The sequence below is a fragment of the Solanum lycopersicum genome, chromosome 5 (assembly GCF_036512215.1).
Source record: "Solanum lycopersicum chromosome 5, SLM_r2.1".
In the NCBI taxonomy this organism is placed as follows: domain Eukaryota; kingdom Viridiplantae; phylum Streptophyta; class Magnoliopsida; order Solanales; family Solanaceae; genus Solanum; species Solanum lycopersicum.
In genome coordinates, this window is record NC_090804.1 from 6,213,458 (window position 1) to 6,283,303 (window position 69,846).

At 32.6% G+C, this 69,846-nt stretch overlaps 9 protein-coding genes across 15 annotated transcripts; 6 read left to right on the forward strand and 3 right to left on the reverse strand.

Moving 5' to 3' along the window:
- Nucleotides 1-6,405: 6,405 nt before the first annotated feature.
- On the forward strand, nucleotides 6,406-8,923 carry LOC101251980 (xylan glycosyltransferase MUCI21). Of its 2 annotated transcripts, none has more exons than XM_010322590.4 (2): nucleotides 6,406-6,767; nucleotides 7,642-8,923. In XM_010322590.4, exons 1-2 carry the CDS (start codon nucleotides 6,584-6,586, stop codon nucleotides 8,832-8,834), a joined length of 1,377 nt encoding a protein of 458 aa, XP_010320892.2. In that variant the 5' UTR covers nucleotides 6,406-6,583; the 3' UTR covers nucleotides 8,835-8,923. The 2 variants fall into 2 exon arrangements, with proteins under 2 accessions (XP_010320892.2, XP_010320891.2); XM_010322589.4 differs by having other exon boundaries at nucleotides 6,410-6,767; nucleotides 7,639-8,923.
- Nucleotides 8,924-11,079: 2,156 nt separating this feature from the next.
- On the forward strand, nucleotides 11,080-12,972 carry LOC101265026 (zeatin O-glucosyltransferase-like). The gene has a single exon (XM_004239419.4). It carries the CDS (start codon nucleotides 11,355-11,357, stop codon nucleotides 12,693-12,695), a length of 1,341 nt encoding a protein of 446 aa, XP_004239467.2. The 5' UTR covers nucleotides 11,080-11,354; the 3' UTR covers nucleotides 12,696-12,972.
- Nucleotides 12,973-14,437: 1,465 nt separating this feature from the next.
- LOC101252283 (uncharacterized protein At5g01610) lies at nucleotides 14,438-17,067 on the forward strand. Its single transcript, XM_004239035.5, has 3 exons — nucleotides 14,438-14,788; nucleotides 16,190-16,244; nucleotides 16,384-17,067. Exons 1-3 carry the CDS (start codon nucleotides 14,687-14,689, stop codon nucleotides 16,761-16,763), a joined length of 537 nt encoding a protein of 178 aa, XP_004239083.1. The 5' UTR covers nucleotides 14,438-14,686; the 3' UTR covers nucleotides 16,764-17,067.
- Nucleotides 17,068-17,433: 366 nt separating this feature from the next.
- On the reverse strand, nucleotides 17,434-24,035 carry LOC101252584 (protein RETARDED ROOT GROWTH, mitochondrial). The gene is made up of 7 exons (XM_004239036.5): nucleotides 23,554-24,035; nucleotides 21,792-21,903; nucleotides 20,188-20,347; nucleotides 19,531-19,679; nucleotides 19,180-19,331; nucleotides 18,297-18,411; nucleotides 17,434-17,842 (listed from the first exon to the last, which is right to left on the reverse strand). The coding sequence occupies exons 1-7, from the start codon at nucleotides 23,847-23,849 to the stop codon at nucleotides 17,702-17,704; spliced, it is 1,125 nt and encodes a 374-aa protein (XP_004239084.2). The 5' UTR covers nucleotides 23,850-24,035; the 3' UTR covers nucleotides 17,434-17,701.
- A 3,140-nt stretch (nucleotides 24,036-27,175) lies between these two features.
- On the reverse strand, nucleotides 27,176-30,684 carry LOC101252876 (uncharacterized). Of its 3 annotated transcripts, none has more exons than XM_004239037.5 (6): nucleotides 30,540-30,684; nucleotides 29,591-29,902; nucleotides 28,808-29,171; nucleotides 28,399-28,469; nucleotides 27,944-28,042; nucleotides 27,176-27,815 (listed from the first exon to the last, which is right to left on the reverse strand). In XM_004239037.5, exons 2-6 carry the CDS (start codon nucleotides 29,837-29,839, stop codon nucleotides 27,723-27,725), a joined length of 876 nt encoding a protein of 291 aa, XP_004239085.2. In that variant the 5' UTR covers nucleotides 29,840-29,902; nucleotides 30,540-30,684; the 3' UTR covers nucleotides 27,176-27,722. The 3 variants fall into 3 exon arrangements, with proteins under 3 accessions (XP_004239085.2, XP_025886864.2, XP_010320893.2); XM_026031079.2 differs by having other exon boundaries at nucleotides 27,176-27,864; nucleotides 30,540-30,667; XM_010322591.4 differs by having other exon boundaries at nucleotides 30,478-30,612.
- A 1,887-nt stretch (nucleotides 30,685-32,571) lies between these two features.
- LOC101253186 (cell division topological specificity factor homolog, chloroplastic) lies at nucleotides 32,572-36,601 on the forward strand. The gene is made up of 2 exons (XM_004239038.5): nucleotides 32,572-32,957; nucleotides 35,750-36,601. Exons 1-2 carry the CDS (start codon nucleotides 32,871-32,873, stop codon nucleotides 36,365-36,367), a joined length of 705 nt encoding a protein of 234 aa, XP_004239086.1. The 5' UTR covers nucleotides 32,572-32,870; the 3' UTR covers nucleotides 36,368-36,601.
- A 24-nt stretch (nucleotides 36,602-36,625) lies between these two features.
- On the forward strand, nucleotides 36,626-42,964 carry LOC101265335 (mitotic checkpoint protein BUB3.3). Of its 3 annotated transcripts, none has more exons than XM_004239420.5 (10): nucleotides 36,626-38,369; nucleotides 38,486-38,616; nucleotides 38,861-38,943; nucleotides 39,313-39,552; nucleotides 40,865-40,934; nucleotides 41,572-41,652; nucleotides 41,730-41,811; nucleotides 42,151-42,251; nucleotides 42,363-42,484; nucleotides 42,585-42,964. In XM_004239420.5, exons 1-9 carry the CDS (start codon nucleotides 38,265-38,267, stop codon nucleotides 42,445-42,447), a joined length of 978 nt encoding a protein of 325 aa, XP_004239468.2. In that variant the 5' UTR covers nucleotides 36,626-38,264; the 3' UTR covers nucleotides 42,448-42,484; nucleotides 42,585-42,964. The 3 variants fall into 3 exon arrangements, with proteins under 3 accessions (XP_004239468.2, XP_069153672.1, XP_010320894.2); XM_069297571.1 differs by having other exon boundaries at nucleotides 42,589-42,964; XM_010322592.4 differs by having other exon boundaries at nucleotides 42,600-42,964.
- A 550-nt stretch (nucleotides 42,965-43,514) lies between these two features.
- Nucleotides 43,515-45,807, forward strand: LOC101253484 (probable beta-1,4-xylosyltransferase IRX10L). The gene has a single exon (XM_004239039.5). It carries the CDS (start codon nucleotides 43,825-43,827, stop codon nucleotides 45,070-45,072), a length of 1,248 nt encoding a protein of 415 aa, XP_004239087.2. The 5' UTR covers nucleotides 43,515-43,824; the 3' UTR covers nucleotides 45,073-45,807.
- A 6,149-nt stretch (nucleotides 45,808-51,956) lies between these two features.
- LOC101265641 (putative late blight resistance protein homolog R1B-16) lies at nucleotides 51,957-56,668 on the reverse strand. 2 transcript variants are annotated; one of them, XR_011220963.1, is made up of 4 exons: nucleotides 53,880-56,509; nucleotides 53,202-53,773; nucleotides 52,649-52,845; nucleotides 51,957-52,146 (listed from the first exon to the last, which is right to left on the reverse strand). XR_011220963.1 is itself a non-coding variant. In XM_004239421.5 (3 exons), the coding sequence occupies exons 1-2, from the start codon at nucleotides 56,402-56,404 to the stop codon at nucleotides 52,696-52,698; spliced, it is 3,603 nt and encodes a 1,200-aa protein (XP_004239469.2). In that variant the 5' UTR covers nucleotides 56,405-56,668; the 3' UTR covers nucleotides 51,957-52,146; nucleotides 52,649-52,695. The 2 variants fall into 2 exon arrangements, 1 of the variants encoding a protein (XP_004239469.2); XM_004239421.5 differs by having other exon boundaries at nucleotides 52,649-53,773; nucleotides 53,880-56,668.
- Between the last annotated feature and the right edge of the window lie 13,178 nt (nucleotides 56,669-69,846).

The following is a 69,846-nucleotide window of genomic DNA, read 5'->3' on the forward strand; positions in this document are numbered from 1 at the left end:
TCTTGTGATCTTAAGAAAATGTCATTTAAATATATCATTTGGAAAAAAAAATTGCAAAAAAATAAAAATTAAAATTGAAAGAGAACAAACAAAAAGTAAGAAAAATTTAATTTACTTTACTCTAGGAAAAAAAAAGCCTAAAGTAGCTTTATGCTTGAATGGATAGAAAAAATGTAGACTTTAATAGTTGTAGCATTTATATTCACTTTTAATTCACTCTTTTTTTTTCTTCACTGAAAATATAGGTGTGTATTACAAGATGTGATGGGAGAATATCATAATATTTTAAAGAAATTATTAATAAGACAAAATTTAGAAATTATAAGCAAAAGAAAAACATGTTCCAATAGTTTTAATTTTTTAACTAAAAATATACTCCACAATTAAGTTTGTTATTCAACGCTTAAATTTATTAAATAGAAAATGACTTAAAATATCCTTAAAGTATTAAAATGGTATAAAATTATCCTCATCCACCTATTGACTCCAAAATATCCTTCCCATCCACCTATTGGGTCCACAATACCCTTGTCATCCACCTTTTGGTTCAAAATTGACCACTTATTCAACGGTTTTATATTTAAACTATTTAAATATTTTCTAAAATACGTGGCGCTCAACTATTTGTTAAATTTAAACTTATAAGTATAATTTATAAATCAATCCACTACCCACCCATTATTAATTAAATTCCTCTAAATTAATAAACCCGTCACATTATTAATGCAAGTTACTGCCAATTGAGTGATTTTAAAAATTATAGAAGTAAATTACCATACATTCAAGTGGCTAAATAAAAATCACCGATAAACTTAAAAGTCTGACTATGTTCATCTTAATTATTCTTACGTCTCAATTATGTGATGTTACTTCATAGGTAAAATTTTTTCAAAATAATATATTAAAGGTTTTAAAACAAATCATAAATATTTATAAAATTATATTTTAAAAAAAGTGCATGAATTAATTCGGGATGTATTACTTCTATACCTTTAATCATAAATTTCTAATTCAATTTAGAGAGAAAGTGTCCTCCGAAATAAGCGGCTCAACCTAAATTTAATTGGGGCTTCGATTCGGACTCGAATAATTTTGAATGTCATTTTCAGGAATCTATAATTTCATCGTGTTTTAGTAGTGTTTATGACGATTTTGATATTATAATTGGATTATTAATTGGTTGAGGTTTAGTTAGTAATGAGTGGGTAGTGGGTTGTTTAATAAATTATATTAATAAATTAAAATTATAACCAATAGTTTAACGCCAAGTATTTTTAAAAATATTTAAAGAGTTTAATTTTAAAACAATTAAAAAAGTGGTCAATTTTGAACCCAAAGGTGGATGACAAGGGTATTTTGGAGCCAATAAGTGGATGAAAAGGGACATTTTGGAGCCAATAGGTGGATGAAGGGTAATTTTGTACAACTTTTAATACTTCAAAGGTATTTTAGACCCTTTTCTATTTATTAAAATCTAAAAATTTTGATTTAAATCTCTCCAACATGTATATATAATAAATTCCAAAACTTAAAAAAATACAAATTTTAAATTCCTATTTGCTACAAATTAAAATACTTCACCCAATAGATTTACATTCACTTGATTTTTTTTAATTTTATTTTTAATATTTTAACTCTTGCTATTAAAATTTTTAACTTCGTTATCGATTAAATCTCTTATTTTCTAGAGAGGGCATAACATGCACATGGAGAATTGTATAATTAATAGACGTGGAAGCTTTTGTAACGCATGATATTTGTTTTTGATTAATTTAAACTATACTATATAATATAGTAAAAAGAATAATCCAAATACCTAAATATTAATTGGTAAGTCGTAATCATCAATTAGGTATGCCTAGTTGTAGCTGTCATTAATTATTTAAAGCTGATTTTCTCAATATTCACGAATCACTTGATATTTTATTTCATGGTCATAAAATTCAAATTTATAATTTATGATTTCTTTTTGGTTATGATTCAAAAGTTCAAATATTATAATAATTAAACTTTGCACTTAAATATTTTTAATAATATATAATTTAAACTATTGAAATCGATTCTTAACGTTAAAATGAAAAAACCTTTTGATATGAATGATATTTAATTTATATTATTTTATTTTTTTAAACATTTTTTTTATATTGAACTAAAATTGGAAAAGGATTAATTTATTTAAAAAACAACCAATAAATCGATTGCCACGTCCATCAAAAATTAAGTGCACACCAATTATCGTTTTATAAAATTTGAATAATAATAATTACTTGTTCTATTTCAAAAATAATAATCTTCTTTTTCTTTTAAGTCTGTTTAAAAAATAATGATTTTTTTTTTTTTGTAACATTTCAATTTCAGTTTTTCATGTGACATGTTTAAGGCTTACAAGATTTAAAAACAATTTTGTACATTTAACATAACTTTAATTAAATCAAACTAGACCATTCTTTGTGAAACGAAGTATATGATAATTAAATCCGTGTATATGTTCAAAAACTTCAAGACAAAAGCAAATTTCTCAAATATTTGGCTATACGTAAACTAAGAAGACCAATTTCTATACTTGTTTTAATCGTTTGGTGTTTGATCATGACTAATTTCTAAAGGTAACGTCTTTAACATATTCGAATCTCTCATTAAAGTTTATTAACAAATTTAAGAGACATTCGATATATATATCGTCTTTTTTTAAAAGGAGGGCAAACATGTAAAAAATCCATATTAAGTTTTTTTTTTCTCGTACCATAAAAAAAACAGCGGATGAAGTGAAAGTTTTATTAATTGCGGCGAAAATTCTCGCAAATCTCGAAATCTTTCGTTTTCAAATCCCGAGGTAGATTCCTGTCCACTAATCTTGGGCTTTCATGTTTTTCTTCAATTACTTAATTACCCTTTCAAATAAATTTTCTGACAAAAATGCCATTTGTGGTCCCACCTTATTATGATTTATGCCACGTGTCAGATAGTTTCTATCAGATCTCATCCTTTAAAGTTGCAACAACCAATGTGTTCTCTTTATACGTATAAAAAGTCGTTTGACGTGAGGTATAAAGTATAACGTATACGAATCACATAATGAACTGAAGGACTGTTTTATCCTACGTTTAGTTGAAGGTAATAGACGGTTGTGCGATAATTTATCCTAATATTTATGTCTTAGCGATTAGAGTGTTCATCGTTCTAACATTCAAAGTTTAGGATTTAGGGTTTATGATTTAGACTTTAGGCTTTAGGATTGAGAACAATCTCTTAAGGTTAGTTATTCACTTTTTTTCGTACTATGTTATTTCAGAAATTATAAATAAGATGAGTAGTTTTATAAATTTACTCTTACTAAAATTTTAAATTTTTTGAAACTTTATAGTATAGTCTTTTTTTTTTATTTACTTAGTGTGTTGGAAGATATATTGAAGAATATCAATTTAAAAGCAAAAATTAAAGACCGTCGCAAAATAGGGGGCATACGTGCAATTGGTTATTCGGGTCTGAAGCCCAGATTCATACTAATGGGCCTTATGCCACATGTGGTTCTAATTGGGCTCAAGTTGGACCCTAAGTTGACTTATATTTCCAAGCCCAAATTTGTTATTTTCTTGAATTAAGTCGCAAAGTGGACTTAGGGTGAATTCTATAGGTTCAACTCGTGAGCTCTTAACTTTTGACTTGAACAACGCATACACAAGGTCGGAGCTAGGGGGATCCATCTGAATCCCCTTCGCTAGGAAATTTCACTATTCTAGATCAATTTATATCAAAGATGTTACGTTGAATCTCTTTAATTTATTCACATGCAACAAAATCTAAGATGTATACGTATAATAAGAATAGATTATTTTTTAATTCATTAACTTGGATTTTGTACTTATTTCAAGGAAGTAGTGTTGTCTAAGAGTGGAAGACTATAGAAATGAAATTGGGAAGAAAAAAAGATGTGAAAGTAAAGTTAAAATTTTGGTCAACATTAATATGCTATATATAGTCTATGGTTTAATTAGAGCTCAAATATGTTAGGTACATATTATTCCATATTCTACAAAAGTTGTCTAGTTTAAGTCAAAATAAATTGGCCTTGCAGAATTTTTTAGGTAACAAGAATGTGATTAAATTGACTTTGGACTAGGTTGGTTTCTAATACTTGGATCATTAATTTATGTTTTGCAGCCATTTGACTATGGGTAAAGATAAACAAATCAACAAGTAGACGAGTAAAGGCATTACGCCGTACCTTACATTATCATCCTGCTAAAATAACTTAAAAATACTCTTAACATGATGTGATATTATTCGCTTTGGATCAAACTTGTACCATTTTTTCCAAAGAAAAAAAATCTCACACTATTAAGATATAAGTATTAATTATTTTTCAAAAATAAAATCAAAAGTGAGCCAATGATCTATTGTAACTCGATAAAGATTGGGAAAATCACATAAATATGCTACATCAAAAAAAATATTTACTATTTATGTTAATATAATTTTTCTAACTAAATATAACAATTTTTTGGAATGAAACAAACTGTACAACCGCTTGGCTCTTTCTCTGCATTTTTCCGCTTACTTCTCTTTTTCTGTTTATTCTTTTTTTTTTCCGTCTCTTTCTCCGTCTCTTTATCTTTCTCCTTTTTGCTTCTTCTTCTTCTTTAAAAGTTTATCCAAATATCAGTTTTTGTACATATTTTTTCATTTTTATTCAGAAATACGATAAAAATAGTAATAGAATGATAAAAAATTTGCACAAAATTATGTTTTCAAGCAGAAATTTCAAATCTAGAAAATTAAAGCAGCAAGAACTCATCAATGATGGTTATTATAAAACTTCTAATTTTAAATTTATTATTTGAATTTTACGAATTTATAATTACTTTTGATTGATTGTCTCACCAAATAATTGAAAATGTTGTTTGGAGATTATATATCAATTTTAAACGGGTTTGATTAAGTTTATAAGTGATTTTAGGAAAAATATTAGATTGAAGGTCAAAAAATTTTATGGAACTGTATCACAATTGTATTAAAGTTGTATTATATATGAATTAAAATTGAATTAAAATCATACACAGTGAATTATATTCAAGAGTAACAAAAGTTTAAATCAGTTTATAGATTGTTTTCATGTGTTTCATTAATTAAGTTTTCATTTATTCTTAATTTTATCTTCTAATTTCAATTTTAACATTGTGGTAACACATTTTTAATGCAAATTTCATTCATTTTGTAGTTTGTTATTTGTCACTGTTAGATTACTTATTTAATTTATTATTAATATCAGTTTAATTCACTCTATAGATCATTGTCTTGTCTTCTTTAGTTACATTTTTCATTCATGCTTAATTCCCTCTTCTAATTCAATTTTAGTATTTATATAATACACTTTAATGCAAATCTTATTCATTCTGCAGTTTATTGGTAGATTTGTTACTATTGAATTACTTGCTTAATTCATTATTGATACAAGTTTAATTCACTCTATGGATCAATGTTTGGTCTTTCATTAGTTATGCTTTTTATTCATGATTAATTTTCTCTCATAATTCAACTTTAATATTTGTTTATACACTTTTTATACAAGTTTAATTCATTTTACAGTTTTTGGTTAGTTTCTTACTATTAAATTATTTATTTAATTAATTATTAATACAAATTATATTCAATTTAGATTTAATAAGATGCTCTTTTGTTTGTCATATTTTGCATTCAATTTAGTTGCTTCTCTTTTTTTGGGAGATTGAAAAAGAGCTTATAAAAGAAATGAATATAGAGAAGAGAGAAAGATACAGTGCGAGAGAGACAGAAAAAAAAAGAGAGCGAAAAGGAGAAAAAAAAAGAGCAACAGAAAAGAAAAAGAGCGAGAGAGAAACAATTTAATAAAATACATAATATTGTTATATATTACTATAAATGATAATAATTTAAAAATATATTTAAAATAAGTTATTATTTTTTTAAAAGAAATTCACTTACGTAATTAATCCATAAAATTCCAATCTTATTCATTCTATAACCGACTATTGTCTCACCTACGATTTTCTCACACACAATTACACCAATAACTGCACATACACATTCATACACGTTATTTTCTTATTTAGAATATTTAATTTAATATGAAGTTGAATGTTACTATATAAGATATAAAGTTTTTTTAAAGATGCCAAAATTATATATGACCATGCTGAGAAATTGGACAAAACGTATTTAATTTGAATTTTATTCAACAACCTGAAAGTGATATATCCAATTATTTCTCCATAAATTTTTCTTCCACTTAATCAGCAAAAAAAAAAAAAAAAAAAAAGGTTCCAATTTACTACCTCGTTGTGCCAAGTGGACAAGTCAACCTATTAATTCAAACTTTGACTATATTATATGTTTTTATTTATTTATAAAACATGACAAGTAATTATTATTCAATAAATTATTCTTATAAATCAAAAGATGTAAAACTTAACATTAGAAGAAAATTCTCATCTACTTGCCATCTCTCTCTTTTTTTCTTCTTAAAAAGAAATCTCTATTTTTCGTCACTAAATTTCCACTTTTTTTTTTTAAAAAAAAAAAAGTTGAAAGAGTGTGATCAATAACAATGAAGATTACTGTGATGAAGAAAAGAGCTTCAAATTCAACAACAATGTTGATGGGACTTATACTCTTCGTCTTGATGATTATAGTGTTGAGGCAAAATCAATATTTTTTTAACTCGAGATCTCGTGATTCTTTTATTATCTCAACTCCTCATGCAATCAGTCGTCATAATTATAACCATGAAGGTATGTTGCTTCTATCTCATTAAAGAGTTTTAAGTTCTATGTATTCAAGCATTCATTGATGATACCAAGTTATAAATATTTACATAATCATGTTAAGTAGTTATACAATGATAAATATTTACATAATAATCATGTTGAAAGTCCTCTTATTTGTTGGAAAAGCTAAGAGAAATGTTCTATAATATACAAAAAAAAAAAAAAAAAACCTTACACATACCATTGTGTCTTAAACAGATTATTTCAGATAGATTCTCGATTTTTCAAATCTCAATATTCATGAGTTAATTCCTCAGATTTACTGTTTATTTTCAGAGTTCGAATAAGTGTCTTTTTTGTTTTTACTAAAAAGAAAAAAATTAAATTATTTGGACTTGCATGTTCGAACGGTATAAGTAATATATTTGAATTTAGTTTTAAGAATAAATAAATTACACCAGTCATTTTCCTAACGTCCCAACCAATTTTTTATTTTCCGTGATTTCTTCAATCATCATGCACCCGTTACGGAAAATTAGAGTACTTTTTTTTTTTTATGAATTTTTGTCGGAACGCGATTTATTTCTTTTAAATCAATATATATTGACTTAGTTATTTTAAATTTACATCACAAAAATTTAATAAAGAAGGAAATGTTAGAGGAAGTGCACGTATAGTCAATTTTGGGACTTCATAGATACTTATAAATTTACTCGTCCAAAAATTGACTTTCAAAATATACGATTAAAATTATAAAAGTGTATCTGAAGTTTGGCATACTATTGTTTGTGTAAGTAAACTTTCGACTATTTCTTTCGTTTAATAAGGTTTTAAATATATAATATTATTGAACTTCAGACAACTTTATTTCTAACGATCTTTTTTTTTTGTTCAGTAGAAAAATCAAAGTCAATAATCAATTGCAATAGGTCTCATTATTCCTATGATATTTGCTCAATCAATGGGCCAACAATTTTTGACCCATTTAAGTCAACATTTTATGACATGGGCTCAACCAATAAGAATGAGACAAATATTATAGTTGAAAAGATTAAGCCCTATCCAAGAAAATGGGAGAATTTCACAATGGGCCAAATCAATGAATTCACTCTTACTAAAGGCCCAATAGGCCCAAATTGCTTGATCCATCATAAAGCCCAAGCACTTGTATTCAGTTTGGGAGGGTACACTGGTAATTTCTTCCATGATATTAATGATGGATTTATTCCCCTTTTTATTACCATTAATTCTTTGTTTCCTAATCAAGATTTAGTCTTGGTAATCTCCAAATTAGAAGATTGGTGGGTCCACAAATACAAGGATTTGTTACAAAGCTTTAGTAAACATCCAATTATTGATATTGACAAGGAGATTAATATCACTCATTGTTTCCCTAGTGTCACAATTGGACTCATGTCACATGGTTTCATGAATATTGACCCAAAATTAACACCAACCTCAAAAACCCTAATAGATTTTCATAAATTTCTAGCTACCACGTATGGTCAGGGTCAGCTTCAGCTTCAGCTACCTCAGTCTCAACATAGGCCTCGACTTGTCCTAGCAAGTCGTGGTGGTAGCATAGGGCGTCTAGTACTGAACCAGGATGAAGTAAGATTGGTGGCAGAACAGATTGGTTTTGAGGTGATACTATTTGAGCCGAGCAAAACAACATCATTGCATGAGTCATTTGGATTGATACATTCAAGCCATGCAATGATAGGAGTGCATGGAGCAGCGCTAACACATGCATTATTTTTACGACCTAGTTCAATATTCATACAAATTGTTCCTATTGGAGCAGAAGGTGTATCTGATATTTGTTTTGGAAAATTAGCAAGGGAAATGAAGTTGGTTTATGAGGAATACAAAATTAAAGTTGAAGAAAGTAGCTTAATGGAAAAATTTGGAAAAGGAGATAATTTAGTGTTGAAAAATCCAAAGGCTCTTCAAGAAAAAGGTTGGTCTCAAGAGATTATGGATATTTATCTTAGAGAACAAAATATAAATTTGGATTTAAATAGATTTAAAAAAATGTACTTAGAGAAAGCATATCAAAATGCAAAATTATTTATGTCTATTAATGGTTAGTAAATAGAGTGTTGGTGAAATTTTCTTTTTCTTTGTATTGTATAAAATATACTTTTATTTGGTTATCACCACTTCTTTTTTCTATCTCATATTACCTATTCATATATTTTTTATTTATTTATGCACTCTTAAAAATTTCATAAATAAAAAGAATATTTTTGCTATTTTACCATTTAATTATTTTCAACACATTTTATTAATGTGTTTTATCCATTAATATCAAAATTAAGATTAGTTTTCACAACTCATTTGAGGGCATGAGATAAGAAAATTAATTTTACTTGAATTTCATAAATTAATAATAATTTATAATACATATTTTTAACACTATGAACAAATCCAAAAAATAATATTTTATATATAATGCTAAATGACTCGAAATTTAATCAGAATTTGACTAATTTTTTTTAAAAATGTACAACATTTTTTTAATTTTAAAATAAAATTTAATTAAAAAATATAAAAATAAAAAAATTTAAAACTGTTCAAAAAGGTAAAATATCATTTCGATCAAAATATTTTTTCATACTTTATTATCCTGAACTAAAAATATCACTAAATTTAAAATCTAGAAAGTACCATTTGTCAGATTTATTATTAGTGATGAGTAGGTCCCTCAAATCTTGTATTCATGTATATATTGATTGCTCCTTTATTTATTGTTGGTGGGTTGTTGATTTTACTTAGATCTATTTTAACTGTCGTTTTCATTATTTTTTTTATTTTTTATTTAATTTTTAATATTTACTTAATTAAATTCATATTTACGTTAAAAAATTTCATATTAAAAAGTAAAATATTTTGAACAAAATAACTTTATTTTATAGAAATTTAAATTTAAAATCTTTAATCAAAGATGAAAAAATATTATTTTGATACACTCTCAACGAAATTGATGAATTTATATTAAAATTTTGGGGGTCTAATTGATAATTTGTTTTTTTGAAAATGTAACACGTTTTTAATTAATTCAACCCCCTCATAAAATAAAATCTCACAAAACGTTAGAAATAAATAATCCTTATGAAAAATAGTTCTCTTGTGAGAATCTTTACAGACGATCACGTGAAGTTGAAATTACTGCCATAGAATTGTAAAGCCTTTATTAATATCAAGTCTCGAAATTTAATTTAAATGATATAAAGTAAATTAAATGAGGAACTTTGGAAATTAATATAAAAATTTATAAAAAAATATTTTTCTATAAATTTTCATATTAATTCTCAAAAAAATCATCATATAATATATAATATTTTTTACGATTCAACTTAATTCAAATATCTAATTGGAATGTCTCACTTAAAAGAGTTGACTGTGTATTAACTAATAATATTTGTACACACATTTTTAATGGTAATGTCAGATGAAGTTCGACGCAGTTTGCATGTCTATTTTTATTTAAATAATAATATATTTTTAGAAATTCTATGTGTTTGAAGATTAATACTCCTAGTCTAATATATAAAGAAAATAATATTGACACTCTTTTCAATAGTCCAGTATAATAAGTTGTTAAAAATCAAGAATGTTTTTTTTTTAAAAAAAAAAATCTTTTATATCGAATTACCTTTCATTTTAATGATTTTTTGGGTAATGCTAAGTGACAGAAAATTTTACGAGGAATTTACAAAAATTCTAATTTTTTTTGTTAAAAAAAATAAATAAACTTTTCTTTTTTATTGTTAATTAAAAAAATATTAAAATTAAAAGGATAAAAATATTTAAAAAATATAAATAAATAAATAAAATATTATTTTGACCAATTTTTTTTCTTTTTTAAAATTATTCTTCGATCATAAATAAGGATTATCTCTATGTTTAAAAAAGTTGTTAAAGAATCAAAAAGGTTATAAGAAGTTACAAACAAATTGTTTCTGAATTAAGTCTCCTCGTTTAAATTTAACGATCTACTTATACATACTTAAAGTTAGAGAATATAAATATTAACTAAGGCTGAGTTGAAAATCACATTTATGTAATATGCTTATTTTGAATAATAAAAATGTCTCAACAATTCACTACTTACACTTACACTTACACTTTTTTTTCCGACCCAATATTCAGTATCCACATTAGAGCCCGACTTAATCAGGAAGTTCCACGTTGAGAGTAAATCGCTCCCTAACAAAAACGACTCTATACCTAAAGAAACTCAAACTAATAACCTCTAATTAAAAATGAAGGATGAATAAGTATTAATCACTCCACCACAACCTTTTATGTTGATACTTGGACTTCACTTTTTTTTTTTCATATTTCACTCGGTGTTGGATACCTACAATAGAGTGGATTCCCGTTAAAAAATATCACACTTGGAGTAAAATGCTTCCTAACAAAGACGACTTCATACTTAGAAAAACTTAAACCTGAGACGACCTTTAATTAAGAATGAACAAGTACTACCAGAACCATTTCGTCAGTAGTTAGGAGTAGAGGTAGTATATAGTAAGTAAGCTACTACTATTATCATCCTTCATTATTTTAGAAATTGTAAAGCAACACAACACACACATTATTCCAATGGCATCCAACTCCAACTCTAATGTGGTTGTTATTATGGTGCCCTTCCCTGAATATGGACACCAAATCCCTCTTCTTCGTCTTTCGCAACTCATTTCTTCGTACAATATACCCGTTCATTACATGAGTGTCGGTGCACGAAATCATGAACTGAAACAACGACAACAACAACAACAACATCCCAACATACAATTCCATGATCTTTCAATAACATCGAAAGAAAACGACGAAGAAAACTACATGCCTTACTTGGAATCGCTGTTGCAAATTAGAGAGCCTCTATCCGCAATTTGCCATAGCAACAATGACAAAAGAGTGATCGTTATCCATGACGCTATAATGCAATTTGTTGTCGAAACTGTGTATACAATGTCACACGTTAAAGTCTACTTTTTCCACGCTGTATCCGCTTTCACTACTTACTCGATGCTCCAACAAATCAAAGAGAATAACGAAGATGATTCATTGTTTACGAGTTTGCAAGGTTATATCCCGTCTATTGAGAGCTGTTTCAAGCCTGGAATGGAGGAGCTAACGAAAATGCTACGCGATTGTAAGTTCAAACGTGGAGAAATTCTGAATAGTTGTAGAGAAACTGAAGGGCGTTATATTGATGAACTCTGTAAACAGAGTGCTACTCCATTTTGGGGGCTCGGTCCGTTTAATCCTGTTAACATCGTTCGAAACTCTGATAAAACTCATAGATGCATCGATTGGCTCGATAAACAGCCTGTTAATTCTGTTATATTTGTTTCGTTTGGAACTGCAAACAGTTTCTCGATCGAACAGATTCATGAGATTGCAATTGGTTTAGAGAGATCAGAACAACGATTCATTTGGGTTTTACGAGGAAAAGATAAGAAAGGGGAAAAAGTTGGTGATAGTATTGAAAAGATGGATCTACCAAATGGATTCGAACAAAGTGTAGAAAACAGAGGAATCATCGCGAGAGAATGGGTACCTCAGTTGGAAATTCTGGCTCATCGTTCTACGGGTGGCTACCTTTTTCATTCGGGATGGAACTCGTTTCTTGAGAGCGCGAGTATGGGTGTGCCAATGGCAACTTGGCCATTGAATTCGGATAATCCGTACAATGACGTGCTGATAACGAAGGTGTTGAAAGTTGGTTTAGTCGTGAGGGATTGGGTGAATAAGAATGAATTAATCAAACATGAAATAATTGAATCTGGTGTGAGAACTTTGATGGATTCCGCGGAAGGAAAAGAGATGAGGAACAGAGCAATTGAGCTGAGCAGAGCTATTAAGAAGTCCGTTGGAGATGGTGGATCGCAGAAGAAGCAGATGGATACATTCATTGCTCATATTACACAAGATGATTAGTGATCGGTTGATTTCTCGAATGGTTATTCGAATAAATTTCTTTAGCAAGGTTATTTTATCGTGAAATCTATTTATTTTAGTAATACTTTGTGAAATTGTCGTCTTTAATTAATTAAGTGGTGTTTATCATGTGCATCGACAAGTTAGGCATGACTAGAAATCTTCAAGTAAAACAAGCATGTGATACCCAACTCTGTTCGGATAGTTTTTACATGTTATATATCATATTATTTTGATGGATATGATATTTAAATAATATATTATTTCTTTTGTATTTTCTCCACCTATTCAACAGTTATCTCTTGACCATCTCATCCCCAATTACGAGTTACTCCTGAACTCTCAGTTTTCGGTTTTATTAATCTTCATAACATCATTTTGTTAGATAACATAAAAGTTTTTGAAATGACTTACTTATCAATACTAAAAAATAAGGTAAGAAACATACTTATTTTCGAAGAGAACTTTTTTAGGAAATTATTTTCCTTCATATCAAAACATTCTTAAATTTATGTAGAATTAAATAAATAAATACACATGTCTTACTTGATATCATATATGATAATTTACATGTTTTATATATATTATGCAAGTAAGATACGTATATTTTAATTTATTCAGCTTCATATAAATTAAATATTTATTTATATATAACCAAAATATAATACGTAACAATCATCCAAACAAACGAGCTTGGGCTAATGTCCAGACTGCTTTTCTTTTTTGCTTACTTTTGAGTGGTACATTTTTTATCCGTTTGGTGAAAGTATAGATGCTCTTGTTAGTGCATTGTGCTTTTTAAAATAAAGTATAATAATATTCTAACAGCATTTACTCTTTTCAAAAAAAAAAAAAAAATTGATTTAGAAAAAAACATGTCCCCTTTTCTCTTATTTTAATTTCATCTTAAAATGATTTTTTTAGAGTTTCTTTTCCCTTTTTCAGATTTTGTTGACTTCAAACCATAAAAAGGTAAAAGGAGAATAAAAATAAAAAAAAAAAATGAAAAAGGAAAAGATCTTATAATTTGATCAATATTTTTTATGACTTTTAGTCATTCTAAATCTTTAATTAATTAAGTGTGTGCATATATACTTTCATAAATATTGAATAACCAATTCAAAATTAAAATTTCCTATACTTTTGTTTAGTATACTAGTATTTCGTATATCTATTTTTTCATAACTTCTATTATGGTATAATATTGATTACTTATAAAAAGAATATTATACTAAATACTTAGTTAAATACAATTTGAAAATATTAATAATTTAAAATCCTAAAATTTTCCTACTTAAACTTTCTAAACTTTTTAAAAAAATCATTAATTATCGTCAACTCGAAAAGAGATAAAATTTGAGTAGAGATAAATTAGTAAAAATATTTCTTTTCAGTCTAAGAATAAGTACTCCTCGTCCCTAACTACTTGTCAACTTTTGAATTGACACATTTATTAGAAAAACAATTATTGATATAGTGTGTTTATCATTTTTACCCTATTAATTATGAATTGGATAAATCAAAAACTTAATATTTTCAAAAAAATTCTACATTTTCCAAATTGAGGGTATAATAATTTAAAAAATATTTCTTCCTTGATTCATCAAAAATGGATAAATAATTAAAAATAACTAAAAAAAATAAAAAATGAACAAATAATTAAAGACATAATGAATAGTTTCTTAAGGAGCGTATACTATGTACGTAACACTACTTATTTTGAAACGGAGATAGTAATAGCCAACAGGGTTAAAGTGTTTGAATCAAAAACTTCAAGGGGTTAATATGGTAAAATTTCATTTTTTACTAGTTGTGTGCTTTATTGGGTAAAGTGAAGGGGAATTTCAAATACAGCTAGCTGCACACCACATTTTGTTTGTCTTATTCACACTCTTTTTTTAGTACACTAAACACCTCTGTTTGTTGAAGAAGAAGAAGAAGAGGTTTTTTTTTTTTTTTGTTTTTTTTGTGGGTGTGAAGAAGAAAGAAGAATGGAGAAAGCTTTAACTAAAGTTGGGAGTGTTAAAGTTGGAAGCTTTTGGCTAACCAAGAAAGCTAAGGCAGAATTCAACAACATATCTCAAGACATCAATGTATGTTTTGTTTTTTGTTTTTTCTCATCAAGATTTCATTTTTCTTGTTGTTTCTTCATTTGGGGTTTTGTTAATTTAGTTTTTGGATCTTTTAATTGTATAAAAATAAGCCCCATATGTTCATTTTTCAAATTGGATGTTTAATTCTTGTTCCAAGATGCATAGAGGGTAGGTTAGAGAATAGAGTGTTACATTAGTTGAGGAATGAACTGGTAATGTGCTTATTTGAATTTGGTTGATCCTCGTCTCATGAGTTAGCTTTTGGTTGAAGGCTCAATTGAGAGCACAAACACGAATAGACTCGACTCTGATACCATGTAAATCACAAGTTATTTGAAATTTGAATATATAGAATTCTGTGTTAGGCATTGGGTAATCCTCGTCTCATGAGTAAGCTTTTGGTTAAAGGCTCAATTGGGAGCACAAATAGGAATGGACTTGACTATGGTACCACGTAAATCGCAAGTTATTTGAAATTTGACTATATATAGAATTCTCTATGTTAGGAATTGGTTGATCCTCGTCTCGTGAGTTAACTTTTCGTTAAAGGCTCAATTGAGAGCACAAACACGAATGGACTTGACTCTGATGCCATGTAAATCACAAGTTATTTGAAATTTGAATATATAGGATTCTCTATGTTAGGCATTGGTTAATCCTCGTCTCATGAGTTAGATTTTGGTTAAAGGCTCAATTGAGAGCACAAACACTAATGGACATGAATCTGATGCCATGTAAATCACAAGTTATTTGAATTTGACTATATAGGATTCTCTATGTTAGGCATTGGTTGTAGCATATTTTTGATTATTGAGTGTTGGTTGTCTACTTGTTAAATTGTGAGATTCTAATGTATAATTAGGAGCTTTTAAAGAGTTATCTTCTTTCTAACTATCATTATTAGGCTACTGAGGAAATTCTTAAATAGGAAATAAGAAAGACCAACAATTTCTTTAAGGTCTCAAATATATGTGCCGTGCATTAGACTAAATAGCCGTAGGGATAACGTCTCTGTACATCCTATCCTCCATAGACCTCACTTGTGGGATTACATTTGGTATGTTATTGTTGTTGCATTAGGCTACCAGCTTAAACGAAATGTGACGAGACTTCCTGTGTTGGTGATATTTGTCCTTCCGTATCTGGCATCTTAGCTAACAGTAGATATACACGTTGAAATTGAAAGAAAAAATCTGTGTTTTACATGCTAAAACCGGAATCAACTATTCTTGGTTGTTTGCTTGATTTCAGCTTGTTTATCGGCCATCAATTTAGCTGTCCTGTTTATGTCATCGAAGCAGATTGTACTATCATCTGACATTCCAAACGCCGAATACAAAACTTTAACCTGTGTTAACACCAACAACTTGCACTTAACTTAATGATTATTTATTGTCACAGAGCATCTCAAATACTGTTGAAGAGAAGGCGAAATGGATCTTTAACAAGCTAAAAGGTGCATATTCATTTTACAGTCTTGCAGTTACTTCTCCGAGTATTGTTTATTTGTTTGATGATAGTACATTGTAGATCTCATTTAACACATGATAACCGCACAATGAATTCTGAGAAAACTAATCTTTTTCCCTGATCAGGAACGCCTATGAAGAGTTTGACAGATCTTCTTAGAGAACGCAATCTCCCACTAGGCCTTTTCCCCCAGAACATAACAAGTTATGAATTAGACGAGTCCAAATCAAAGCTAACCGTTCACCTTCCCTCCCCATGTGAGATAACCTTCAAGGATGGCTCTGTGATTAGGTATGCTACGAGGGTGAAATGCATTTTACTAAGAGACAAGCTTATTGGAATAGAAGGAATGAAGACTAAAGTCTTAGTATGGGTGAAAATCACAAATGTGTCTGTTGAAGGCAACAGGTCAGAGAAGGTTTCGTTTACTGCTGGAGTAAAGAAATCAAGGCCAAGAGAAGCTTATGACATTCCTCGCGATGCAGTTGCAGTAAAAGAGTTTTGAGAGTCCGATTATTCATACAAGTACAAATCCTCAACGATCAAAAAGATCATCGAGTAGGCTATGTTTTCATGGTTTTCTTGGTCGCTCACTTCTCATCGTTCCAATGAACACTTCAGGAATGAATTATATGGAAACAAGTTACAAAATGGTGTTTGGCAGTTTAGCATACTCAGCTAGATTGTAACAGTATTGGATGGTTATATACATCTAACTTTTTTTTCTGGAATTTTTCAAGATGCTATTTATTATGGTTTCTATTTGAAGAAAATTATTCAGCTCTCTCATATTAGGGGAGTCTAATTGAGTTGTTGAGTAAATCAATCTTGAGATATTCTCCATTTTCTAACAAATTGTGTTTGTTTTATCAACAGTTTGCACTTTAAAGGGTCGTTTGGCAAGCAAGAAAACCCCACCTTCTGTATGGAACAATAATCCTACCATTTTAGTATAAATGATGGGATAAAATAATCTCAGGTCTTTATTAATAGACATAGCCAAACATGGGATAAAGTTAATCTTTAATTCTATACTAGGATTACTATCCTTATCCCATGTACCAAACGACTCCTTATTCTTTTTCAACGCATTTTATTCTACTTTACCAAACAGGAAATTAAAGGCCAAAGCTTAACCAAAATTCTCAAAAAAATATAATGATAATCATCATGTGTTGAGATAAAGGGGCAGCTTTATCAATTGAATTGATATTCAAGAGTATTCTCAGTTATCAAAGAAAAAGAAAACTTGTCTAATGAGGCTAAATATAATTTTGCAACAAAAAAGAGTAGATCACTAATTCACAATGGTTCTATGGATGTATAAATAACAAAACTGCAATATGAATGCCCAGAAATGTGGTTTTCTTTCTTTTGGCATCTGCTATGTTGATCCTATCATGCATCATTGCCACTCTTTTTATTTCCCTATCGTGTTCTTGTTTACACAGGGATAACACTTGACTCCCGGATAATCTCATATATACATACCGCGTTCTCAACAACCAACAAAACGATGATGCACCATTCTAGTAGATCCGATTTTCTGTTTTGAAGAACTTCCTGAAGAAAGTGAATGTTATGCTGCAACAAGGAAAATTTCATTCAGAAATAGTATCAAAGTGTACTTAAAGAGATTGTATAAGTGCAATTGCACATAATGTTATGAAGTACATAGAGCTTGCTTATAATTAAATTCACAACAGAAGTCGGTGAATGAGAGTTGAAACGAATATCCTGTACGAAATAGTAATGAGTTAAGAGGAGCTACAAACATAGTCATGAACGGTGCCCAAAGTGGCTTTTGATATATTGTTTTTCCTTTTTGAAGGAACTGACTAAGACCTATCTGATGTATCAACATAAATATCAACTGAAGTCGGCTACTTCCTTCCCTTTATCATTACTTGATCTTCGGTTGGGCAGTCACATTTATAGACAAGTCATGCCAAGTCTCGGAAGCAACAAAAATTTAAGATAATCTACAAATAACATGGATCTAGTAAAGAAAAATAGGCCAAACAAAGGAGATCAATACCTCGACAAACTTTAGTTTGAAGTTGAGGTTCCCAAAACGTTGTGAAACCTCGTATTCCTCCCGAAGGTACTCCAGTATCTGAGCATACTTTGCATCTCTCCAAGCAATTTCAGATCTTAACAATGAGTTGCAAAACAAGGTAATAATTTAGAAAGATCATCAATGACAACAACCACTCTACATCAACTCAAAACTTAGAAGCTCTACCATCCTACTACACACACATTTCTGAAACTGTGAACATTTGGTTACTCTACAAGTAAACATTTTGTCTTTTAAACAAGCACATCAAACCAGAAGAAAGAACCCCTGAAAAACTAGGAAGCTTGCTGGGTGGGAAACTTCATAGCAATTGTGAGATTGCAAGTAATCCAGAATCCCCCAAAGGCAAGTTTGTCTTCTTCTTCCAGAAATCTTTGAGAGCCCCCAAAACATATCTGAGATTGCAAATAATGCCTAAACATGAATTTTCCTAAAGGTTGAGATGTCGAGTCGCTACAAGCTTCTGTATACATGGATTACCCCACACAGAATCCCAATGCAAATGAAAGTTAGGAATTGTAACAAGAAATAATCTTCAAGAGAATCTGTTCAGCACATGTAAGAATCAGGACTCTGTTCAGATAGTTCACTGCCACAAATACAGGTTTGAAGGCAGATTTTGTGTAAATGATGGCAAGTCTCATGTTTAGACTAATGGAGACATGATGGTCTATTTCTTATCCTTCTATCTCCAACCAAAATCTGACAAAAGAGGAACTTATCCTTTCTGAAAGAAAAAAGTACAACATATTGACCAACAGCAAGAATGAAGAATGTCGAGCAGTACTTGACCACTTTCAGGGATAGAGAAAGCACACAAAGCCACTTTTTAAAACATTACCTTTCAAAGATACCTACTTTCAAAATTACATCAGCTATATTTGAGTTAGCCTTGCCCACAAGTTGGAACAATTTCTTCCTTGTCATTGTGAAAGTCCCTGTTTTCTCCATTTCACGATTTATCCCAGCAAACTCTTCAACCATACCATCAACCTACAAGCAGGATAGCATCCAATTTCATTGAAGTTAGAACTACTAGCCAATCTCTTTCTACTTATCATTACAATTTTGTGCTGTCTGTTTTATTGAAACATGCTTCTCAGCTTTTCCAGATGGTGGCAGTAAGAGTTGTATGATTCTCAAACAGTTGCCATTAGTTGGTTTAGCCATAAAAAAGTTCTGGAATATCTACCTGTGAGACAAAGTAATCAAGGGCAATACTTTGGCCAAGCACACTGCTTATTATACGAATACTATCTGTGTCCAAATTTTTCAGAACTATGTGATCTGCGCCTCCCTGCATATCCTCAACTAGCAATGGCTTCTCTTTTACAGCATAGTCTGATAGAAAGTGAAGAGGCCTTCATAATAAGAGAAATATTGTGGATGGTAGAAAGAATGTTCAAAAGAGAAGATTACAAGTAAGCAGTGTAAAGATGCAGTATTTGGAATGTTTATCTGTATTAAGTGGAGAAAATGACCAGAAGATATTTAGAGAAGATCTTGTTTTAGGCACTGCTTCAAATGCCACAAAGAATCATACAGTTTTCATTCTCTTCAGTCCAAGCAAGCTCCCAGTATCACATAATTGACCTTAATTAGCTGGCCGAAACTGTAAGTTGCTAAACCAACCATATTATCTTAGTCTAACACACATAGAACGAATTAAGATCTTCATATGCTCAATTAGTCAACTCAAACTTACTTTCCATTTCCCCCCACTTTGTCCTATATATGTATAAGTATATAGGAAGGGAGCACCCCTTATATATCTATAGTAATTTTGTTTGGTTTCCCATATATCTAATTCTCTCAGATAAACATTTGCAGAAGAACATAAAAAACATACCATCTTTTTTCATTTCACGTAGCAGCCCAGATGCAAATCTTCTCACAATTTGCAAGTAGTACTCAGCTTCATGATCCTCCACATTGAACAGGACAACTGAACCATACTGGAATACAACCATATAACTGCAACCATTTGTGTTTCCTCCAAATCTAAGGAGCTGAAAACAAAGGTTAAACTATGAGAAAAGACCCAGTGCATTGATAGTCCATTCAGGCACAAGAATTTCATATATGATACTGCATAATCTGAATAAATAGTGCCATCATGGCAATGCATAATTAAATTCACCTCCAAAGAACAGAACAAAAGCCAGGAAAAATATAATTCTCTCTCTGCTGTTAATTAGGTGCATAGGAAAGGCTACAAGAGAGAAAATTAAACAAGTATCGTTGCGAAGAGAACTTAGAGTTCAAAAATAACAAAGATATCAAGCTGTTATACTTTTTCTTAAAAAAAGAAAAAATAAAGACTGCAAACTGTTCATGAAGAGGTTAAAAAATGTAAAGCTCAACTGGCCAACCAAAAGCATAAGACGGGTTAACATAGACTAAATAGGCAAATCATCAAGTCTTCATTTTTTTTTCAATTCAAATAACTGAGCAAAAGATCAACAACATATGAGCAAGATGGACACCTTCTACTTTTTATGTGTTGTAGTAGCCATTATTATACAACATTGAAGGTTGAGTTGCAACTAAACACACACAATATTTCAAACTCGCCTAATGATCTTAATAAGTCAGGCCAGCTGGCTGAAGTGCCCCATGAACTGATTGGTCAACTAAAACAGGCTAACTAACTCAACTTGGGGTGCGGAGAGTGGGGTACCTATGATTCAATGGCAGGCAGCAGTTGACACAACCCTACTATATAAAGACATCGCCCCTACATAAGGAACATTTGTTTTATGTTGGAGAACACCTCTACAAGCTTTATGGCTTTCTACTCTTAGTGTTGCTTCAAATGAGCAGCAGAAAGAAGAAGAATTGATATGAACGTAGACTTTGAAATCTTAAGCAATTTAAGGGTAGTGAATAGTTGTTATTTGTTTGTTATTGTGTGAAAGCATAAACCCATGTTTATTACCGAGGAAACATTTACAGAAAGTATAAATTAGCTGAAAAGAAAAAACTTAAAAATAAGAATGTATTCCTTGGTTGTATTAGAAGTTTGAAGAATTCTAACTGTTTCTTGGTATGTACTTGGACTGAATGACTCTCTTCTTAAGAATCATCTATTGACTACTTTCTATCATGATTGACTTATGGAATTTGCTTCTCAAATTCAAGACTAAACAGCGGTTTTCTCTAATACAAGTTGAAAAGATAATGAGAGATTCATGAATATGAGTAATATACTATACTATCATGTTAGTCAGACTGATAAGGCTCTTTACTATCCACAAAAGCAATAGAAGCCTACCAAAATACCTGACGATAATAACATGATTGTTTCTTGACACTATACATGTGCACGCATAATATATATGAGCTTGAAATAATCTTGAAAGATGTACTTCTAATCATAGAATGATAGAGACATAAGTTCATTACTTCATCAGGCCATAACAACAAAATAGCTTGGTTAGAGTTTCTTCTTACAGTATTTGTTGGTAGAAGATTGAAAAATCTGAGGGCAATATGATTGGGTGAACGGGAGGATGACGGAAGAACATCTCTTGGAATTTCAGCTTGCATGCGCTTCAAATCAATACTGCCAAAATGATGAATCTGAGAAAGCATAAAATAAAGAAGAAAATGCATTGATAGTAAATAGTGAAAGAGGTAGTGAATCCCAAAACAATTAATATACAGGACGAGTGACAAGGTCATCTTTTTGTGACAATGAAATAGCACCACAGAAAATTGTCAGTAGGTTACTATAAATGAATTGTAGCATTAATAACGCCTATGATCAAGTGGCCTTTTGCAGTCATTTGTAAAGTAGGAATATCGATGCAATTAGGCCAGCAAGCCTTAAGCTTGAACACACCATTACAAGCAAAGGGGATCCAAAATTTAAACTTCATAGGTTCGAATTCATAACTATACCACAACCCATCTAATTTACAATATTCAAAATCTATTATTTATACTTATTCCATTCTTACACATATACGTCTAAACCAAAGCTATTGTATACACAACCATAGCTTAATCACTAGACCCGCCTATGATTCCAAGGCCATAATTCTAGACCTCAAATCACACAATTTACTCTACCACTACGGTACTACCTGAAATCTTTACTAATTATACTAAAACAGTAAATCATGCAGGGGTGTTCAACAAAAAAGGGTTTCTTGATTCATTCACCAATAACAAACACCCTCCTCTCGAAAACCCCTCCTTTTAAGCATGATATAACTACAAAACAAAACAAACAAATAAATGACAAACATATTATTTGTACTTATTCCATTGTTACACATATAAATAGTCTAAACCAAATCTATTGTATGCACCCATATCTTATAAAATAGATCCTCCCATGATTCCAAGGCCATATCTTTTTTTGATAACCGTGGTGTATGTGTCAGTTGCACTCACCTTGGCTACCACCAGCTAGCAAAGGTAACTCTGTCCACCAAAGCTAGGACATATGGGAAGAAACTACTACCTAGTATTCCAATGCCATAATTCTAGACTCCAATCACACAATTTACTCTACCACTACCTGAAATCCTTACCAAGTATACCAAAACAACAAATCATCCAGGGTGTTAAAACAAAAACAAAAATCATTTCTTGGTTCATTCCAATAACAAACACTTGAACGACAAACACCCTCCTCTCGAAAACCCCTCTTTTTATGCATGAAATTACCACAAAACAAAACAAATAACTAAATCACAAATCTATTATTTGTACTTATTCCATCATTACACATATACATAGTCTAAACCGAAGTTATTGTATGCACCCGTAAAATATATAATAAATCCGCCCTCATAACTTTCTAAACCAAAGTTATTGTATGCACCCGTAAATTATATAATAAATCCGCCCTCATAACTTTCTTTTGGTAATTGTGGTGTCTATATCAGCTTGCACACACCTCGACTACCTCCGGCCAGCAAAGGTAAACTCTGTTCATTTAGGCTAAGGACATTTGGGAAGAAACCACCTAATGTTCCAATATCATAATTCTAGACCTCCAAACACACAATTTACTCAACCACTACCTGAAACATAACTAATTAAAACAGCAAATCATCAAGAGGTGTTAAAACAAACAAAAAATATCGTTTCTTTATTCATTCGCCAATAACAAACACCTAAACAACAAACACCCTCCTCTCAAAAACCCCTCTTTAATCATTTGACACAACTATATAACAAATAAAAATTCACAAATCAATACCTCGTGCAAAGGAAGTAGGCTTTGACAGGAATTTTCCCGATTCCATCATCATCTTCGGACTCCAAAGATTGTGTATTATCAATCTTATAAGGTTTATACTCAAAATCATCCACATATTGTGGATATGTAGCTGGGGAAGCAGAAAAAGACCTGAAATTCAAGAATTGAATCGGTTTGGGTACTGAAACAGATGAAAATTTGCGGATTTTTAGAAATGGGTTTTGAGGGGTGTCTTGAATTGATCTAGATTTAGCAACAATACGAGCTACAAAGTTAGCAGCTCTCCATCTCCCCATGAACTGGGTATAGCCTCTCTCTAGCTTCTTCTTCTCTTCCTCTTCGGCACGATGTGTTTCTGTTTTGTCTCAATGAGAGTGGTGAAAAAAAAAAATACTTTAAGAGTTTATTTCTTAGGGGTCACTCAAGTAAATTATCTTCCAATATTTCGAATTGAATTTTGAAAATTTTATCTTTCAATATTTGTTTGATTATATATAGTGCTGGTAAAATGAATTTATATTTTGATAATTCGTCCATCAGTTCATATTTTTTATGAGTTAGGTGAAAGACCTTTTACCTAGGTAAAATATGGCTGATATTCATAGGGAAAATTATATGGAATGACAAATATTCCTAAGTAATTATATAATAGGGGTATAGTTTAATTTATTTACTTTCTATAATTATAGTTTATTTTTTTTGCTATAATTAATGGGGTCCACCATTTATTATATAACCAATAGTATAAAAACCTTTTTTTTTTAAATTTTGTATATAATTTTACACTAGACAATATTATCTCTCCTATTTATATTCCACCTTTTTCTCCTACAATTAATACCTCTATGCGATTTGAATTTCAAATTGTCCAAAATTCAATTACTCCCTCCCGAAGTTGAATTCAATTTTCGTAGGGATTCCTAAATTTTAGTCGTTTTCTGTTTTTTTTCTTCTTATTCAACAATTGTATATGTATTGTGTTTCTTATGTTTTTTCATATTTTTTTGATGAAATAATCGATTGCTTGTTTTATTAGATCTCAAATTAGTCACAGAATGAATGAATCATCTTCATCTATGAGGATTACCAGAGGTATTACATTGCATGTCAATTTTGTTGACAATTTACCATCGTTTTCAATGGGTTTAACTCAAGATTTTGGAGTTGATGTAGGGTCTATGGTAAAATCAAAACAAGTTCAACATGAACAAACAATGAAAGAATTGAGATCAAAGAAAAGATATGACCGTACGGCAGTTCAAGAAGTTATTAACAATGCTAAAGCTAAAATTGTACAAGGAGGAAGAAAGAAGAAAGCAGTAAACATTGATTCAGAGAAAAATGCAAGTGAAGTTGACGGATTTGAAGAACATCATAATCATGAGGTAGCGGCTTAAAACACAATTTTAGATACAATTTTTTTGTTACTTAGATGTCAATATACAAAAAATTAAAGTAAATTTATATTCACGTAATTGTATATAGTATATTGAATGTTTAGTACACACATGTTTTAGTTATATATTTGTATATGTGTCTATAAATTTGATTACTTTATACATACTTTAAGTTATGTATAATGAATAATATACTAAGTCTTAATAGTGGTAGTAGCAGATTGTATATTAAAGGCTCATTATTATTTTTGTTTTTGTATATATATACAAAAAAGTAATTGGACTTAGTTATACAGATGAAAAAATTTCATATATGTTTATAATTTATATATTTTATTAGTTATATACAAATTATTGAAGTTAGTATATATTAAGTTTATATACATATACAAAATTGTAATTTGTATATTTTAGTAGTTATATACAAATTATTGAAGTTAGTATATATTAAATTTATATATTATTGGCGTATATACAAAGTCATTTAGAGTTGTATATATTGCCATGTTTAACTACTATATTCATGTACATATATTAATATACAAAAAAGTAAGTTTGTAGACATATACAAAAAATTAATCTGTACATGACTTTTTTTAAAATTGACTATTTTTGTATATATTATACAATCAAATTACTGAATTGATTTTACAGTGATATTATTTTTAATATACAAATACTATATAAAAAAAAAGTATATAACTGTATCAAAAGCAAAACACTTACTTTATGGCTATATATAATTATCACCAACGATTACCTGTATTCGCTTACACTGATCTTCTTTATAATATAAAAATACTACATTAACAAAAAGTATATAATTGTATAGTACGAAATTTCTGCTTAAAATAATCATATTTTGAAATTAGTTTTTCAAAAAAAGTAAAATAAATTATGACACCACAATAACGAATGCACATAAATCAAAATTTGTAAATCCGATAGAACATTGTATAATTATTGCAATATTAAACATGGATTTTCATCCAATGAACACTTACCTGAATTCGATTACAAAGAAAAAATAAAAAAAATTAATGAACTGCTGTTTCATAAACAGCAAAAACAAGTTTATCTTTTGTTTCAATTGCTGTATAATTCTTATTTTTTGATTTTTTTTTTTGAATTTGAACGTTTACCTTAAAAAGGGGACGTTACCTTAAATTATGGCATTATCTATATTTATTGTTGGCATATTTAATGCTTCAGTTACAAATCACTTTTTAAAATAAAATTGTATAAATAAAAAACAAAAGAAACCTTATATACAAAATTAAAGATACCTAAAATAACTAAACTATACCCATAGAATGTAATTAGGTAAACTATACCCATATAATGTTATTTAATCAAATAAGTTTGCCATATATGAAATTTTCCCAAATTCATATTCATATTCAATCCATATGTTAGAGTAAATTTCACATATAGTAAATACAAAAATCATATTACTATGTTATAGCTATAATTTGTATAATTGCGTTCCATAGCAAACATAAATATGTATATTTCGCTATACATATATCAAAGAAAATAGTTGTATAATCTGTTTCTATTTCGGTATACATATACAAAGATCAATTGTGTAATTTGCGTTTGTATAAAGCGAGAAAGATAGAAAGACAAATGAGAACTAGACATAAAAATATTTGTATTATATAATTATAAGCGTATTCAGACGAAGATATATGTAATTGTATGTATATATACAATTTTCTCTAACTTTATACAAACAGAAACACAAATTATACATTCTCTTGTATAAACGAGGGAAATCATGGTGAGCGAGATCTAAGAAAGTGGCGAATAGATCTGGATGAGTTGAACGAAAATATATGTATATATATACAATTTTATTTCGCTTTATACAAATAAAAATGCATTTTATACATTTGCGTTTGTATTTAAGCGAAAGAGGTGAAGGAGAGAATGAGAATGGCGAGCGAAATTCAACGGGATAGAGGCGAAATAGCAACAATATATGTATAGCATTTAATTTAAATTCATAATTTGCTAACATAAATAAACTATGAATAAAATATGAATTAATCTAGTGAGTTAAACTTTTGACTTTTATTCGCTCAAAATTCATCTTAAAAAAGTTATGTCTATATACCCTTCTTATTTATTTTTAACTAGATTTATGCATTTTACACCTTAAGTTTTTAAGAAAAATCAAAGGTATGAATTAAAACTCATTTATTCAAAAATATGACTAGTGATTTGACTAAAGAAGTTGTATTTCTTAGTAATTTTATTTGCCAGATTAAAGATAAGAAATCTTTATACAATAAAATAACATACATACGGAAGGTAGGATGAATTGTATTTAAATACAAGTACACTACTTTTTCCTTCACAATAACCCAAAACTTAACAATAGCAGCTATTTTGACCTCAATCTATAGAGCTACTAATGCAACTGGCTTCTAACATTAACACTCCTACTGTCATGATACTTGGCTTTGAACCTCCTGAATAGCTGTGAAAGGGGCTTCTTACGACACGATCAACTCGACTCAAGGTCTGGCTAATAGAAGTTGCTTACGTTCCTGGTAGCGAAGGAAAGGAGCTGAAAGTCACTTGACTGTAAGGCGAGAGGGCTGATGGCTTTATGTTCATCACTCTTGATACACAGTGGATACACTTCATTTCCCTTCCTTTGAGTTGATAACTGCTGGATTACCGAAAGCGAAGATGACTGGACTAAGGATATTGCGGGTGAGGGATAACAGAAGTGTAACATCCTAATCAAGACTCTTGTTTAGTTTATTGTTGCTGCTCAAGTCTCTTGATCAAATCAGCTTTTTCTTCCTCTGGCAAATCGTTGAATATGAATACTGATTTGTCTCCTATATCATCCTGAAATATAATATCCGCGGAAGTGGATTAGATCTTGTCACTGGGGATCCTGAAATATGCTACTTTTGTTAAATTTGAGAAAATACAGATATAGAGCGCAATAACAAAGCAAATGGATGAGGTCTTACCTTTATAGGCTGAGTGAACTTCCTCCCAGCAAAGACCACAAACAGTGCCAACCATGTGCTCAATAGGGTAATCTTTACTCCGTCATCCATAATACCAGTCTGGAATCCAGAAGATAGTCTAGTTTGGATCATTATAATATACATGAAACGAAACAACTTCAACAGGAAAATATAATGTCAATTTCTTGGGTGGACAAATAGAACTATGAAGTGAAATTCTAACAGTTCCAAATTTCAATAGTTTTGTTAACTTTTGAAAGCCTAGTCAAACAATCTGAGTGCTGTAGAAAAAGAAGTTCTGATTGGAGCATCTCGAGATCTTCAGGTTGTCATTTTCGGACGATGAAGGATTGATGTTTCAATTGTAAGGTTGGAGAAGTATATTTCAGGTTTATAACTAAATAACTCTGCATAGAATGAAACTTTAGGACTAGCAGCATAGTCGCAAATGTTACCAGGTGCCCCAGTAGGAGGGAAGGAATGACAAATGTCAGAAGACCGGCTTCCAACTTTCCATAGCAAAGTCCTGTTCCAAGATAACAAAAATAAACTCAGAGATCCTTAAATGAACGGAGACCGGAGTGTTCTACAGAAAGTGGAAGTTAAGAGAAGTATAATTTGTTAGATATGAATTATCTATCATAACCGAAAATGATAACTACAGCTAAGGGACAATCAGTAAGTTCCTTTATTCTGAAAATCAGTATACATTTTGTTACATCTCCAAAACCTCAACTTGCAAACAAAAATTACTATCTCTACTAGCCAAATGTGGTATCTAAAATGAGTTCCCATTTGATAATACTGTGATGTGGTAGGTGAAATTGTAACTGCATGTTTATAAAGATGTAACTGGAACCTAACCTTCCTTGAACACAAGTCCTGTCAATGATGCAAATAGTGGTCCGACAAACCAAACAGCTATTGGATTCTCGATAACATATTGAACTAGATTCATGCCAGCTGGGTGAGCAAGGGTAGAATATGTTGCCAATGATCCGATAGCACCGAGGAACCATAAAGCTTGAAGAGAGCGTTTAATTTCAGTCACATAAATGTGAATAAGAAATAATGACAGGCCAAGTCCACACGATCCAATTGCATAAAACAAATCAAGGTTTTTCTCAATCAAGTTACTCGTAACTGAATCATTGGGAAGCAAAGCCACAGAAGACGCAAGAACGAATGAAGCAGCCGCAGTTACTAATCCTGATCTGTACAAAATTACCTGCAAAGTTGATAACATTAACTTTGCATCATCGAGAGTTCGCCATCTTGATTGTTGCAAGAAGAAAATTTTTGTTTTATCTAACAAAATTCATTCAGGCAGGGGACATAGTAACAAAGACAAAACTGAAAAGAATTAATGAACATGAAGGGAGAATCTTTTGTTCATTAACATTGTCAAAAAGAATGCAAACCGATTTCAGTGTATTAGATTGCTAATATTAGCATCCTTCCTTTAGAAATATAGTAAGCATAAATATATTATTGTAGGAGCACAAAGTGCCAGAAACCTTCAATTAAATTTAAGCTATGCTGCATACATTTCTCTTCAACAGTGTTGTGCAACGAATTCAAATGCAACATCTCTAGGTTAAACTAATATATAAACAGCATGGCACAACAGGGTGGAGTTGGTTTTACCTCTCGAATATCAGAGTCTTCGATTGTCCAAGGGCCATAAACGCCTTGATAAATTGTAGGTTGGATCGTCTGGGACTGTGTCTCTGGCTGAGAGCCTTCTCCCAGAGCCCTGCACTTGCAGTCAAAATTGGACGATATTAGGGGTTTGCATTTGCCTAGCTGAAATTTAGACCGCGCTTTTCTAGTAGGAGGCGAGATGCTAAGTGAAAGTGAAATGTATGCTGATGCCGATGCTGTTACTGAATTCATGCTCCCTGGCTAGCTGTTGTCGATCAATGAACTCAAAAACTGTTTCCCCTTGTTCATCTACTCCTGTTAAACCCACAAGTCAAGTAAATGAGAATGTGTAAATGTTATGCATAAGACAAACGAATTCTACATTTACAAAAATATATCCACAAGAACAAAATCTTACAGCCATACTTAGCATCAGGAATGACTACCCATTCCTCAATCCAATAAATCAAAAAGTGATAGCAAAGGAAAACACAACAACAACTTACGCTGTATAATCCCACAAGTGGAGTATTTTGTGTACGCAGACCTTACCCGAGAGGCTATTTTGAAAATGAAACTTAGTTATATTACTAAAAACAACGCAAAACAGTAGTGAAGAAATTTCATGTCATTAAATGAGGACTATACCTTTGTATTTCCTCCTCCTTTTATGCCTAAAAAATACAAAAAATTAAACACCTTGACCATTTTTGTAGCTTAATCCTTGTTATACACCGATTCTTTCAGCCAAAGTTTTGAACAACGCATAATCTAAAAATTTACTTTAAAAAATGACTTCATTCAGGAAATTTATCAAACACATAGGATACAAATAGTTTAATCATAAGAGTCAATAATATCCAATTCTTAGCTAATAGAAGAGAACTCACCTGAAAAATTAGCTAATAGAAAAGGACTCACCGGAAAAATTAGCTAATAGAAAATGACTCACCGGAAAAATCATGGCTAAAATTGGACAATTTTGGTCGATGAACAAGAATGCAAAGGCTGGTAGTGGTGGATACACGTGGAACTGATCCAACAAGGTTTTTGTTGATACTACTAGAATATTCCCTACGGTTAAGCAAATTTAAGATAATCATAAAATCACTATTTTATATAAATATTATTTAAGATAATCGTACCACAACTTTATAAATTAGTTACATGGTTTGATTTCGAGTTTATGTAATTAATCACGTTTATATATGTATTATTTGTTAAAATATACAAATGCATATGTATAATATACAATTATTCAACCATCATATACAATTCACATCTCTCCCACTCTTTTCCCTCTCTCGCTCTCCTCTCTCGTCTCTCTCACAATCTCGCTCGCCTCTCTTCTCCCTCTTGCTATCTCACTTGTCATATATACAAATTCATATGTATAAGACATATTATTATTTAACCAATATACATATACAATTCAAATTTCTCTCATTCTGTCCTCTCTCGCTCGTCTCTCTCTCAATCTCGCTCGTCTCTCTCCTGCCTCTCTCAATCTCGCTAATTTAGTGGCTATACGTCAAAGTTTCCTTTTAAAAAATCAATACTTTGTATTAAGGGGAAAGACTCAAATATGTCATTGAACTTTCAGAAAAGACACATTTATTCCATCAGTTAAAAGTTTGACTCATTTATATCATTACTATTTAAAAAAAGGCTCATTCATGCCATTATTTTTTAATAATGATTTTGCAAAATCATTCACGTGATCAATTATAATTCGGTCACGTCATAAATTTTTTTAATAAAGAAAATTTTTAAAAAATTAATTCAATTTTTATTCAGAATTTTAATTTGTTTATTTTAAAAAATTTATGACGTGGCCAATTATAATTCGGCCACGTCATCAATTTTTTAAACAAAAAAAAATCTAGTTCAATTTTTTTTCTTCATAATTATGATTTTTTTATTTAAAAAATTGATGACATAGCCGAATTACAATTGGCCACGTGTCAAAATGGTTTTGCAAAATCACTGTTAAAAAATAATGGCATGAATTAACCTTTTCTTGAACGGTAATGACATAGATGAGTCAAACTTTAAACGGATGACATAAATAAGTTTTTTCTAAAAATTCAATGGCATATTTGAGTTTTTTTATTCTTGTATTAATAATAATAATAATTATAATATATTGTTTGGTATTACCTTGCGTCTCTAATTTCACCCCCTTTTCTATTGAAACCGTCAATAAGGTGAATACTTGGTTGTTTATGCGATTATTAGTAATGAAGATTGGTTTGCGAGTATTAATATAATACTAAAGAGATTATTGTTATAGATAATTACATACCTTAAACGAGTAGTTTTCATCTTTAGATATTTCATTCTGTGTAGAATAATGTATTTATTTTTACATAATTTATATAAATATTTTTTAAGATAATCGTAAAATCACTATTTTATAATTCTAAGTCGATTCTTTTCAATGCATTCAATCAAACACTATGTTCGTAAAAAAAAGTCAGGTGCTGAATCGAGAAAAGACACATGAAGGAAGTGGCAGCTCAGGTTTGACTTAATGACACTGAATATATTCTCAACGGTGATGAAAAGAAATAACCTTGTTCCAAGACATTCCAAGTTCACTACACTTATACATCCACAAGCCCGCCTAGCTCTAGAGCGTCGAGATTTGACATCGGACCATACCTAAATATGATAAGCATGAAGCCCAACCACTATCGAAAGATTCGCGATACTCCTCCTCCAAAAATTGCATAACAATTGCAGACGTGAGTCAAGGAGAGTCTACGTGAAGGTTGTGTTCTACAAAAGTTGCTCTATTAAGCTTTGTCATTCATTGTTTTGTTCATTATCAACAACATCAAACTTGCCCGATGCCGCAACCAAATTCTAGTACCAGACCTCGAGGTGTTTCTATTCAATTACTTTACTGTTTAATTTCATTTTATATTACACTCGTTATTCATTCATATTGATTAAAACAAGTTATTTTCTCCCTAAATTACGCATTCTCGGTCATCTCAGTCTGTATATACTCGAGTCACGTCAATAAATTTAAATTTACCATTTTTATCTCAAGCGAAATTTTATGCAGAGATTAGTTATTCGAATACATAACTAAAACACAATCCCTAAAGATCAAAACAAAAGAATTCACATGTACCCGGGAACGACGTCGTAATAATGAGCTGAGTACGTAGGGTTGGCGTGAGCTCTACTGTATTGGCAATTTCACCTGAAAGTTCCCATTTCCAAACCCTAACCTCCGTTTCTGTGCGAAGTAGAAGCAGTGAGAAAGAGAAAAATGGCAATTTCAGGAGATTTTAGGGTCTCCGCTACATTGGTTCCATACCCAAAGAATCCACTTCGGACCTCTTTACCTCCTTCAAAGGTTTGACTTTTCATAGATTAACAAATTCATGTTTTTTATACGATTTTAAGTGAATTGTTTGTTGGGAATTTGTTAAGTTGTTAACTTTATGGGAATGTTAGCTTCATCCAATCATTTCGCCAAATCTAAGAGATTGTGTTACTGTAATTTTTGAGGAAATTTCTATAGCTTTTCTTGGGTACCTTTTTTTAAAATTTGGTGATATGGGTCTACATTTGTTTACAAGTAGTTGTGATTTGTGAATGAAGTGAGCATCATGAGGTTTCAGATTGAAATCCCAGCAGAAATGAAAAAAACTAGGTGATTTCTTCTCATTTGTTCTAGCATGGGTGGATAGAGTTACTTGGATTCCTGTTGCTGTTGGGAGGTGTACAATGTACTCTTTTATAGTCAAAGATTCGTTTTTTTCTCCTCGGTTTTGAATGTAGAGTTCTAAGATTGAGAAACTTTCAGAATTGGAGGGCTTAAGTGCTAGGTGTCTTGTGTTTTTTAAAAGATGAGTAAGTGCTTGGTAACTATGTGAATTAGCTGTTTCCACCTACTGCTGATTAAGCTAAGTGGGAAAAGTAGCTAGGGCTAGTATGGACTATGGTTGATGGAGTTTGGAAATAGGTGAGAAGCATCATCTGAGTAATGTCTAGCTTATTGATCAGGGCTCTATTTAAGGATGTGTTTGGAGCTTCTGGGACTTGTTAGGTGAAGGATTTTCTTGCTAATTCTCTTTTGGCATGCGTGAACAGGAGTTGATCAACAGTGAAGGCAGGGATCATGAGTCCCAATGCCTTTGCTTGAGGTCTATATGTACACACACACACATGTTGAAACTTTTTTAGAAGTATTTTTACAGTCAATTGAGCATATTTTGTTACAAAAAAAAAGTAGTGAGCTTAGAGGTACTCCACACCCCTGGCTTATGATTCTGGACCTGCTTTTGTGACGGAAGCTTGGGTAATGGTCCCATGTTGTTGGTGTGTGTGTATTAGGAAAGTTCCTGTATGGTTATTGATGACTAAATTAATTTAGTTTTTTTTCCCGCTTTAAATAAGAGTTGATGGACATAATCTTAATCACCACTTTTCTTCTGGCTTACTTCATTTACATGTGAAGAAAATGAACTTAGGGTCTATGCGACCTCAAAAGCTAGCTATGAGATGAGGATTGTGCTAGACTGTGTACGGAGAAAACATACCATTCCCTCAAATATGGGACGGCTCCACCCCCATGCTCATACACACCCACCCACCCACCAACCCAGACCGAACTGGACATTTGGTGTGTAGAGAACATAACATGGGCGTCCATTGGGTAAACTAAGAACAGTGATGAGTTTGGTTGTGATGAACCTTGGGCTTAATTCAACATGAAAAGGTACCTCATGAGGTAAGGATTGTCCAAGACTATGTGAGGAGATAACAACCCATTAACTCAGGCTCAACCAATGTTCTAGTGGAAGAGAGTGTTTCCCACTGAATTGCTTGGACATTCACTACACTTTTTCCTTCTTTCTTGAGATGATGGCTTTTCTGTTAGGACTTAGGACACAGTAAAGTTTTCAAAATTATCTCAATGCATTGATTCGTTTGAGCTTATGTTGTTTGGAACTTTGGTTGTTTTTTCCCTTAACAGTTAACATTTTCTACGTGAATTTGGTGCCTTAACTCCGACTAATTTACATCTGCTCATGTTAGCATAGCACTAATTTACACCTGTTCATGTTAGCATAGCCACATTTTTTTAGTAATTTGATTTATAGGCATGTAGTTATTGCACAGATGGTAATGCCATTGGTGCATAGCCTTTCCAAAAACATGCACCATTGACATTATCAGACTTAAATATGTACTTGTGGTCTTGTTGCTTGAGACCTCTTCAATAACGCCTAATATGGTTCCTATAATTGCAATGAGGACTGAGTGGTTGACACTTCTAATACCGAATATTTGTGTCGCGGCATATTAGAGAAGCTGGCTAGGTCCTATTTAAAAGAAAAGGCTAGACTAATTGGTGCCTACTTGGTCTTCGTCTCTTTTGCCGAGATGGTTGAATTAGTTAACTGGGCCCTAAATGTGATTCACAGTTCAACTGGTCTTCTTCATTCTGCCTGGTACCAGGTCGATATGTGCTCAAAAGTTGCTTCCTTGATTTCTAGTTTTAGTTCAATTTTGTCTTCCTTTTTTCCCTCTTTGGATCTTAGAGCCTAGCTAAATGTGAGATGTTGTGTCCAAGCTGGATCAGATGTGCTCAAGGTGTAAAATATTCATGGTCATACATTTGCATCAATTGGGTCCATGTGTGCGTCTCTGTAAAAAGTACTTTGAACTCTTAACTCATCAGTGGATATGCTTGTGCAATATGTTTATTCATTGATTCACCTGGATTTATCGTTTGCTTCAAATGCTGAACTATATTTTTTTTCCTTGATAGATGAAGAAGCAATAAAATGGTTATGTTTACTTATTCCCCAACGAAAAACTTTTGCCGATATCCTTTTAAGTGCGTTCTCTATATCTTTTGAATCCTAGCACTTTCAAAGATTGGGTTATTGGTAAACCATGCTTGAATGTAGATTTTTAATATTTGCATCTCTACTTGTGCTTTTTACTAAAGCTGTGTCAGAAAAATTGTAAGCATTGGGAAATAATGGTTCCTACAAGCTGTGCAATATGTAGGAAAGCGTGTGCGTCCTAGCATCTTGTAAACAATTTCATAAAATGTGCCTAAATTTTTGTGTTGTGTTTTCCCATTGTTTGTATCATGACCACAATGAAAGATAATTTTCTTTCACATTGCAGGTAGATTTTAGTGCCTTTCTTAATGGTGGATCTAGTTCCTCTGAGGTGTTGCCCAAATGGTCTCGTCTATCATCTGATAGCCATAGCTTCCGATGCCACTCAAGAAAGCCTCTTGGGATTCTTGGAGACTATAAAGTAGCAGCAAGTTCCATCAGCCAGGAATTTGATAATTTACTCCTCAATGCTATCAGCATGAGCTTTTTTGAGCGCCTAAGCTTGGCTTGGAAGATAATGTTTCCACCATCCCCTTCGGCAAGTAATTCTGCTGCTAATGTTGCTAAGCAACGCCTGAGGATGATTCTCTTCTCTGATAGATGTGCTGTCAGTGATGAGGCCAAACAGAAGATTGTAAGCAACGTCGTTAGTGCTCTCTCTGATTTTGTGGAAATAGAATCGCAGGAGAAAGTACAGCTGAGCGTCTCAACGGATCCAGACCTAGGGACAATCTACTCTGTCACAGTGCCAGTCAGACGGGTGAGATCAGAATACCAGGTAGAGGATCCAACTGGGACAATAACAAATGTTGAGTACAAAGACACTGGAGATAATTCTGGTTCAGTTGATGTCAAGTTCGACTTTTACATTCCAGACGAGAATTTCAATGACTATGGTATGTGAAACCTGTACATGCCTTTGCCTAACCGGAAAGTGGGTTGAAATGTCTTGTTTGTCTGGCATTTGATAAATTCTTTTCACCTTTTTAAACATACTTAGTAGGTGTTACGATCAACTTAGACTGCTGTAAATACCTGAAAATCCCTTTTGGGAGTGTTCGATGAATTTGCTAGTATTGGTTACAATCCAAGACACTTTTGTAACAATTCGTTATATGTAACCATTGTTTTTAGGCAAGTGTGTATCTTCAATGCATTTTTTTTGTGTTTGTAAAAGAGTATTTCTGTTTGCAGGAAAGATATATCGGAAAAAGTTGGTTATCGAGATGAGATAGATAAGGATATATCACCTTCTATATGAGATATAAAATGGTTTTCGGGATTAATCAATATTCATAACCAAATGCAAAGATAATACATTTTTGGTTGGTATTTTTCTTATTATACATAGAGAAAGCTAAAGAAGCATTACCTATATTGTATACTAATTTATCTTAAAAAAACAAATCGTTAGACTAATTCGATTTATTTGTTGCAATTTTCTTATTTAGAACTACTATTATTCTATCGCAATAATAGAAGTCCAGTTTTACTTTGGATGAGATTTAAGTAGTGAAATCATACGTACCTTGATATTTAACTTAATGCATTATAATTGGGAGATAAATACGACTTTTTCGAAAGAACATGAGAAAATATTGTTACTACTCCCTTCATTTCAAATTAAATGAGTTGTTGAGATATTTTTTCATTTTTCAAATTAAATTAGTTGTTCAGTTTTCAAGAAATTTATTGAGTTGTTGAGACATTTTTTCATTTTTCAAATTAATTAGTTGTTCAGTTTTCAAGAGTATTTTTAGAGTGTTATTTCAATTTTAATCTTCACTAGTTAATATTGAAATTAATGATTAATTAATATTTGAGGAAAGGATCAAAATAGTCTCTCTTCTTTGGGTTAAGGCTCAAAGTGGTTCTTGAGTTTTCACACGGAGGACTAATAGTTTTTCATGTTTGCAATATTGGTGCACTTTTGGTTTTTCTTCAAAATTTTACCTATTTTTTTGCATTGATTTATCCATAACCTATGTATGGGATGTTCAATCTTCATTTTATATATTTAGTAGAAATAACAACTCCATATCGAAGAATGTTAGAAGAAAAAAATTTGTTTTGTTTAGTAGAAATTTTATAGCAGGTAAAGTTCAGATGTTCATCACGATAATTTCACGCGCAATAGTATAATTTTTTCTTTTTCTATAAAGTCATATGTTAAGATGTTCTTAGTTTAGTTGCAGTAATATTTCTAGTGAACAAAACAAGATTTTTTTCTTATCACCTTCTCTCAGATAGAGTTATTATTTCTATTAAATATATAAAAAGACGACTGGACATTCCTTATATAAAATTTTGAACAAAATAAATGTTAAAAAATAGGCAAAAAGTTTTAGGATAGGACCAAAAGGACATCAATGTTGCAAAGATGAGAGAGTATTAGTGCTCCATGTGAAAACTCAAGACTGTAAGTCTTAACGTAAAGTTGAGAGATTATTTTGAGTCTCTCCTCATTAATATTTAGTTATTTTAATCATAAATTTAACGATAAGAATAAAAACTAAATGATTTAACAAAAAATATTAGACATGCATAAAAGAAAAAAACACACACGAAATTTTGGCAGTAATTAGGCGGGAAATAGTTGAAGGTTTTCTGAAGATCTCTAATGGCTTCGAGCTTTCGTCTTCCCTAGCATTTCACTGTGCTTTTCTCTGCTGTCTTCAGAACTCTGCGTTTACTTCAAATCGAAGTGTTGTTCTTCAGAGGGAAATCAGTCTCCATATATTTTCCCCATTTTTAGGGTTCACAGCTCAGAAATAGTTTTTTTTTCATTGTTTGACTTCACTATGAATACTTTTTCTCTGAATTTGGCTGACCCAATTCGGGACGCAATTTCAAGGATACGATTTGCTCCACATTCGAACAATCTGCTTATTTCTTCTTGGGATTCTGTAAGTAAATCCCCTTACTCTGTATAGAATATTCGCCTCAATTTTATACTAGTTGGGTTTCGCTCTATTATCGAACTCTAGTTCATTTAAATGTAATGCAAAAACTTGATCTGCAGAGTCTACGATTATACGATGTTGATAGCTCTAAGCTTCGAATGGAAGCTCCTGGGGAAGCTGAGCTCCTCGATTGCTGTTTTGAGAATGAGAGGGTGTGCTTTAGTGCTGCTACTGATGGTTCAGTTAACAGGTTTTTGCTCTTGTTAAATGTTATCTTATCAACTCCCCGGCGACCCTGCACTTAGAGCATAGCATGAAGTAAAGCGGAAAACTTTTCATGTGAGAAAAGAAGAAGGAAAAGATGAAGCTTTATACACTGAGCTTAGAGCTAGAAGTAGTTTTCTCATGTTTCCTGTACAATGTCTGGGGAATGCATTGAATTTCTTATTATCGCAACCTCAATGTCTTTCTTTTTGGATTGTTGTTCTTTCTAGGTATGATTTGGATTCAGGTATTAAAGTCTCATTGGGAAATCATGATGATTCAGCAACCTGTGTTGAGTATTCTGCTGAAACATGTAATATATTGAGAACTCTGGAAATTCAATAAGACAACTTCTTAACTTATTCATTAAATATTGCTTCAGAAAAAGACATAACTCGTATTATTCAGAGCAATAGATTTTTGTAAATTTCAAAGCTAATGGGTTTTCCATAAGCTAATGGCTGTACTAAGCACAAGAATTCTATTAATATGTATTCCTAAAGTAGAGGATCTATTAATTAGTTTCTAAGTTGGACAACTTGATTTATTTGGATATATGTTCAACATAATGCCAAAATGGGAGGACCAAAAATTCACTGATTTGCTCACATGTTTAGTGCTCTAAAGGGTACAGATATCGACTCAAGTTTCTCTCCTTAAATATATTATTTTTTATTTGTAGGTCAAATAATTACTGCTGGTTGGGATAAAAAGATAAATTTTTGGGATGCTCGTTCAACACAATCTCATGGATGCTTGAGAAGCTTTGTTTCAGTGGTGGAGTCAATGTCACTATCTGGATTAAATTTGATGGTTGCTGCTGGGTCCTCAGTTAATTTATATGACATACGAAGTTTTAAGACATCAGTTCACACGAAAGGCGTGAAAGTAAAATGTATACGGCCAATTTTTAATCCTAAAGGTACTCTTACCCAAATTCTAATATCAATTATGTTGTGTTTCCAAGGTCCCCTCACACCCCTTCACCCCCACTGAACTAAAAAGAACGAAAGAACAAAAGGGTTAAGTGTCTTCTCGAAAGTTGAAGAATAGTTCTATTGAAAGATCTTTATTATGCATGTAAGTACTTCATTGTAAAGTGGATTCCCTAATCTGTCTAGCAAACAAGGACAAACAAATCTCTGTTAGAAATTGCTACAACCTGTTAAGAAAGCAATCAGGTTAATGGGAGACTTCTTAGCAATGAAAGATGTTATGGAAGACTTAGGCTCCTGTTAAAGTAAGCATACTTTGGGTGGGTTGAAACATGGGGGCATGTTTAATACTGAGTTATCTGCAAAAGAGGTTTGTATTATGTAATAGATGCTACTTGTGTCAAGAAGATCAAGAAACTGTTGAGCACCTGTTTATCCACTGCAGAGTTGCCAATAATGCTGGGAGTTATTTCTAAGTGTCTGTGGTATTACATAGTGATGTCTCAGAATATGAGAGGTTTACAAAGTTGGCAATAACAGGTTACTCACAAGGAGAGCAAGAAGATATAGTGTACTATGCCATTGTGCATTTTCTGGACAATATGGCTGGAAAGGAACAAGGCCTATTTTAAAGGGCGTAAATTTCAGATTTCTAGAGTTGAAGCTAGCTTTTTGCAGAATTTGTTCTTCTGGTGTGGAAGTAGTTCAATAGGCAGTTTGATCCAATTAATGGATTTTCTGGATTTGTTAGGAAGGAAAGTCTAGTATCTGTATTTCTCTCTGAAGCTTTAAGGTGTTTTTGTAATCTTTTAGTACCTTCTTGGTACCTTTAGTAGAACTTTTTCCCTTATTAAAGAAGTACTTCACTACAAATGATATAGTTAATGACTAACTTGAGGTGAGATTAAGCCTTGAAAGTAGGTAAAAAATAGGTTCTTCTCTTCGCCCAACTTAAGTGGCGCTTTGATTTAATATTTATGTCTATCTATCCCTCCAATGGTGCCTTTTTCCATTTGAGCCTATTCTTTATTAGCACTTTGAGCTTAAAGCCCCAATGGATGTCCGCTTCTCTTTTTCTTTCTTCTGCTTTTTGCCTTTGATAACATGACCACAGAAGCGCACCGTAAAAAGAAAAGACTGCAGAGGGGTACAATTATGTTGGTTTTTTGTCTTCTCCATTATCCATCTTATATTGTCTAGACAACAGGCAAAAATAGTTCTTTATCACATGTTTTTATCTCCTGTTTATATTTTATCATACCTAGTTTCAATTTCCTTCTGGACAACCTCTTTGTGCAGGATTTGTTGTTGGATCAATTGATGGGCGAGTTATTCTGGAGTACATCTCCAAATCCAGCTCACATGAGGGGTCAGTAAAAGTTTATAGTACCCTTTTTTTGTTTGAAAAGTATGAAAGTTTGTTGTATATCAGACTACTGTATGGTGATTCCATCCAGATTGATCAATTCACTATGTAAGAGATGTAAGTAGAAGTTTTATGCTGTTACTTGAACAGAATAAATCATTATTGCTAAAGAACTTAGAAGAAATGGAAAAGTTTGAAAGGGCCTCTTGTTAGATCTTTATATCAGTCAACAGTAGGCCAACAGAAGATGAAATTGGCTTCTTAACTTTAATTTAGATCAAAAGAAGCACCTGAGGAAAATCAAATCTCTGATTAAACAAAAAGAAAGATTGACAATTTTTCATTGCAAATTGTAAAATCTAGTAAAAATAGTAGGATTTGTCTTCTCTGAGCCATGTATCTTTTGGTATAAAACTTCATATTTCATAATTTTTTTACACTCTTCTCCATTTTGGTTTATGGTTAGCATTGCATGTTGGTGAACCTATAACTTCTCTTTTAAGCGACAGATTCAGACATTCTGTAGAAAAATTAAATCGTTCAGCAACTGAAATTTCTCAGTATATGGTTACTATGGATTTCTTATCCTAAAAAATCTCCTTCTTGGATGTGTTAACTAATTATGTTTCTACTTTTGTAGGTACGCATTTAGATGTCACCCAAAGGTTAAAGATGGAAGGCGTCATGTTGTAACAGTTAATGACATTGCATTTAACCCATCGTATGTGATTTTCCAGTTTCAGCCTTCTGTTATTGTTATAATAGAAGTTATATTCATAGTAACTTTTCTTTTCCCAGCATTATTGGTTCATTTGTTACTGGTGACAATGATGGCTATGCCACCTTGTGGGATGCTCGAGGAAAGAAACGGATATTTGAGGTACTCTTGTTCGTTTGTCAAGCAAGATATTGCATAAGTTCTCCCAAAAGTGATAAAATACAGTTATGAACTAGTGATTGCAGTTTTGATATCACTTGGTTGACGTCATGGTTTTGAAAGAAATCTTGTGCTTCTGAATAAACAAATCTCTTCATTTATATGAGTAACATGCCAAAGTAAAACTTGCCAGTTAATGTCTATAAAATCCACTTATATCGCACATTCCTCTTTAAACTATTGCTTCTGTTTATTTTCCATTTGAGATTTGCTGTAAAGCTATTTGCTTGTTTCAACCAATTTATGGATCTCAGTCAATTTGTACGATGTTTCCCTCTTTAGATGTCAAGATACCCCAACAGTGTCGTCTCTCTATCATATAGCCATGATGGATTACTTTTAGCAGTCGCATCCAGTTATTCATACCAAGAAGCTAACGAAAAGTAAGGCAAACTTGTTTCTTTCATCTTCTTATTATCATGTGAAAATTGGGTATGTTCTTCGTCATCCTCCCTTTTAATAACCCCTTTAATTTGTTCAACTGCCTTTAACAGAGAAGTGCCACCTCAGATATTTATACATGAAATAGGTAACTGTGATCTCACGCCACCTTCTTCAGGAGCTTCAAACAAAAAATGACTGCTAATACACAACTCAGATTATAGTCTTTCCTTGTGTAAGTCATCTTGTTTACGAGATACTGTACTTATCATCCCCTTATAATATTTGGTCTCTGACCATAAATTCTGCTCCCCCTCGTTATTTTCTATTTAAAGCTAGCTCTTAAACAGCAAAATCTGCTGGTACCTGTGTACAAGTTGGCGTTTCCTCGCACACCTTCTGTGATGGCTATTTGATTCTGACTGATATTACGAGGAAAGGACTCAACACAAACTTGGGCGCTCTGGAGTGTAGAATTTCCACTGATGTAAACATAATGCCCAGTTGATGTATCGGTGTCTAGCATATCGTTTGCTGAGTGGAAATGTATTTCGAAATTTAAGTTCTGCTCATACCAAAATCTCTTTTGAATTGATTGATTTGAGCCTAGTTTTATTCAAATTGATTTATTTCAGATGGAGCTTTATATGTTTCAGCTCCTCACATGTGTAATGTGAAGTAACTTCAAGAATGAGATGTTTTCTTCTTTTGCTTATTTCTTTGATTAAAGCCTTTTTCTTTTTCTTGTATTTTTTCTAATGCATAGTATTTGTCATGTTAAAGAACAATTAAGCTACCAGTGTTGATTATTCTTTGAAACATGTACGATAGTAGTAACTTTAAAAATTTAATATGCTGTAAACATATCCTTTAAATATTACCTGGAGGAGATACACATAAATTCATATATTTTCAGAGCAATGATTATTTATTTTCTAATGATGTTTGGTATTTGTACTAAGCACACCCAACCTGTTGTAAGTATTTTTGATTAATCACCAAATTTTTAGATAGTAATACTACATAAGGTTGTCCCCCAGATCAAGTGGTAAGAGCATAACACGTGATGTGTGGATTAGACACATGTCATAAGTAAGTGAAGAAGGGTAGACAAACGGGTTTGTTATCCATTTTTTTTACTTGTAATCCAATTTCTCACACTACAAGGGAGAATCTTGAAACGCAAAATGAATGAAATGATACAAACCAAAAAATTAAGGGAAAAATGCATAAGTTGCCATCTAAACTTGTCCCGAAAAAAAAATACATAAATTGTCACCTAAACTTGTTACAATGTTTATTGTCAAGCATTACAAGTGTTGACCTGAGTTGTAATCTTTGTTTTTCATCTGTTCTTTATTTGTAGGCCCTAATTAAATAAATATTAACTACCCTCCCTAGTGACACTTCAACTGTTGATTCCTACTAACTTTGTCTACTGACACTCCAACTGATTGATTCCTCCAAACTTATCTTTTCACATTTGCAACTATATATTGACTCCTCAATAGTTGTAGTTCATCAATAAAACACACATCTTTTTCGATTTGCTTCTGCTATAGCCTATAGCGGAAGATGAGAAATTGGAACTTTATTGTGTTTCTCTGTCTTGCTTTCGTATTGAGAGTTGAATCCTTCAAGTTTCATAGGATTGATCAACACGTTGAAAGGATCTCCGGAAGTGCTGGTGATGTGTTGGAGGATGATCCTACAGGTAGGTTGAAAGTTTTTGTATATGAGCTTCCAAGCAAATATAACAAGAAAACTGTGCAGAGGGACTCGCGATGCCTCAGTCATATGTTTGCTGCTGAGATATATATGCATCAGTTTCTGTTATCCAGTCCTGTTCGAACACTTGATCCAGAGGAAGCAGATTGGTTTTACACTCCAGTTTACACAACTTGTGAGTACTTGACACCACATGGTCATCCTTTACCTTTCAACTCACCACGTATGATGAGAAGCGCGATTCAGCTTATTGCTTCTAGCTGGCCATACTGGAACAGGACACAAGGGGGTGATCATTTCTTCATTGTACCACATGATTTTGGTGCATGTTTCCATTTTCAAGAAGAGAAAGCTATTGGAAGAGGTATTCTTCCGTTGCTCCATCGTGCTACCTTGGTTCAAACTTTTGGACAACGGAATCATGTTTGTTTGAAGGAAGGATCGATAACTATTCCTCCGTATGCTCCTCCACAGAAAATTCAGTCTCATTTGATCTCTCCTGATACACCAAGATCCATATTTGTCTATTTCCGTGGCTTGTTTTATGACAAAAGAAATGATCCTAAAGGCGGGTACTATGCAAGAGGCGCTCGAGCAGCAGTGTGGGAGAACTTTAAGGACAATCCACTCTTTGATATTTCTACAGATCATCCAACTACATACTACGAAGACATGCAACGAGCTATCTTTTGCTTGTGCCCTCTCGGATGGGCTCCATGGAGTCCTAGATTGGTTGAAGCTGTTGTATTCGGATGCATCCCCGTTATAATAGCAGATGACATTGTCTTGCCATTTGCTGACGCGATCCCATGGGAGGATATAGGATTGTTCGTAGCGGAGAAGGATGTTCCATATTTGGATAACATTCTTACTTCTGTTCCACCACAAGAAATACTGAGGAAGCAGAGATTGCTTGCCAATCCTTCAATGAAGCAGGCTATGTTATTTCTACAACCTGCTCAACCAGGTGATGCTTTCCACCAAATCTTGAATGGACTTGCTCGTAAATTACCCAATCATCACAAGACCATATACGGAGACAACAACGTCTTAAACTGGACTGCTGGTCCAGTTGCTGATCTAAAACCTTGGTAGGATCAAGCTGAACCTCAAGGTTTACTCATTTTTCGCCCTTGATTTGTTGACTTCCAACGTGATAGAATATGATAGAATTGATAATTCATGTTTTGATGATAAACAAGAAGCGCAAAGAACAGTAGCAAATGTACGCAGCAAAAGAAGCCAAGCTAGAGTCCAAGATCGAGTAAAATGGAGTTATTTGTCAAAGCCAAAAATAATATATTAAAGTTACAAGTTGATACAAATAAGAAAAACCTTAAATATATTATTAAAAAAGGAAGTTGTATATAATAAGGATTGTATTTTAAAAAGGAATCCTTGTTTGACAATAACTTCCTTACCTTATCTGATAAGGAGTGTACAAGGCAAAAGAAACTCTATAAGAAGAGCACGATGCAGATGAAGAATACCACGACTTCACGCAGAGAACAAGGGAGAATTATTCATCAAATTGAAGTCTTCAAGGTTGATAGGATTGCTACGTTTAAAACATTCTTGAGTGAGAAGGTTTTATCGTGTAGAACTATTTGTCTTGTTTTTGTTTTGATTGTAATTTACAGTTTGTTGTACAAAGGGTGGGTTTGACTCTTTGTAGGGTTGAGTGTTAGTAAGAGGTGTAATAAAAGGTGGGTTTGGCCTTTTGGAGAGATCGATTGGAGTCAATCGAGGGAGTAGTAGAGATAAGACTTTTGATTATTGAGTTGTAATCACAAAATCTTATAGTTGAATTAATAAAACGAGGTTTTTCCTTTCTTGAGTGAGGAAGGTTTTTAATTCAATAAGTGTTTGTGTCTTTACTTAAAAGCAACTTACAAGAACCTGGTTCTTGGTCTGGGGTAAGGTTTCTTCAATTGGTATCAGAGCAGGTCTTTTCGATAAAAGATTCACACCTTGAAAAGATTCAATGGCAGCACCACCTACCCCACAAGAGGGAGCTTCACAAACACGACCCCCACTGTTCAATGGCAAATATTATGGATGGTGGAAAAATCGTATGATGGACCATCTTATTGGCGAAAACCTTGATCTATGGGGAGTAATTCTAGATGGCCCAACCATACCTATGAAAACCGCAACTGATGGAATCACCAAAATCCCAAAGGAAAGAAAAGAATGGAATGCTGAAGACAAGCTTGCAATACAAAACAATGCCAAAGCCAAGAAAATTTTGATCTGTGGCATAGGACCAGACGAATACAATCGAAAATCTCGTCCTGTCAAGATGCCAAAGCCATATGGGAAACACTACAAACCGCTCACGAAGGAACAACACAAGTCAAGAAGTCCAAAATTGATAACTTGAACAGGCAATATGAGCTGTTCAGGATGGCAGAAGGGGAGACTATTCAAGACATGCACACCAGGTTCACCTCCATCATCAATGAGATGTACTTCTTGGGAGAGATAGTTCCTAATGGAAAGGCAGTAAGGAAACTCTTGAGTGTCCTTCCTGAAACTTGGAAAAGTAAAGTCGAGGCTATCACTGAAGCCCGCGACCTAGACTCACTGGCCATGGATGAGTTGATTGGTAATCTCATCACATACGAACTCAAGAAAAACCAAGAAAAGGAAATTGGAGGAAAAAGGAAGGAAAGGAACCTGGTTCTAAAGGCTACTACATCAGATGATTTTGAAGATGAAAATATTGCCCTCATAACCAAAAGGTTCACCAGAATGCTAAAGAGAGGGCAGGCCTTTCAAAAGAAAACTTCTCAATAACCATTTGAAAACACTAAAGACCAGGTTTGTCATAAGTGTGGGAGCCCAGATCACTTCATCAAATTCTGTCCACTTTGGGCCTTAGAGCAGAAAAAGGAAAACTTTGAGAAGGGCAAAGACATCAAGAATGATAAGTACATTCCACAAACAGAAGAATGACCAATCAAGAAGCGGATCTTTCAACGAGAAGAGCCTTTGCCGCTATGGGGGACTTATCTGAAGAAGAATTTGAGGATGGAGGGTTCAAAAATCAGTCACTACTTGCAATAGAACAATCAAATAAATATGATTTTCTTGCACTCATTGTTGAAACAGATTCTGAAGATGATGAAGAAGATGACAATCAGAGCAAGGTAAGTTTTCATCACATCAAAGTAAATGTTGAATCATATTCTAAAAAGGAACTAGAGTCCTTATTGAGTACTCTTATAGATGCATATCAGTCTGTCAATTCTGAAAGAGAACAAGTGATGGAAAACTATGCATCTTTAAGAGAAGTTAATGACAATCTTGAGAAACACAATCACTTTCTTCAAAATAAATTAAAAGAACAGATTAAAATCTCAGAATTAAGTCACAAGGGCAAAAACTCTGCTAGTGAACTTCAATTAGCTCTAGAAGAAAAAATAAAATTGTTAACCATAAAATGTCAAGCCTTAACAGAAACGAATAGGTTGCTACAAGAAAATCTTGATCATACCAAACTGGATTTGGAAAGAAATCTTAGATGGACCAGGTCCTTTGAAATTTTAACTCAGATTCAAGAAAGGCAAACCACTAGTCGAAGTGGGATAGGTTTTGAAAAACAGAATAATCCTGTGTCACACACTATTCACATGTATAAAAGTTTATGCACTCATTGTGGAAACTCAGGTCATTTAAAGAATCAATGTAAAGCTTTATTTGAGGCTTTTCAGAAAAATGTTAAGTTCACCAAAAAGGAAAAGACTGATACGGCTAAGAACCTGGTTCGAAATAAAAATGCTCCAAATAAAAGGTTTTCTTATTTGCCTTTATGGGCTAGAAGAAATCTTATTCATCCTTTTACTCACATAAAGGGGCCCAAGCTAATCTGGGTTCCCAAGACTAATCTTTGACTAGTGTTTCAGGTGAAGGTGAGAGGGAAAAGACCAACTTGGTACATGAATAGTGCATGCTCCAAAATGGTAGAAAATTTCCTCTCGCTCTTTGATTTTCAAGGAGACAGTTTATTCCTTGAAAAGGATGAGAAAAATGAAAAAAAAAGTTGAAGAAAGTGACATGATATCAAACATCTTTGATGATGCAAATTTAGGGAACACTGCATATGAACCTGGTTCACAGCTAACAATCATTGATGCACCTGCAGCATGAATCACTACTTATCTATGGTTCTAGAGATTGGATGAATATTAGAGCAATCGAGACAGTAAGAGTATGGCACACCTTTGGGGTAACTTTGTTGTGTGAACATGGTCCTTGTTGTTCATTGGAAGGTATTAAAAATTGACAAGAGTTGGTTCTCTATGAATCAGCTTGAAATTCATTTGATCTGGGAGTATGATGATGCGACATTCTTGTGAAGGCCTTGAATATGAAGAACTTGAGAAAAATCAGTCAAAGCATGGTGTTATCGAAACAAGTTGATGTATTATCATGATTTCCTTTAATAATTGGCTAGTAAAAGAATAATCTTACGCTTGAGTAATTATACAATGAATATCTGCTAACTCAACCTCGTACTGTAACAGGTACACACTCAAGTCACATCTCAAACAATGCTTAGAAAGTTTGCGGATGTTATCTCTACTCTTTGCTAACACCATTAAGTAAATCATGAAGAAACACACAAAAAAAAGGTGGAACCTGGTTTCTTTGTAATACTCAGGTATGTACCATCCTTTTTCAATGCATTAATTTCTTGAGTTTGGGTCAAACATAAACACTAATGAACCTGGTCGATCATTAAAAATTCAACTTTCTTAAAGATCACCAAGAACCCTCTTTGACAATAAGCATCGTTCAATCTCAAACTGCTCTAATGATGAAAATCTCAGTATTGAAGTCACTCATGCTTTAATTTAGGGGGAACCTTGCTTTACCACCCACATCTGAACCAGGTTCATAAAGTCCAAAATTGATATTTCATCCATTCCAAGTGTATAACTTGTCTATCTCTCAGGGGGAACAATTCTCACAGAAATAAATTGTTGCTTGCTATCATTATTGATAAACACATCTCTTTGTGCACCGAAATGTGATGAATCTCTTACTGGTAGTTGGTACTCCTTCAAAGTTGTCATCAAGAAAGAGGATATCAAAAAAAAAAAAAATCATGGAGGAATGAAAATGTTACGGAGTAGAGTTAAAAAAAAAGAATGATGTATCTCATGTTTCTCTTGATGAAATTTCACATTCTAAGAAAACTGATCAGAATAAAGAAGCTGGTGCACAATGGGCATACTGAAAAAAATTTATCAATGGCAGTAAACATCCCTTTCTTCCTCACTTTAGTAATCTTTGTCACAATCCTTATCCTCAAATTTTATACTCTTTTGACTCTTTGATGTGCCTATGTCTGTCTCATACTCATGATATTATATGTTTTTGATTAAGGGCATAAACTGGTACATATTTGTTTATTTCGTTTCTAATTGAAGATCTTAATTGTGTATGAGTGTAAGATGACTAATATCCTCAGATTAACTAACCATTTTGTTAGCAGAAGTGTACTTGAAAGTGTTGCCCAAGTGGCTATGAGTTAAAAATGATATTGCACTCATTGAATGTTATTCGAGTTCTTTGGTTATTGATTTTCAATGATGCCAAAAGGGGGAAATTATATAATGTGGATAGACATATGCATAGTTTGTCATCATCAAAAAGGGAGAAATTCTTGGGGAATGAGAAAACATGAAGTTTGTAGTTTTGATGGATGACAAAGAATTGAAGGTTTTGGAAATCTGTTAACTAGAGTGTTTGATGCATTTGAGTTACCATTGGGAGAAGGCACGATTTTAACTCGTGCAGATATGTTCACTCAAACCATTCTTGCTGATTGTGGCATTCCCATGGAGTCGGAGCAGGTTGCAATTGCGTCTCCACGTACATCTGGTCATGTTGCTCAGTTACTCAAGGAACTTAAAGTAGTTGAAGAAAACTATGCCACTCTTGAGTCAGAAAACCAGAAGTTACGTGCTGAACTTGATACTTCAAATGCTGAAATTCACAGGTTGAAGGATCAGTTAGTGCAGCAGAAACTTGCTAACAATGCAAGAGTTGACAGAGTTCTGGATATGCTGGCTTCTGCTTCAACTAAGCTTGGTCAACCTTCACATTGAAAAAGCATCTTGTTTGAACCTGGTTCTCTTAGTTGTTTAAACTTACTATGTTCAACTGGCTGGGCTTATATTGTTGCTATGGATGTTGATTGGGTTTGTTTAACCGCTGTTGGACTCTTTTTGATTTGTCAAAAGGGGGAAGAGTATTTGCGCATGCATCACACAGAAAGATTTGTTTGTCTTCATCAAAAAGGGGGAATATGATAGAATTGATAATTCATGTTTTGATGATAGACAAGAAGCGCAAAGAACAGTAGCAAATGTACGCAGCAAAAGAAGCCAAGCTAGAGTCCAAGATCGAGTAAAATGGAGTTATTTGTCAAAGCCAAAAATATATATTAAAGGTACAAGTTGATACAAATAAGAAAAACCTTAAATATATTATTAAGAAAAGAAGTTGTATATAATAAGGATTGTACTTTAAAAGGACTCCTTGTTTGACAATAACTTCCTTACCTTATCTGATAAGTAGTGTACAAGGCAAAAGAAACTCTATAAGAAGAGCACAATGCAGATGAAGAATACCACGACTTCACGCAGAGAACAAGGGAGAATTATTCATCAAATTGAAGTCTTCAAGGTTGATAGGATTGCTACGTTTAAAACATTCTTGAGTGAGAAGGTTTTATCGTGTAGAACTATTTGTCTTGTTTTTGTTTTGATTGTAATTTACAGTTTGTTGTACAAAGGGTGGGTTTGGCTCTTTGTAGGGTTGAGTGTTAGTAAGAGGTGTAACAAAAAGGTGGATTTGGCCTTTTGGAGAGATCGATTGGAGTCAATCGATGGAGTAGTAGAGATAAGACTTTTGATTATTAAGTTGTAATCACAAAATCTTATAGTTGAATTAATAAAACGAGGTTTTTCCTTCCTTGAGTGAGGAAGGTTTTTAATTCAATAAGTATTTGTGTCTTTACTTAAAAGCAACTTACAAGAACCTGGTTCTTGGTCTGGGGTAAGGTTTCTTCACAACGTTTAATTCTTTGTTCGATGTTAATTTTTACACGTATTAGTAGACACACATACACACACATACTGTTGAATAGTACAGTAGAATGTAGGATTTTCACCATAGTTTAACTGTCCTTCAATGTCTTCAACTCCTCCTTTTGTTCTTTGTCAATAATCATAAAAATTCCGAAATCTCATTAAGCCATACATTCTACACGAAAACACGAAAATGATTGAAAACAACAACATAATAGAGAATTGTCTCTAACTTCTTCTACTGCTTCTTTGTTCCCTAAAACAAACCAAAAAAAAGAGAACTGTCAACAACTCCATTGCACAATTGCTTTGTGAAAGCTCGAATACTTGGCCTCCATCTCATTCATAAAAAGTTTCAGAAAAGAGCTAGCATTTGAGATTTATTGGGTAGTCTACTTATTTATTGGCCTTGTTTTCAAAATCGAGTACTATTATTTAGTATTCTCCCTATTCCTTGAAGTTGATGGAGAATCAATGGAATTATTAACATCTAGTTGAAACTTGGACAGATTCAATAGCAATATCGAGTTTGAAATCACAATTTTGCACATCTTCAACTTGTGTTTTCCAGATATCCTTGGCTGATTCAACAAGTGATTCTTTGCATGATATCACCTTGATAGATTTTAGAGTCAGCATGTCTGCAAAGGGAGAAGGATTGTGACTTTGAGTACCAGAAGCTCGGTGAGGATTGTGACTTACTCAAGACTATATATACGTACAGTTGAATAGTGTTAATTTCTTGAGACATGGCGTAAAGTTCATCTCAGCAAAGGTATAGAAAGGATCCCCGGAACACACGAGCATTTCAAGCTTAGTAAGATTGTTAAATGCAGGAAAGAAACTATCACATTTTGAAACTTCACATCTCACTTTGAGTAAGACTCGGTAATATCTATATCTATACTACCTTAAAAGTGAGAAACCGTTTTACTGAAAGTTAAATTGCTAATTTACCCTCTCCATTACACTTATTTTATTGTTGCCTAACAATCTCCAATATATTAACAGCACCATCTTGCTTCCAGAATTGACTCAAACTTGTCTTCTTATGCCTCCTTGTTCCCTAAAACAAACCAAAAGAAGGGACAAACTGTCAACAACTCCATTCAAAATTTTTAAAATCTCAATATAGGAAATCAAAACTAGCTTCCATTGCACAATTACTTTGTGAAAGCTCGAATTATTGGCCTCCATCCAATTCACATTTGAAAATGAGATACTATTTGGTGGTCATAAAAACTTCTTTCCTCATCTTCTTTACAAAACAGATTCAATAGCAGTACAGAAAATTTAAAATTAAAGCATTAAAAACACCTTGCCAATACAATACTTTTTACAATGTCTTTAAATCATTGACACAATTTCAATCCATGGAAGTAAAGCAAAGCACTACACTAGCAGCAGAATACCACAAGCAATTCATAAATACTCACTGTATTAGGTAGTATTATATAGTATTTCTATGTCACGACCAAGGGTGAAGGATTGTTATAGAAAATGTTTTTAAGCTACACGTAAGGTGTCAACGAAAAAAGAATTCTATAAGCTAATACATATATACTTACCTGATAACGAAATCAAGCTGGCATTTGAGGGTCAAAGTATGATTGTTCTACTTATGGACAAAGAGCTTGAAATCAGAATTTTGCATTTCTTCAACTTTTGTTTCCCGGATTTCCTTGGCTGATTCAACAAGTGATTCTTTGCATTCCCTCACCTCAATTGATTTTAGAGTCATCATGTCTTCAAAGCGAGAAGGGATCTGCTCAATATGTCGCAATTTGGTTAACACCAAGTTCTCAAGGCATGGAAAAGCATCATCTGAAACATTCCACTCAAAAAAAGAAGGATCTTGCAGTTTCAAGAATTTGAGGTGAGGGAACTGCTCATCGGTCACTTCCCATACATCGAAAGTAAGGGAAATGTTTAGCAGTTTGAGTACCACAAGTCTGGGGAGAGTTGCGACTTCATCAAGACTAGATATGCAACCACTGGATAGTGTTAATGTCTTGAGACTTGGTGGTAATTTCAGTGTGGGGGCCAGTGCACGACGACCCCAAGAAAACTTGAGCATTTCAAGCTTAGTAAGATTGTTAAATGACGGGGAAGAGGAATTACATGACAAAACTTCACATCTTAGTTTTTGAAGATTAGGCATCTCTGCGAAGACCCTGTCTGCGTCCTCCGCACAAGAAAACCAAGGTGAGGAAAGAGTTGTCAAGCCATCCATTTCTTGGAGTGCATTGTTTATATTGAAAACAGCGCGGTTGTATATGTGTAAATGACGCAACTTGACCATCTTCCAGAGCGTGTCTGGTAAAGTGACTCGCCCTCCAAGTCCTTTAACTATTAAAGTTTCAAGGTTCCAAAGATTGTCCGAGAATGATAATGAAGAATCTTCAGCAACTTTAACAGCAACATATCTCAAGCAGGTTAGCTCTTTTGGAAAAGAATCAATTACAGTGAATTCTAAATCTAGCACCCACAAAAACTTGAAACTGTTAAAAATGTGTGATGCATAGCTTACTGAAGATGATCCAATTTGTCTTCCCTTCATCAAGTGGAAAGATTGTACATCTGAACAAATCGAACTCCATTTTGCAAGATTATCCGCTTGAACGTCAAGACATAAACGTCGTGAAATGTTATGCTTTTGACAGGAAACAGAAGAAGGATTCATATCATTGTCCCTGTTGATAGAGAAATTTGTATGATCAGAGTACGTTTATAAGATAGAATTGATTCAACAATTAGATTGTATTACCCTTAATTGATTCAACAATTAGATTGTATTACCCTTTAATGCATTGTAGAAAGTTCTCCACCTTGGCTTTCTTTTTACAAAAATCAAGCAACAAGTCATGAATGCGACATGACTTACTCTTACCATCAGAACTCATCTTGGAAACCATTACAAGGTTTCTTCCAATAAGGTTTTTTAAGTGATCTTCTGCTATATCCTCGAAAGGCTTCTCTTTATGAGATCTTACCAAACCTTCAGCTATCCACAACCATGTTAACTTTGAAACTTGTATCTCCTCATCCTCCAAAAATACTCCAAAATACAAAAAACAAGGTTTCAAATGAAATGGTAAAGCTTGGTAACTGAGATTTATTATATCCTCCGACTTCGCCTGGATGTGTGAGCCTAAATTTATTGCAACTTGTTCCCAACAATTTGTTTCCTTCTCCGTTGTTTCGAGAATACCTGCTACCAGGACAACTGAAAGAGGTAGCCCTCCGCACCTTTTTGCTATCCTTTGGCCAACATCTTCTAAGACAAGGGGGCAACTTTTTGCATTGAACACCTTAGTCTTCAATAACATCCAACTTTCTTCTTGAGTAAACAATCGAAGAAAATGAGGATCACTGAAGAATTTAGCATCGTTGGCAACATCACCAAGCCGAGTTGTCAGGATGATTCTACTTCCATTGTTGGCATCATAGAAGCTAGGTTTCAGATCATCCCATGCAACAGTTTCCCAGACATCATCAATGAGGATAAGGTACCTCTGAACCATTAGAAGTTTGCGCAACTTATCTGCTAATACATCCTCTGGTAGTTTGTCACTTACAACTGTATCCTTCTTAACACTACGAAGAATGGTTAGTAACAAATCCTTGCGTGTATAAACTTGAGATACACAACATTGTGCACGGACATCAAAATGTGAAACGACTAACTGATCAAAAAATAGTTTGTTAGCTATAGTTGTCTTACCCAAACCGGGCATGCCCACGATTGAGATGACATCCAACTTTGATGATCCTCTGATTAGCTTCCCTCTTAGCGTGTACATCACGTCCTGAAAGCCCACCATCTCTTCGCTCATGCTTGTCATCTGAGCAAGTTGTGAAGTATCAGCATTGGCAACATCAGTGGTATTATGCAATACCGAGTCAGAGACTTCCTTTCCATGAATCTCCCCTGCCTCGATTAGTTGTGTAATCTCCTCTATGATGTCCCGAGTCCACAGAAAAAGACACCACTCAGGAATGTCTTTGTTTATATAACCAACAACCACGTGATCCACCTCATATGCTTTAGTAATCACCTGCATCCCAAAAGATCCGAATCCATCATTCTGCTTCTGGAAATGCTCCAGTTGCTGCTGTATTTTCTGAATTTGGCTCCTTATAGAAGAAGTTAACTCTGAGTAACAGCTTAGAAACTCCTCCAGTTGGTCTAAAATGATATCAATAGATCCCAGTCCGTCAATCTTAGGTAAATTGGAGCAAAATGAATTCCGAGTGAGGAAGTAGACTAGTGCTTGTATACTCTGAATATCACCTGAGAAATCAAGAACTGGAACTAATCGTTTTGACTTCCCAAGAGCCACACTTTTAAACACCGAGTAAACTAGAAGCCCTACATTAATAATTCCAGTATCAAAATCTTCAACGGCCTCTCTTGGTAGATTGATGAGATTGTCTCTCAAGAAGTTGAGCATTGTAATTTGATCCTTGAAAGCAACTCCCTTTTCGTGCTTATGAATAATGGGACGTAGCACTTCCATATGGTGTACGAGAGTCTCCACAAAGCCAGCTTTATAATCAGCAGCATGGACATCGATATTTGGATGAGATCCTGATTTTAGAGCTTGCAGGACATCGATATAGATCTCGTGGATACCTGGTTGAATGGGCTGAATCCTCATTTGAAGGTCAGAAAATAAAGCATCCAATTTAAGTGGATCAAAGAAAAAGTTCATATCGGCGTTGATACTAAACCAGGAAATCATTGCTACATGACCAGCCACAACTAAAACGTGACTGAAGAAAGTATATTGGCTTTGAGGATTCGTGCATCTGTCTGAAATAAAATAGACAAAATTTCTCAATAACTTCAACTCCTTTACAGCCTCTTGTATTTGTTTTAATCTAGACCATGTATAAAGACGATTTATCTTTGGTAAATCCGTGATATTCATTATAACTGTATCAATGAATCTCTTCACAAATTCGGGATCGAGAGTAGCAATTTTGGAAATAAGTGCTATGGGAAATGAGTATTTAGCTTCGATATGAATTTTAGTTTCCCATATCTCTTCTTCCATCTTATCCAACACGAGTTTAACATCGTCGATACAGTTGATTCGTTCAAATTCAGCTGCATCCCAAAGAGCTTCCACTTTCTCTACTGTAGTATCCAAACAGTCTCTTCTTGTGAAGCTCTGCAAGCTGAGAAGCATATTTAGAAATTGAAAATCGATATTAAGGCAGTCCATTTTATGCTCCATCGAGCTGCCTAAATCCCATTCATGGACAATCTTTTCCAAAGGAGAAATGTCAAAATATCTCCCTCTACACAAATTCGACATCACTTTGTTTTTTTTCTTTTAACAAGTTTGTGATATCAACTAGAAACTGAATGAGTAGGATGGTGTGTAATTAGGGGATTAACAGTATCAGCAAGTCAACTCATTTCTAATGATTTGTCCCGTGTCTTGATTCGAGTCTTGAGTATAAAAAAGTCCTTGGTAGTAGGGAGATCTCCGTGAATAGCGCGGGCTCCCAGGATGAAAAATAAATAAATAAAAAATATTTCTTCTTCTATTGCTCCTAACTGTAATGATTCTTTTCATACTCTCAAATCAAATTGAATAATATTTTTGTATGACTTGAGAAATTCATGTGGTTTATTATATGTGCAAGTTGTCAATACTTTAATACAAGTTGGCTTTTCTTAGCTCACCTTTGTTTAATGTTTATTTGGCTGTTCAAAGGGTCAGTAGACAGGCACAATATTGTATAGTACAGAGGTAAATTCTCTATGCTGGAGTTTTTTAATTATTTATCAGCTACAAGCTAGTAAGAAAGTAAATGCTTGGATGCTTTTAGTTTCACACTTAATATCACCTATGTTATTCTGCAACTGATTTTGTTTCATCTGTGTAAATCTCATTTTCATTTTTTCGACGTTAAATATCTTCCATTCATTTCATACATATTCATAACTATAGTATTATGTTTGCTGCAATTTACTTGACCGTTGGTTAAGATGGGCAAATCCATTTTATAACAGTATGATAACTGTAGTACTGTATTAGTTATGGTTCAACAAAGAAGAAGAATACAACTGTATAATATGAGAATACTACAAGTTCATCATCCAACAAAACGGAAATGCATACTGCCAAGCAAACACATGAGTAAGACTCAGTAATATCGATATCTATACTACCTTAAAAGTGAGAAGCCGTTTTACTGAAAGTTAAATTGCTAATTTGCCCACCCCATTACACTTATTTTATTGTTGCCGAACAATCTCCAAATAAAAGCACCATCTTGCTTCCAGAATTGACTCCAACTTGTCTTCTTATGTCTCCTTGTTCCCTAAAACAAACCAAAAGAAGGAACAAACTGTCAACAACTCGATTCAAAAATTTGAAAATCTCAATATAGGAAATCCAAACTAGCTTCCATTGAACAATTACTTTGTGAAAGTTCGAATTATTGGCCTCCATCCAATTCACATTTGAAAATGAGATACTATTTGAGGTTTATTTGGTGGACATAAAACTTCTGTCATTATCATCTTTTCAAAATCGAGTACTATGGTTTTAGTTTTCTCCCCATTTTGTGAAGTTAATGGTGAATCAACGACATTATGAACTTCTAGATGAGAGTTGCACAGATTCAATAGCACTTTAGAAAATTTAGAACTTAGTAGGGATCTACAGGAAACGAGAACATACAATACTTTTACAATGTCTTTTAATCATTGACGCAAATTCAATCCATAGAAGTAAAGAAAAGAACTACACTAGCAGCAGAATACCACAAGCAATTCATAAATACTCATTGTATTAGGTATCATATAGTACTTTAATGTCATGACCAAGCGTGAAAGATTGCTACAGAAATGTTTTTTAAGCTACACGTAAGGTGTCAAGGAAAAAGCAACACTTTTTTAACTTGAATTGGCTCAACAGGATACGTACATGATAACGAATCGAGCTGGCATTTGAGGGTCAAAGTATGATTGTTCTACTTATGGACAAAGAGCTTGAAATCAGAAATTTTGCATTTCTTCAACTTGTGTTTCCCGGATATCCTTAGGCTGATTCAACAAGTGATTCTTTGCATTCCCTCACCTCAATTGATTTTAGAGTCATCCTCGAGAAGGGATCTGCTCAATATGTCGCAATTTTGTTAACACCAAGTGCTCAAGGCATTGGAAAGCATCATCTGAACATTCCATTCAAGAAAAGAAAGATCTTGCAGTTTCAAGAATTTTAGGAGACGGAAATGCTCATTGGTCACTTTCCATACTTTGGAATTAATGGAAACATGTAGCAGTTTGAGTACCACAAGTTCGGGGAAGGTTGAGATCTCATCAAGACTAGATATGCAACCTCTGGATAGTGTTAATTTCTTGAGACTCGTGGTAACTTCAGCTTGAGGGTCCCCGGACCTCCACGACCCCAAGTAAACTTGAGCATTTCAAGTTTAGTAAGATTGTTAAATGCAGGGGAATAGGAATCACATGACAAAACTTCACATCTCAATTTTTGAAGATTTGGCATCTCTGCGAAAACCCTGTCTGCATCTTCCAGACAAGAAAGCCATGCAGAGGAAAGAGTCCTCAAGCCATCCATTTCTCGGAGTGCATTGTTCCTATTGAAAATAGCGCGGTTGTATGTGTAAATGGCGCAACTTGACCATCCTCCAGAGGGTGTCTGGAAAAGTTACTCGTCCTCCAAGTCCTTTAACTATTAAAGTTTCAAGGTTCCAAAGATTGTCCGAGAATGATAATGAAGAATCTTCAGCAACCTTAACAGTAACATATCTCAAGCTGGTTAACGCTGTTGGGAAAGAATCAATTACTGTGAATTCCAAATCTAGCACCCACAGGAACTTGAAACTGTTAAAAGTGTGTGATGCATAGCCTATTGATGATAATCCAATTTTTCTTCCCTTCATCAAGTGGAAAGATTGTACATTTGAACAAATAGAACTCCATTCTCCAAGATTATCACCTTGAAAGTGAAGACATAATCATCGTGGAATGTTATGCTTCTGATAGGAAATACAAGTAGGATCCATATCATTGTCCCTGTTGATAGAGAAATTTGTATACATTTAAAAGATAAAAATTGATTCGACGAATTAAAATATAAGATTGTATTACCCTTTTATGCATTGCAGAAAGTTCTCGAGCTTGGCTTTCTTTTTACAAAAATCAAGCAACAAGTCAAGAATGCGGCATGCCTTAGTCTTACCATCACAACTCTTCTTGGAAAACATCACAAGGTTTCTTCCAATAAGGTCTTTTAAGTGATGTTCCACTATATCCTCGGAAAGCTTCTCTTTATGGGATTTTACCAAACCTTCTGCTGCCACAACCATGTTAACTTTGAAACTTGTATATCTTCATCCTCCAAAAATACTCCAAAATACGAAAAACAAGGTTTGAAATTGAAATGGTAAAACTTGGTAACTAAGATTTATTATATCCTCCGTCTTATCCTGGATGTGTGAGCCTAAAAAATCTTAGCCTGTGGCCTTCAAGCTGAAATTACCACCAAGTCTCAAGAAATTAACACTATATAGTGGTTGCATAACTAGTGTTGATGAGGTCTCAACCCTCCCCGAACTTGTGGTACTCAAACTGCTACATGTTTCCATTAATTCCAAAGTATGGAAAGTGACCAGTGAGCATTTCCACCGCCTCAAATCCTTGAAACTGCAAGATACTTCTTTTTTTGAGTGGAATGTTTCAGATGATGCTTTTCCAAGCCTTGAGCATTTGGTGTTAAGAAGATCGCGACATATTGAGCAGATCCCTCCTTGCTTTGAAGACATGATGACTCTAAAATAAATTGAGGTGAGGGCATGCAAAGAATCACTTGTTGAATTAGCCAAGGATATCCGGGAAATACAAGTTGAAGAAATGCAAAATTTTGATTTCAAGAAAAACAATCAATACTTTGACCCTCAAATGCCCAGTTTTGTTATCAGGTAAGTATATATCTTGTTGAGATTGAAGTTAAATGTGTGTCTTTATATACATACTAGCTTATAGAGTTCTCTTTCCTTGACACCTTACGTGTAGCTTAAAAAACATTTCTATAACAATCATTCACCCTTTGGTCGTGACATAGAAACACTATATAATACTACCTAACACAGTGAGTATTTATGACTTGCTTGTGGTATTCTGCAGCTAGTGTAGTGCTTTGCTTTACTTCTATGGATTGAAATTGTGTCAATGATTTAAAGACATTGTAAAAGTATTGTATTGCCAAGGTGTTTTTAATGCTTCAATTCTAAATTTTCTGTATTGCTATTGAATCTGTTCAAGTCTCATCTAGAAGTTCATAATGCCGTTGATTCACCATTAGCTTCACACAGAATGGGAAGAATGCTAAAACTGTAGTACTCGAATTTGAAAAGAAGATAAGGAAAGAAGTTTTTATGTCCACCAAATAGTATCTCATTTTCAAATGTGAACTAGATTGTGAATTGGAACTTTCACAAAGTAATTGTGCAATTTTTCCTATATGGAGATTTTCAAAATTTTGAATCGAGTTGTTGACAGTTCGTCCCTTCTTTTGGTTTGTTTTAGGGAACAAGAAGGCATAAGAAGACAAGTTTGAGTCGATTCTGGAAGCAAGATGCTTAGGCAACAATAAAATATGTGTAATGGGGAGGGTAATTAAATTAGCAATTTAGCTTTCAGTAAAACGGTTTCTCACTTTTAAGGTAGTATAGATATCGATATTACTGAGTCTTACTCATGTGTTTGCTTGGCAGTATGCATTTCCGTTTTGTTGGATGATGAACTTGTAGTATTCTCATATTATACAGTTGTATTCTTCTTCTTTGTTGAACCATAACTAATACACTACTAGAGTTATCATACTGTCAAAATTCATCACAGAAAGATAAAATGGATTTGTCTATCTTAACCAACGCCGTCAAGCAATAGTTATAAACATGTATGAAATTAACAATAAAGGAAGGTAGGAACTTAGTATTAGGCCTCATTTGTTTGAATATAATATATAGTGTAAATGACCGTATAGTAATTTGTTATCTTTTCTGTTGTTTATTTAAAGGAATCTTATATATGGATTTAGTTTTATTAGAATCGTCAAGGCTGAAAAAACTCAATATCTAATATAGATATCATACACACAATCTCAATCCATAGAAGTAATAGAACAAAACACTAAAATCAGTTGCAGAATACCATAAGTAGATCAACTAATACATGATACTGTTAAGCTGTTATGCTAAACTTTCGCTAATGAAATGTATGAGATAGCTGCTATGCTAAACTTCCACGCTATGTTGTCTAATCTTTATATTATTTGTTCGATTTGGTGTGTTGTTGGTCTCCATTCGTTCTTTTAATGCATCTGAAATATTGAATTGCCTTTAACATAGAACAGTCGCCTCAGATGCAAGTTATCTGATTTATTATATGTGCAAGTTATCGATACCTTATACAACATGAGTTATTTAGCTGTACATGTTCACAAGTTGGCTCTTATAAGATTCAACAGACCTGCACGAATTGTGTAGTATAGAAAAAATTTGTCCTCCAATGATTTTATTGTTGCCTGGCCGGAAACTCCAAATAAAAGCATCATTGTATACAACTCATATACATTCTATATATTAACTGAAATATTTAGAAGTAATGTATACTATATTTTTTAAAAAAAATTAACACAAAAATTTAGATAATTATACTCTAAAATTTCAAAATTATGATTTTCGTCGATGTCCATATAAAAATGATAGCTTGACTATGATTTTCTATTACACAAGACACTTATAAATAACTTCGAGCCAATATTAAAAAAGTATATGCAGAGACTTAACATTGTTTGATGAAACCAATTTGTATCATTTTTGAGGAAAACACATTGTAATGAGAAATATCAACTTTGAAAGTAGTTTTTGTTATTTTTAAAGGTGTCATTTACTTTGTTATGAAATTAGTAGATACATTTTCTAAAATGTTACATATTTGTCTATGTATAGATTGTTATGAGAAGAGAAAGAAAGGTATATAATGTTACATAAAGTATTTGAATTAGATGGATCAATTAAATTAAAAAGGTGATGGATCATTTCGTATTGTTATTAACTTTATTCATTAATGAAGTTGGAGTTAGGCGTGGCTCAAATGTTTTTGGAGTTGAAACTTTTATAATCGAAGGTCTTACGTTCGAAACTCTTTGCAATACACAATAGGAAGTTGGCCTTAATTCTGAGCATAGCTCGTGATATAAGGCTATCATGAATTTTATCTTCTTTTTCTTTTTTATATATATATATGATTCGCAAGCTATTACACATAAACTAAGAAATTATTCCATTTGTCACTAAAATGAAATTATGGGAGTGTTTGATATGAAAGAAACTATTTTCTTGTAAAATGATTTATAGAAATATAAAATTTTCTTATTTATTTTCTTCGGCTTGAAACGTAAACAAAAAAAATTATACTAAATGTATTCATATATAATTCAAACAAATATTATAAAATATAAAATAGAGGGTGATAGAGATGAGCATTACGTGGGCAGATGAAAATGAGGAGTTCGGAGCCAAAAGGGTGAAAAATGTTAATAAAAAATTCAAAATAGTATATGAATTTTTATTTTAATCAAAACGGTAAAATCGCTCACGAAATAGTAATTTTATCCGCCAGAAAAAGCAAATCGCTGCTATATAGCAGCCATTTGCAAAATTGGATTTAAAAAAAAAGAATTTTAATCCAAAGTAATTTTCTTTATTGTATTTTAATCGGCAGCTATTTAGGCTAAATTTCTTTTATTATTATTTATCTGCTATTTTTTTAAAAAAATTAAAATAAAAATTTGGAGAAAGTTGAAAAAAAGATCACATTTTTTACTACACAAAAATAGGCAGGATTATTTTATGAGCGATTTAAAAATTAAAAAAAAATTGGTAAATCGCTGCCAGTGCAGCGATTTACTTAAAACTAAAAAAAAATTGTAAATCGCTGCGGTGGCAGCGATTTACTTAAATTTAAAAAAAATAAAAAAAATTGGGAAGTGTAAAATCGCTGCGATTTATTTAAAAAATAAATAAAAATTGAGTTAAAATCGCTGTCTGGGCAGCGATTTAATTTTTAAAAGAATTGATTTACATCGCTGCCTTGGCAGTTATTTGATTTTAATTTTTTTTAAAAAAAATAGCAAATAAATAATTAAAAAATTACTTTGAAAATCACGGCCAAGGCAGCGATTTCTTTTAACAATTTTTTTTTTTTTAAAAAAATCAATATTGCAAATCGCTGCTATACTAGCGATTTTACTTTTTTTCAACGGACAAAATCGCTACTTCATGAACGATTTTACCGTTCTAATTAAAATAAAAATTTATATATCATTTTAAAAATTTTATTAATATTTTTTATTTTTTACGCTCCGAACTTTTTAAAATGAGTGTTTTTGCAACGTTTAAGTGTTGGAGGTTTGACATAACATGGTCAATATGTTATATCATTAGCTTATGAAATTTATTTTCTCGACTTCCATTATAAAAGTCAACTTTCATAAAATTAAAAAATAAATTCAATGAAACAATAATTCACCAAATATAAACTAATAAACTATAAAGTGGTCTAAACAATTAATGAGTTTAGTAGGTTGAAAGAAAAAACAAGTAGGAGGTCCCCCTAATAACACAACTGTGTAGCTAATACAAAAATTGGTAAACATCCATTCCGTAGTAAATGCTTAAAATTCTATTCTTTTGTCTATTTTGATTTGACATAAAAATTTAAAAAATATTAAAATTTTATAATATTAAATTAAAAATAAATAAAAATATCAAAATACAATAATTTTAAATATATCATATAGAAAATCAGAATTCAGAAATTTCCAAGAAAAGACATTTTCTTTAACGAATTAAAAAAAAAAAAACCAATCGAAAGTATGAAAGTATAGAGTATAAGAAAATGTGACTAATTACTTTTATTTATTCTTTAATCTCAATTAATATCACTCTTCATTTCACCACATTAATCTCTATTCACGTTTAATATTGTAAGGATACAAGTAGAAATTTTTTTAATTCAATTTTGATTTTATAAAATAATAAGCATTTACTCCTTGTTCCTAATTACCTGTTCACTTTTAAACTGACACACCTATTAAGAAAATAATAATTGGCGCATTGAGTTTACCATGTTACCTCTATTAATTATGAAGAGGATGAATTAACATAGAATTTTAAAAAGCACTACATTTTTCAAAATAATAATTAATTGAAGATACGATGGAGAAAAACAACTATCCTTTCTTGATTTGTTAAAATAGACAATAATTAGAGACAACTAAAAAAGAAAATATAGACGAATAATTAAGAACGACTGAAAAGTAAATGTGAACAAGTAATTAGGGACGGAGATAGTATTTCGAACAATTTTTTTTTGGTAACCATAAAAAACTAAAATTAATGGTAATAAAATCCAAACTTGAGTAAGCACTTGAAATTAGTCTTTCATACAATAATAATAAAGTAAAAGAGGTTGTTAATTAGGATTATTAATTATTGAGTAGATAATTTAGAGGAGTTTGGCATAATTAATTATTAGTACCCCATGTAGGACTTGAGTACTTGCACTTGAGTAAATTACACTATAACATTGAGATCGTAATAACTCTTTACATTATTAATGTGATTTAAAAGTCAAAAAGTGGATTATGAGCTCTTAAGATGAATATAAATTCGGAAAAGGGTCTAAAATATCCTCAAAGTATTGGAAATGGTATAAAATTACCCTCCATCTATTTATTGGCTCCAAAATACCCTTCTCACCCACTTATTGGGTCCAAAATACCCTTGTCATCCACCTTTTGGTTCAAAATTGACCACTTATTTAACGGTTTTATATTTAAACTATTTAAATATTTTTTAAATACGTGGCGCTCAACTATTTGTTATAATTTAACTTATTAGTATAATTTATAACTCAATCCACTACCCATCCATTACTAATTAAACCCTCCAAATTAATAAATCACTCACATTACTAATGCAACAATAGAAAATCTACTGTCAATTGGGTGTTTTTAAAAAATTTGAGACGAAAATATCTATAGAAGTTAATTATCATACATTCAAGTGTCTAATAAAAATTACCGATAAACTTAAAAGTCTGACTATGTTCATCTTAATTATTCTTACGTCTCAATTATGTGATGTTACTTCATAGGTAACTTTTTTTCAAAATAATATATTAAAAGTTTTAAAACAAATCATAAATAGTAATAAAATTATATTTTAAAAAAGTGAATGAATTAATTCGGGATGTATTACTTCTTTACTTTTAATCATAAATTTCTAATTCAATCTTGAAAGAGAATCAAATTGAAAGTGTCCTCTTAAATAAGCGGCTCAACATAAATTTAATTGGGACTTCGATTCGGACTCGAATAATTTTGGATGTCATTTTCATTAATCTATAATTTCATCGTGTTTTAGTAGTGTTTATGACGATTTTGATATTATAGTTGGATTATTAATTGGGTGGGGTTTAGTTAGTAATGGGTGGGTAGTGGGTTGGTTTATAAATAATACAAATAAATTAAATTATAACCAATTGTTGAACATCAAGTATTTCAAAATATTTAAATAGTTTAAATTTAAAATCATTAAATAAGTGGTCAATTTTGAACTCAAAGGTGGATGACAAGGGTATTTTGGAGTCAATAGATGGATGAAAAGACCATTTTAGAGCCAATAAGTGGATGAAAGGTAATTTTATACCATTTTCAATTTTTCTAGGATATTTTAGACCTATTTCGATATAAATTTGGCAAATTGGCCTCGACTTCAATAGAAAAACACAATTAATGCATGCAAAATATTTAAATATGTTTTGTTATGGTTATATACAATATTTTATTTTAGTGGTTGAGCAATGATTGCCAAGAAGAATTAAATTTAAATTACACAAAAAATCATTATTAGTGCATAATTTTTAAAATATACTATATATACATTTACATAATTAGTTGTGATAAGGGCAGATTCATTTGTTTTCATACGATTAATTTCCTTTAATCGTGAATTTTATCAATTTTTGAAACGAAGAATAATTTTATAATATTAAAGTTAAATCTATTTTGACTAGTTGCTTTAAATTTTCCTATTTTTAAGTATTCATTTGTGTTGGATATGTAGCAAGAATTGATGGTAAATAGAGGGAAGGAGAGGAATTTGTTGAATGCCTTGAATTGGACCCGCTACAAACAGAAAGGACGGGGGTCTCGCTGCCCGGTCAGCGAGTCGGGGGGTCCAGGGGGGCGACGCGCCCCCTGGCCTGGGGTCCGGGGGGGCGGAGACGCCCCCGGCCCGACGGTATACAATGTTGTTGTATTGGGCCCTTAATTTTCTGTTGATTCTGTATGTTGGGCCCAAGCCTGTTAGGGCGTAGCTTAGCACTATATATAGACGCTATGGGAAACCCTATTCTGTAATTCTGTTTTTGCCTCTCCATAATAAAACTGCTCCCTCTCTTCCCGTGGACGTAGCCAATTTATTGGTGAACCACGTAAATCTGTTGTCTTATTTTTCGCGTTTATATTTTCTCGTATTATCTCAAATTCCGCACAACAGAATTTGAAAAGTTTAGAACTTGAAAGGTTGGGAACTTGAAAAGTCCTCTAATGCTTTATTGAAAAAGGCAATAGCCCCTCATCGGTAATGGAAATGAAAATAGGAGAGTTTAAATAAATAAACACTTCTATTAATTGTTAAAAGGGTTGGAAAGAAGGACCCCCTCGCGCCGTCGTCGTCGTCGCTCGCTCGCTTCGACTTCGGCAAATGATCGATCGAGAGATAAAATTAGTTGATAACAGAATTTAACCGAAATGTTTTCAACTTTTTATTTAACCCGACCCAACTCGGATCTCTGCGAGTGACCCGTTTTAAATTCCGTTATATTCAAAATTTCCCGCTTCTGAAAGGTTGCAACTTTCAGGAACAGTCAATACCATTTGAAAGTTTGCAACCTTTCATTAATGGTCGTGTCAATTCTAAAAGGGTAGCAACCTTTCAGAATATATTATTCTTGCCTATAAATACCATTCAGTATTCAGAATATTTCCTAACGAATTTTCTGATCTTCCTTCTTCTTAAAAACATATATTTCTTCGTGTACTTTCCTGCTATGGATTGATTCGCTGACAGTAGAGTTTTTGGTATCTATACTCTACTGATTAAGATCATTTTACCCTGGGAGGTTATATTCCAAATCAAACCTCGGATACTAGTGGGGAATAATTTCCTTAAGGGGACACTGTGAATTCAGTGGACTTGATTTTCTTCCTAAAAAGAGAAATAAAAGAGAATTCAACATTCTGGTAAGTTTTACAAATTAAATTATTTCTTACAAATAAATTTATGTTCATCTTATTTACTGGTTCTAAAAATCTCAGTTACTTCGTGTTTCTGAATGATTAATTACAACCAGTAATTTTTTGATTTTCTTAACACAGTTTGGCAACAATCTTAAGGAAATTATTTAAATCTGTGTTTCTGGTGGAGACAAAAATCTTTGTGATTTTATACTCCTTTAAGTCTGCAATGATAATTTATTGCTTAATTATATTGTATCAATTTTGTTTATCAGAAATGGAAAACACTGGTGTTACAGTGGCTGTTGCTGCACCAACCCGAACTCTTGTATCACAAGCAGAGAAACCGGGTAAATTCACAGGTGTGAATTTCAAAGGATGGCAGCAACGAGTATTTTTCTGGCTTACCACTCTTGGTCTGCAGAAATTTACAAGTGAAGATACTCCTGTACCTGCTGATGATATGCCAGACAGGGAAAAATTTATGATTGTTGAAGCATAGAAACAGTCAGACTTCCTATGTAAAGGTTACATTTTGAGTGTTTTAGAGGATGACTTATATAATGTCTATAGTGCAATAACAACTTCAAAAGAGTTGTGGAAAACACTTGAGAAGAAATATAAGACAGAAGATGCATGCTTGAAAAAATTTGTGGTCGCAAAGTTTTTAGACTATAAAATGGTAGATAGTAAAACTGTTGGATCACAAGTGCAGGAACTTCAACTTATTCTTTATGATCTGATTGCTGAAGATATGGTAGTAAATGAAGCTTTTCAAGTGGCTGCAATGATCGAGAAGTTGTCTCCTTCGTGGAATGATTTCAAGAATTATCTAAAGCACAAGCGTAAAGAAATGAAGCTTGAAGATTTTGTGATTCGTCTCAAGATTGAGAAAGATAACAGAAATACCGAAAAGAAGTTGTGTGAGAGTTCAACAATCATTGGAGTAAATATTGTTGAAGAAGCTCCTACCAAAGACAAAAAGAGAAAGAAGTCCAACGGGTAGAAGTCAGAATAGGCCAAGAAGAAATTCAAAGGCAACTGTTATAATTGTGGCAAGGCTGGTCATAGATCTTCTGATTGTCATGCTCCAAGAAAGGACAAAAACAAAGGCAAAGGCAAAAGTCAAGCAAACATCGTGGAAAAGATGGAAGATGCAGATGACTTGTGTACAATGATATCAGAATGTAACTTAGTTGGAAATCCCAAGGAGTGGTTTCTCGACTCAGGTGCTACTAGACATATTTGCTCTGCAAAAGAAGCCTTTGCAACGTACACTCCTGCTGAGTACGATGAAGATTTATTCATGGGAAACACAGCAACAGCAAGGATTGCAGGAACTGGGAAAGTAATGTTGAAAATGACATCAGGCAAAGTGTTGACTTTAAACAATGTTTTGCATGTCCCTACTATTAGGAAGAATTTAGTTTTTGCTGCACTACTCGTTAAGAACGGGTTTAAGTGTGTCCTAGTTAGTGATAAAGCTGTAATAAGTAAGAATGAAATGTTTATAGGAAAGGGCTACCTCAATGAGGGTCTTTTCAAACTAAATGTAATGGTTATTGACAGTATTAATAAAAATTCTGCTTCTGTTTACTTATTGGAGTTAAGTGATTTATGGCATGTCCGTTTGGGACATGTAAATTACAAAGCCTTGCGAAAATTGGTTAATCTAGAAGTATTGCCTGATTGTAATTGCGATAAGTCAAAATGTGAAATTTGTGTGGAAAGTAAGTTTGTTAAACATCCTTACAAGTCTGTTGAAAGAAATTCTAAAACTTTAGACTTAATTCACACAGATATATGCGATATGAAGTCAACACCATCTCGTGATGGGAAAAAGTACTTTATAATTTTTATTGATGACTGCACTAGATTTTGTTATGTATATTTGCTTAATAGTAAGGATGAAGTAATTGATGCATTTAAGCAATACAAAAATGAAGTGGAAAACCAATTGAATCTAAAGATAAAAATGATTCGGAGTGATAGGGGTGGAGAATATGAATCTCCTTTTGCAGAGATATGTTTGGAATATGGTATTATTCATCAAACTACTGCACCTTATACACCACAGTCAAATGGTTTGGCAGAACGGAAGAACAGAACATTAAAGGAAATGATGAATGCCTTAATGATCAATTCTGGTTCACCGCGAAATCTTTGGGGGGAAGCCATCCTTACAGCTAATAAAATACTCAATAGAGTACCCCATCGAAAAACACAATCAATTCCATATGAGTTGTGGAAAGGAAGAAAACCCAACTTGAAATATTTCAAAGTGTGGGGGTGTTTAGCCAAGGTAGAGGTTCCTTTACCTAAGAGGGTTAAAATTGGACCCAAAACAATAGATTGTGTCTTTATTGGGTATGTTGTGAATAGTAAAGCCTGTCGATTTTTGGTTCACA

What these genes read in the sequence shown, in the direction of transcription:
- LOC101251980 (XM_010322589.4), top strand. Translation starts at nt 6,584, where the DNA reads ATGAAGATTACTGTGATGAAGAAAAGAGCTTCAAATTCAACAACAATG. An exon ending in TCATAATTATAACCATGAAG is followed by an intron (nt 6,768 to 7,638) that starts GTATGTTGCTTC and finishes TTTTTTGTTCAG; the next exon opens with TAGAAAAATCAAAGTCAATA.
- LOC101265026 (XM_004239419.4), top strand. Translation starts at nt 11,355, where the DNA reads ATGGCATCCAACTCCAACTCTAATGTGGTTGTTATTATGGTGCCCTTC.
- LOC101252283 (XM_004239035.5), top strand. Translation starts at nt 14,687, where the DNA reads ATGGAGAAAGCTTTAACTAAAGTTGGGAGTGTTAAAGTTGGAAGCTTT. An exon ending in ACATATCTCAAGACATCAAT is followed by an intron (nt 14,789 to 16,189) that starts GTATGTTTTGTT and finishes TTATTGTCACAG; the next exon opens with AGCATCTCAAATACTGTTGA. An exon ending in GATCTTTAACAAGCTAAAAG is followed by an intron (nt 16,245 to 16,383) that starts GTGCATATTCAT and finishes TTCCCTGATCAG; the next exon opens with GAACGCCTATGAAGAGTTTG.
- LOC101252584 (XM_004239036.5), bottom strand. Translation starts at nt 23,849, where the DNA reads ATGGGGAGATGGAGAGCTGCTAACTTTGTAGCTCGTATTGTTGCTAAA. An exon ending in TTGATTACTTTGTCTCACAG is followed by an intron (nt 19,332 to 19,530) that starts GTAGATATTCCA and finishes TCCTGCTTGTAG; the next exon opens with GTTGATGGTATGGTTGAAGA. An exon ending in AAAGTAGGTATCTTTGAAAG is followed by an intron (nt 18,412 to 19,179) that starts GTAATGTTTTAA and finishes CTCATTGTTAAG; the next exon opens with ATCTGAAATTGCTTGGAGAG.
- LOC101252876 (XM_004239037.5), bottom strand. Translation starts at nt 29,839, where the DNA reads ATGAATTCAGTAACAGCATCGGCATCAGCATACATTTCACTTTCACTT. An exon ending in AAGACTCTGATATTCGAGAG is followed by an intron (nt 29,172 to 29,590) that starts GTAAAACCAACT and finishes TCAACTTTGCAG; the next exon opens with GTAATTTTGTACAGATCAGG. An exon ending in AGTTCACTCAGCCTATAAAG is followed by an intron (nt 27,816 to 27,943) that starts GTAAGACCTCAT and finishes ATTATATTTCAG; the next exon opens with GATGATATAGGAGACAAATC.
- LOC101253186 (XM_004239038.5), top strand. Translation starts at nt 32,871, where the DNA reads ATGGCAATTTCAGGAGATTTTAGGGTCTCCGCTACATTGGTTCCATAC. An exon ending in CCTCTTTACCTCCTTCAAAG is followed by an intron (nt 32,958 to 35,749) that starts GTTTGACTTTTC and finishes TTCACATTGCAG; the next exon opens with GTAGATTTTAGTGCCTTTCT.
- LOC101265335 (XM_004239420.5), top strand. Translation starts at nt 38,265, where the DNA reads ATGAATACTTTTTCTCTGAATTTGGCTGACCCAATTCGGGACGCAATT. An exon ending in GCCAATTTTTAATCCTAAAG is followed by an intron (nt 39,553 to 40,864) that starts GTACTCTTACCC and finishes CTCTTTGTGCAG; the next exon opens with GATTTGTTGTTGGATCAATT. An exon ending in GACATTGCATTTAACCCATC is followed by an intron (nt 41,653 to 41,729) that starts GTATGTGATTTT and finishes TTCTTTTCCCAG; the next exon opens with CATTATTGGTTCATTTGTTA.
- LOC101253484 (XM_004239039.5), top strand. Translation starts at nt 43,825, where the DNA reads ATGAGAAATTGGAACTTTATTGTGTTTCTCTGTCTTGCTTTCGTATTG.
- LOC101265641 (XM_004239421.5), bottom strand. Translation starts at nt 56,404, where the DNA reads ATGTCGAATTTGTGTAGAGGGAGATATTTTGACATTTCTCCTTTGGAA. An exon ending in TTTCTACAATGCATTAAAGG is followed by an intron (nt 53,774 to 53,879) that starts GTAATACAATCT and finishes CTCTATCAACAG; the next exon opens with GGACAATGATATGAATCCTT.